This window comes from Oncorhynchus masou, chromosome 6 (genome assembly GCF_036934945.1).
Source record: "Oncorhynchus masou masou isolate Uvic2021 chromosome 6, UVic_Omas_1.1, whole genome shotgun sequence".
Lineage (NCBI taxonomy): Eukaryota > Metazoa > Chordata > Actinopteri > Salmoniformes > Salmonidae > Oncorhynchus > Oncorhynchus masou.
Genome location: NC_088217.1, coordinates 33,020,323 through 33,083,944, shown reverse-complemented (window position 1 = coordinate 33,083,944; position 63,622 = coordinate 33,020,323). Strand labels below are relative to the sequence as shown.

At 42.6% G+C, this 63,622-nt stretch overlaps 3 protein-coding genes across 7 annotated transcripts; all 3 read left to right on the top strand.

Annotated features, from left to right (window-relative positions):
• Positions 1-4,021: 4,021 nt before the first annotated feature.
• On the top strand, positions 4,022-28,063 carry LOC135541920 (protein kinase C delta type-like). 2 transcript variants are annotated; one of them, XM_064968421.1, is made up of 18 exons: positions 4,022-4,357; positions 14,302-14,428; positions 14,708-14,907; positions 15,011-15,080; positions 15,873-16,032; positions 16,579-16,610; positions 16,812-16,897; positions 17,576-17,705; positions 17,788-17,888; positions 20,242-20,341; positions 20,516-20,646; positions 20,841-21,014; positions 21,263-21,354; positions 23,540-23,602; positions 23,887-24,025; positions 24,887-25,075; positions 25,547-25,675; positions 25,940-28,063. In XM_064968421.1, exons 2-18 carry the CDS (start codon positions 14,314-14,316, stop codon positions 26,096-26,098), a joined length of 2,070 nt encoding a protein of 689 aa, XP_064824493.1. In that variant the 5' UTR covers positions 4,022-4,357; positions 14,302-14,313; the 3' UTR covers positions 26,099-28,063. The 2 variants fall into 2 exon arrangements, with proteins under 2 accessions (XP_064824493.1, XP_064824494.1); XM_064968422.1 differs by lacking the exon at positions 4,022-4,357 and adding an exon at positions 4,384-4,567.
• Positions 28,064-28,404: 341 nt separating this feature from the next.
• rft1 (RFT1 homolog) lies at positions 28,405-36,076 on the top strand. Its single transcript, XM_064968424.1, has 10 exons — positions 28,405-28,695; positions 31,345-31,430; positions 31,886-32,002; positions 32,128-32,419; positions 32,784-32,918; positions 33,117-33,377; positions 33,517-33,661; positions 33,838-33,943; positions 34,026-34,275; positions 34,747-36,076. Exons 1-10 carry the CDS (start codon positions 28,633-28,635, stop codon positions 34,909-34,911), a joined length of 1,620 nt encoding a protein of 539 aa, XP_064824496.1. The 5' UTR covers positions 28,405-28,632; the 3' UTR covers positions 34,912-36,076.
• A 766-nt stretch (positions 36,077-36,842) lies between these two features.
• Positions 36,843-60,021, top strand: LOC135541919 (scm-like with four MBT domains protein 1). Of its 4 annotated transcripts, none has more exons than XM_064968420.1 (21): positions 36,843-36,925; positions 38,005-38,100; positions 38,188-38,276; positions 38,405-38,648; positions 38,803-38,891; positions 39,052-39,295; positions 39,509-39,603; positions 39,691-39,792; positions 39,948-40,107; positions 40,199-40,281; positions 40,587-40,713; positions 43,894-44,007; positions 44,122-44,164; positions 44,310-44,374; positions 44,465-44,604; positions 44,783-44,892; positions 54,669-54,844; positions 56,301-56,476; positions 56,715-56,948; positions 57,050-57,178; positions 57,275-60,021. In XM_064968420.1, exons 2-21 carry the CDS (start codon positions 38,076-38,078, stop codon positions 57,413-57,415), a joined length of 2,586 nt encoding a protein of 861 aa, XP_064824492.1. In that variant the 5' UTR covers positions 36,843-36,925; positions 38,005-38,075; the 3' UTR covers positions 57,416-60,021. The 4 variants fall into 4 exon arrangements, with proteins under 4 accessions (XP_064824492.1, XP_064824489.1, XP_064824491.1 ...); XM_064968417.1 differs by having other exon boundaries at positions 44,462-44,604; XM_064968419.1 differs by having other exon boundaries at positions 36,854-36,888; positions 44,462-44,604.
• The last annotated feature ends 3,601 nt before the right edge of the window (positions 60,022-63,622 follow it).

Here is a 63,622-nt window from a genome sequence, read left to right as displayed (position 1 = left end):
CAGTATGAAACAGGGAGATAGAGTGAGATATTAGAAACAGAACAGGACAGGACAGTATGAAACAGGGAGGTAGAGTGAGATATTAGAAACAGAACAGGACAGGACAGTATGAAACAGGGAGGTAGAGTGAGATATTAGAAACAGAACAGGACAGGACAGTATGAAACAGGGAGGTAGAGTGAGATATTAGAAACAGAACAGGACAGGACAGTATGAAACAGGGAGGTAGAGTGAGATATTAGAAACAGAACAGGACAGGACAGTATGAAACAGGGAGATAGAGTGAGATATTAGAAACAGAACAGGACAGGACAGTATGAAACAGGGAGGTAGAGTGAGATATTAGAAACAGAACAGGACAGGACAGTATGAAACAGGGAGGTAGAGTGAGATATTAGAAACAGAACAGGACAGGACAGTATGAAACAGGGAGGTAGAGTGAGATATTAGAAACAGAACAGGACAGGACAGTATGAAACAGGGAGGTAGAGTGAGATATTAGAAACAGAACAGGATAGGACAGTATGAAACAGGGAGGTAGAGTGAGATATTAGAAACAGAACAGGACAGGACAGTATGAAACAGGGAGATAGAGTGAGATATTAGAAACAGAACAGGACAGGACAGTATGAAACAGGGAGATAGAGTGAGATATTAGAAACAGAACAGGACAGGACAGTATGAAACAGGGAGGTAGAGTGAGATATTAGAAACAGAACAGGACAGGACAGTATGAAACAGGGAGGTAGAGTGAGATATTAGAAACAGAACAGGACAGGACAGTATGAAACAGGGAGGTAGAGTGAGATATTAGAAACAGAACAGGACAGGACAGTATGAAACAGGGAGGTAGAGTGAGATATTAGAAACAGAACAGGACAGGACAGTATGAAACAGGGAGATGGAGTGAGATATTAGAAACAGAACAGGACAGGACAGTATGAAACAGGGAGATAGAGTGAGATATTAGAAACAGAACAGGACAGGACAGTATGAAACAGGGAGGTGGAGCAAGATATTAGAAAAATGGTGGTGTCTGTACAAGTAAAAAGTAGTGAGAAGGGGAAGTGAGAACTAAAAAGAGAGAGGAGGGAGGTCAGTTCTTCCCTTCCTGTTAGTTCTTCCCTGTGTCCTCATTACTGACACTGACTGAGTGTTGAGTGCACTCCTTGCTTTAGGATGGAGGTCGAAGGTGGGAGGATATGCTGTTTTAGTGAGATGGTACTGTAACAGTATCATAACCCTAACACACACACCTCAGGCATGAGGCACAGAGAGCGAAGCATGCTGCTCATCAATCACAAAGAACAGAACTGCTCAATAAGGTCAGCTGCCCTGGGCTCTAATTGTCTCTCAGGCTATTGTCTCTCAAATGCACATCAAACTATTAAAGACTGCTCAAATATCTATAATGAAGTAAACGTATTCAACTATTCCTTCTGACCTTAGAGAATGACAAAGTGAGAGCTGTATTGTGTGAACTCTGCCTTACTCCCACTGCCAAATTCACACTGACACACACATAATTTATTGGGTGGCAGGTAGCCTAGTGGTTAGAGCATTGGACTTGTAACCGAAAGTTTGCCAGATTGAATCCCCGAGCTGACAAGGTAAAAATCTGTAGTTTGCTCCTGAACAAGGCAATTAACCCACTATTCCTAGGCCGTCATTGAAAATAAGAATTTGTTCTTCACTGACTTGCTAGTTAAATTAAGGTTAAAAGAATGACAAGGATAAGCTATCTGACCCACTCACCAGAGAGGTGAAAAAGGTGTGTATTAGTTTTGCTCTCAGTTCTGAAAGTGGTATTGGCATTGGTCATCATATACACCCTTATCATCTTGTGCTTAAAGCATCACCCACAAACAGGGTTTTTCTGTTGCTTTATGTTCAAAAACGGAAAGCATTACCAATAGGGATGTAGGAGGTGGTTTAACCCATGAAGAGACTTAAAGAGTCATAGAACTGGATATGTGACAGAGAAAGTGAGGAAAGAAAAAGATTGAGAAAAAAGAGAACAAAATACTTTCTCATGACATTGGGTTGACATTTCTGGGTCTGCACCTTGTCTCGCAACGCAGTGAGAGAGAGAGAGAGAGAGAGAGAGAGAGAGGAGAACAGGAGAGGGGAGAAGAGAATGGGAGAGGTAGAGGAGGGTGGAAGAAGAGCGGGACAAGCTGTTATGTCCCATTTTTCGCGACTCTACATGCCGCTCACACTGACAAGTCACTGTTACACCTCTTCCCCCTTCTTCCATACCTCCACCAGTCCAGGTTTAGAATCCTCCCGCTCTCCCTCCCTGAACAAAACATAAAGTCCCTCAACCCTGTGTTGTCTATACATGGAGAGTGTGTCATGGTTTCCATATTCTGTGGCTCAGTCGGTAGAGCATGGCGCTTGCAACGCCAAGCGTCGTGGGTTCGATTCCCGCTGGGGCCACCCATATGTAAAAGTAGTGGCCCCAGCCGACTTGTAAGTCGCTTTGGACAAAAGCGTCTGCTAAATGGGATATATATATATATTCTGCAAAGGCGGAACATAAACAAGCGAGCGGCACTTTTTAAATTTATACTTAACTAGACAAGTCAGTTAAGAACAAATTCTTATTTACAATGATGGCCTACATCAGCCAAACCCGGACGACACTGGGCCAATTGTGCACCACCCTATGGGACTCCCCATCATGAGACAGCCTAGAATCGAACCAGGGTGTCTGTAGTGACACTTCTTGCACTGAGGTGCAGTGCCTTAGACCGCTGCGCCACTCAGGAGCCCAAATGGACACCACTAAAGTCCAGCTCAGTGAGTAGGTGCCTGTGTCCGTGTCAATGCATGTGTCCCAAATGGCATCCTATTTCCTAGTGCACTATTTTTGACCGGGGCCTATAGGGCTCTGTTCAATAGTAATGCACTATACCTGTATAGGGAATAGGGTGCCATTAGGTACTCGGGTTATGTCTGCCTGTAGTGGTGGTGAGTGGTATTAACTGTCCCTGGGGGATAAAGGTATCTTATTGGCTGTGTGTGTGTGTGTGTGTGTGTGTGTGTGTGTGTGTGTGTGTGTGTGTGTGTGTGTGTGTGTGTGTGTGTGTGTGTGTGTGTGTGTGTGTGTGTGTGTGTGTGTGTGTGTGTGTGTGTGTGTGTGTGTGTGTGTGTGTGTGTGTGTGTGTGTGTGTGTGTGTGTGTGTGTGTGTGTGAGAGAGAGAGAGAGAGAGGTAGTAGTACTAAATCAAAAGTGCAGAGTCAGTAGCTGAGTTCCACACCCACAGGTGTGCAGAGGGCGTCCTGCAGGATAAGGACTTCCCCAGCTCTGTCATGAGTCAGGATCTACCTGTTATGTAACCATGCCTGGAGTGGAGCAGTGACACACACCTGTACTGACCGGTCCCACAGATGTCTTACCTTACAGCAGGGCACACACACACACACACACACACACACACACACACACACACACACACACACACACACACACACACACACACAGTTTAATTAATGTATAATTAGGCCTCTATATAGCTATAGACAAATGTATATGTACACTTAACTTAACTCTGTGATGAGCTCTTTAGTAGTGATGGTGTGTGTGTCTGTGAATGTGTGTTTGCCAATGTGCGTGCCGTGAGCTTATGTGTGTGCCTGCGTGTGGGGTGGATATATTTGCACATGATGCAGAAACATTGGATGATGTTGAGTAATTTACAGTTCTGGTGCCAGTTTAGCCCCAGGGACAGTGCTAGCAGCAGCAGCCAACTCTACCACCTCCACACCCGCAGAGTTTTGCCCAAACCCAGACTACACCCACAGCCTACCCGTGTGATCCAAACCCACACACATCAGGACTTTACGTAAAACTCAGCCCAAGTCTTCTCCCACGTAGAGAGTTTTAGGACAGACATACTCACAGTACTGCACATATACTAAACTCTAGCCTGTTTAGGAGACTACAACAAGTCACAGTGAAATGCAGTGAGGGAGTGGATGCAGTTTTGACTAAGCAGTTGCACTATTGTAAAACCAAATTTTGAAGATGGCAATCAATCATCATCACCCATTGGTATAAATGTTTCATGATGTGTGTACAATAGTAAGATCATTCAATGTTACACAGGAGATGACCAAGAATCTGTGAAACCAAACGAGGACACTTGTGCATAATAACTAAGACTGCTGCGTCCACAGTGCAGTGTGTATGTAGCTACCTGGTCGACGTCACATTGCCACAGTCTACAGAGCAAGCGAGCAGTAAGGCTACTTCCTCGATCAACGGAATCACAGAACGAGCAACGGGAAGGAAGGAAGACAAGAAAAAGAAAAGTCACAGAACAATAAATAATAGCTACATTTGCAAGACGAGGTAAGTCAAGGGGGAAATACTTTCGGTCATTTGAACAATTGAGAAAGACGCATATACGTTCGTAACTTCGCTGTTGTTACGTTTTGCAATGTAGTTTAATACCTTTTTTAGGTTGATTATTTAAATAGGCTTTATTGAAGAAAACATTAGGCTACATACAGTGCACTGGAAACTTTACGAAAGCTTGCGGAAAGCTTGCCTGAATACTAGGTAGGTACTATTTCCGTAACCCCAGAAAATGAAGAAAATGTTGTCAACTGTAATGTTATATATTGATATTGGCGTGCACTGACATCCGCTACATTCCGGGCAAAAAAAACATTGTACAGTACAATTTCATGTGCAAGGGGCACATGAATTATTCAAGTAGAAACTTGGCATTTTCGAATACTGGGGGAAAACGTGGTTGGTTTTCATACTTTTGACTAATTGTGTATTTCTCAACACCATTTATTTAACTAGGCAAGTCAGTTAAGATCAATTCTTATTTACAATGACGGCCTCCCGCGGACGACGCTGGGTAAATTGTGCGCCGCCCTATGTGACTCCCAATCACGGCCGGTTGTGATACAGCCTAGAATCGAACCAGGGCCTATAGTGGCGCGAGCACTGGGATGCAGTGACCACTGCCTTAGACCACTGCCCCACTCGGGAGCCCCACCATTAGGCTATATCTCACGAGACTATTTTCAATATTAGGAGAAATACCAAGGTCTTGGGTTGAAATGGGGAACCTTTGTATCCTCCTATCTTATTCCAACATAGAGTTGCAAGCCATTAAACACACCACTTGTGACAAACAGCCACATCCAGGGTTGGTTGTCACACAGTATGGGCAAAGATTTTTATATCTAACCCAAGATAGACCATAGCCTGTCGTTTCCAATGGAGCAAATGAATCATAGTGGGCAGCACAAGTCAGGAGGTGGGCAGAGCCAAGTATACCCGAGCCAACAAGGTGAAAAATGTGTTGAAGTGCCCTTGAGCAAGGCAGTTAACCCTAATTTGCTCTATACTACTATGGCTGACACTGTAAAATAACACTTTTCACTTCACCTATCCGGTGAATTTGACAATTGTCGCAGTGTTTGCCTTTTTGTCTAGCAACAAATCAAATCAAATCCAATTTTATTTGTCACATACACATGGTTAGCAGATGTTAATGCGAGTGTAGCGAAATGCTTGTGCTTCTAGTTCCGACAATGCAGTAATAACCAACAAGTAATCTAGCTAACAATTCCAAAACTACTACCTTATAGACACAAGTGTAAGGGGATAAAGAATATGTACATAAAGATATATGAATGAGTGATGGTACAGAGCGGCATAGGCAAGATACAGTAGATGGTATTGAGTACAGTATATACATATGAGCTGAGTATGTAAACAAAGTGGCATAGTTAAAGTGGCTAGTGATACATGTATTACATAACGATGCAGTAGATGACATAGAGTACAGTATATACGTATACATATGAGATGAATAATGTAGGGTATGTAAACATTATATTAGGTAGCATTGTTTAAAGTGGCTAGTGATATATTTTACATCCTTTCCCATCAATTCCCATTATTAAAGTGGCTGGAGTTGAGTCAGTGTGTTGGCAGCAGCCACTCAATGTTAGTGGTGGCTGTTTAACAGTCTGATGGTCTTGAGATAGAAGCTGTTTTTCAGTCTCTCGGTCCCAGCTCTGATGCACCTGTACTGACCTCGCCTTGTGGATGATAGCGGGGTGAACAGGCAGTGGCTCGGGTGGTTGTTTTCCTTGATGATCTTTATGGCCTTCCTGTGAACTAATTTACAATAAAATAAACAGGTTCAGCCGTTATTTGAAAAAAGAAAAGTCTTAATTTATTTAACAGTATTTCTATCTAACATAATAAAAATAAATAAGTAAAAATGTATTTAACATAGTTGAATATTTGCTTTGACATTGTAGTTCTTACTCCACTCAAATTATCATATCAACACTTAATAAAATCAACAGTAACCATCAGATATTTGGATGAAAATATATATGTGTGTGTGTGTGTGTGTGTGTGTGTGTGTGTGTGTGTGTGTGTGTGTGTGTGTGTGTGTGTGTGTGTGTGTGTGTGTGTGTGTGTGTGTGTGTGTGTGTGTGTGTGTGTGTGTGTGTGTGTGTGTGTGTGTGTGTGTGTGTGTGAGAGAGAGAGAATGATGCTGACTCTCAGTCGGAGTCACATGACTCACAGTTTTGACAAGCAGGTCCGGACTGGACCAAATCTGAACCAATCAGAGATGCCTGTGTTTCACAAGTTTGAACAGCACAGTATACAGTAGAGCATAGTAGAGTACAGTACAGTAAAGTAAATAAAAGTGTAATGAACTCAGTGCAGTACAGTAGAGTAGTGTAGAGTACCGTAGGGTACAGTAAAGTAGAGTATAGTTCAGCACAGTATAGTACAGTAGAGCACAGTAGGATACAGTACAGTAAGGTAAAGTAGAGTACAGCACAGTATAATGTACTATATTGTGTCCTACTGTACTCAACTGTACTGTGGTGTACTATAATTTACTGAATTAAACTAAACTGTACTCTATCTTGCTCTACTGTACTGTACTCTACCAAATTCAACTGTTTTGCACTGTACTGTGCTGTGCTGTAGTGTGCTGTCCAAACTTGTGAAACAGATGTCTTTTCAACATCTGGAAAATAAGTATTCTAGGCATCTTTTCATCGTCATTTAGCTTACTGGGTACATTGTTACAATGGGGATGGTTGTCAGATTGTAACAAGCAAACCCAACATCAATTTGACAACCATCGCCAACCACCCCAATGCTAATTTAGATGCTAGTTACCACATTGCTTGACCTAGGAACTCACAAATAGGCTTGAAATAAAGCTATCCCTTTCCTCGTTCCAATAAATATATTTTATGGATACTTCCATCAACTATTTATAAAATAAATTACAAGCATACAAATGTTTACTTTCAACCATGAAACATTCTATTAACAGTCTCACCTCAATGTTTTGTGATCCTGTCCTGAATTGACCACATGGAGGACCTCTCCTATAGAGGACACATGTTTATGTGGAAATGATTACACAGTAATAATAAGCAATGACAATCAATCCATGAGACAACCAACCGTGGTCTTCCCTTCTTCAAAATATTATCAACTGTAAACGCATGGGTCTTATTGTGAGCAGACTGTCAACACATTTAAATAAATAAAGCCAGACCTTACTCAGTTATGAGACAATGAGAGAAAACATTATTTTTCATTTGTAATACCTTGCTTTCAAAGCACTCTGGGGTTTCTCAAGATCATGACATTCTGTGGGTTCATTGTGACATGCATGATGCAAGGCATTGCCATTGATGTAGAAGCAGTTTTCAAGACTTCCAGTTATCCACACTGTTCAGTTTATTTCCCAATTACTGGACATGTCATGACCACTTCTGCATGTTTGTTGTTCACTAATAACTAGGTTGAAAACAAAGGTAGTTTCTATACATTTACTGTCAAACTTTTATATTCAATTTTACTTGCGAAAAGAAGCTCCTTTTTAAGTTGCATTGCATTTGATGAGTCACCACTGTGTCTTATCATAATGCCAACTGAATTTTGTGAACCACATCCACATTTGACAAACAGCGCACAGATGAAGCAAGAACAAGACATGATTTCTGTACACCCACCCATTAACCAACTTGTTGGTGTGTGTGTGTGTGTGTGTGTGTGTGTGTGTGTGTGTGTGTGTGTGTGTGTGTGTGTGTGTGTGTGTGTGTGTGTGTGTGTGTGTGTGTGTGTGTGTGTGTGTGTGTGTGTGTGTGTGTGTGTGGAAGTGTGGAAGTGTGGAAGTGTGTACAAGTGTGTACAAGTGTGTACAAGTGTGTACAAGGTACATGGAGTAAAGATATCATTTAACTTCTTATTCCATTTTGTCCCACTATAAATACTGGACTGTGCATTGTGCTGCGTCCTCCATCACAGGGTGGTCATCTTTATCCATATGCTACCAGGCTTTTTCCTGGATTAAAGAGGGGTTTAGGTGGTGAGCGTGGCAATGGGCCTGAATTTTAGAGAACATTTCAAAGGCCCTCATCTTGGTGGTGTTTTTTGTTGTTGCATTTTTAGCACTTTTAAGCCAATTACAGTGTTTGTAATTGCACAGCTCAATGATCAGAAGATCATGCCTACACTGTAACATCATTCAGCTCACTAGTTGCCATGGCTTTGGCTGTGACTGCATTGGACCTGTGTCATAGAGTAACAGCTGAATAATGATCACTTTGAATGGCCCATTACATTTAAGTTAGGAGTATGTGTTAGAAATCTTGTAGTCATTACCACTCTCTCTCCTTTCATCTCCCTCTCTCTGTTAGATCATAAGTATTTGTTCTTGCCCGTTGGTTTGGTAACAGACTTCAACCCTAAATTGCACTATATGTAGTACAGTACATTACTGGCTCTAATCTCTCATGGACAAACTACGTAAACATAAATGGTACCGTAGATATGTCATGATACAGCGGGATGCGTGAGATAACAAGCAGCATTAGTTCCGGTGTTTTTTTTTTATCACTGGTTATTTGTTGTTTGCATCCTTCGAATTTCAGGAGGGAATATATGGCCCATAGACTTTACGTAACTTGCAAGAGAGTGAAGCTTTTCGTTCCGGTTCCGATCCTCGTTCTATCTCTTCTCTATCTCTTCTCTCAATTGTGTTATTTTAACAACCAGGTAATCCAATAGAAAAAAAGTACGATACATACAAATTGCCCTTTAAATGTAGTATGCTACAGTACTGGAAATTACAGGATATTACACTGTTTTCACATTAGGCAATACACTTGCACTACCCATTAAAATGGACTAAACATCACATTTCCATAATATCTATACCATGTGTGATCATTGAAGAAATGAACTAAACAATGTTTAGAAGACACTAGTTTGCATCAAACTTGTCTTGAGCATTTGGCCATAGGTTCCCATCGAAATCGCAGTGAATATCCTCATTGTTCATGCACCTGGGAAAAAAAACTTTTGGCATGGCGAATCCAAGCCTGAATGAGGGTGGTACGCTCATGGGGATGACAAGCAAACATCTTCCACTGGGGTCACATACCAAATGTGTGGACTGTTGTCACTTTGGATTAAAGTATCTGCTACATAAATAGCATATATTACAGTATTACAGCACTGTTTTGGCCAACGCAATTTTAGTAAAGCAGTATGAACCACCCCCTTTCTTGTTTTGGACATTCTGGATTATTTGCGTATTGGTATTGATATTGTATAACTGCACTGTAAGGGCCAGAAACACAAGCATTTCACTGCGCCTGCTGTAACATCTGCTTATCTGTGGTAGACAAATCAGTTTACATGGCAAATCTAAATGTTTACCAAATGTTTAAGGGATCATCAATTAAGAGTAGTCATATTAAGTAGTAGTAAAATATATTTTAACAAAAGAGAAGATAATCATGTCAAAAGTAATGTGAGCATTGCAATGTGAAAGGCAATTACTTTATATGAACATGTATTTCAATTTGAAACATGTATTTCTAGATGAAACACTGATTATAGACTATTTTCTACTGTATTATTGACTGTATGTTTGTTTATTCCATGTGTAACTCTGTGTTGTTGTTTGTGTCGCACTGCTTTGCTTTATCTTGGCCAGGTCGCAGTTGTAAATGAGAACTTGTTCTCAACTAGCCTATCTGGTTAAATAAAGGTGAAATAAATATATATATATATATATATATAGGTTTGTAGGTTTGGTGAAAAAGTGACTATATGATTTTGTGTGATGTACTTAGTCAATTAAAAATGTGCTTAGAGTTGTGAAACAACTGCCTTTTTGATGATCTATTTTGAGTTGTACTAAGAGTTGTGAAAATTGACCAAATACTTGTGAAAATTGTACCGAAGCGATTAAAAAAACTGTAAGAATTCCTTCCATAGTTTGACAGATCACAGACACGCAGTGTAAAGAGCTCTCTGACAGAGAGTGGGCTCTATTTTCGTGTCAAACGCACGTTAGTTAACATTTCGTCATGTAATAACTGGTGCACTGGCATTTTCCAGCTCGAACGCCAGGTTCGGCAATTTACCTGTCTAACACCAGCACGCTTGCACTCAGATGGGAGAGGTGGAAATATTCTAGGCGTGTCCTTAAAAACATGACCCAAAGTGCTGACTTCAGGCAGTGCTGATAGGGATATTTAAAACCAACCAAAAGATGGTTTTAGCGCTAACAAAGTTGGTTAAGGCATTCATTTTGACAGCGGAAACTCAGACTATCCAGCCATGACGCATAATGCCCATATGCACATGGAACAAAAGTAGCCCAATGTACTTTTGGTGCCTGTATTTAGAAATATAAAAACTCATATTTTTTCCCATTTTATTTCTATTTGATTAAAAACCAAATATAGCCTCCCCTCCTCTCAATTAAGGCTTTTTTTGTCTGCCCAATGCAATCACAAAGTAGTCAAGACTGCCAATAAAGGGTTTGGCTCCTGAAACCGCTTGGAAATCAATCTTAATCACCAAAGCTTTATTATAATATCAAGTTTGAGAGGAGTAAAACAGTGAGCTGACATTCCCTTTTTATGCATTGTAGGCAGGCCCACAGTATTTGAGCCTTGCAGGTCCCGTTTTGGACGTGCGTAAAACCCCGATGTAGTCTACGTTTCCATGCCCAACATGAAACGAGAGATGATAACCTTGGTGAATAATGGTGAACCTCCTATTTAGAAGTCATATGTAACCAGTAAAAAGAGCTTGTTTTCCGTGCTTGTTTTCCGTTTCATATGTTCTCAACACAAGCCCTCCCATTGGCCTACTATAACGAAGGCTGGTTCAACAGCAATGCCGGTCTTTCAAAAGAAATCATGGATATATTATGATATCATTACATTTTACATGTATTTATTGTTGTTTAAAAAAAACTGGTGGCTTGTTTTTCGTTACATTTTATTACAGCCAAATTTCTTAGAATGATTCACCTTCCTCGCACGCTCGCAACTTCTGGAGATGTGTGAATGCGATCTGTTCTGTAAAATGGTTCCGATTATGTTCATAAAACATAGGCCTATTGGGAGCAGTATAACGTTGCGTGGATATTCTCCCTTTCTATTTATATTGGATCTTTGTCCAGCAACTGTGAAAAGTTTGGATGTACGTAAACTCTCCATTGTATGCGTTGTTTTAATATGATCTGCCCATGGAGGGAAATGATGGTGCCTGTAAGTGTGGCATAGCCGATTTAAAACAAGTTTTTTCGTTTTGATTACAATTATTCGTTATCTTCTGAGGCTTTATCAATCATTCATTTAATATTGCTTATTGACAACGTTAGGCATGTCCATGCTCAGCCATAATGCAATTTACAGTAATCCTAGCCCCTATATCAGTGCTAATTCTATGTATATATTTTCACATAAAAACCAAGCAATTACTTAACGTATTTAGAAAAGATAGGTCTACATTTTGTTTAAAAAAAATATGTAAACCATTTAACAAACTATAACGGACTAACATTGGAATTGGAGTTGATTATACGCAATACATAAAATACTGTAAATACACAAATTGAAGCAACCACATATTTTGGCTTCGAACACGCTCTGATTGGCCAGTGAGGGCCAAGCCTCGACACACCCACAACGTGTTTATTCATCAAAACCCAGCTCTTTCGAGCCAATGCCATCAAGTGCCCAATAAACCCTTGAACATATAAGCTACTGCTTGTGGTTGATTTACCAAATAGAGCCCAGTGGTGTGTGATGTCATTGTCTGAGGCGCTATCAGTCAGCTGTCTGTGAGTCATAAGGGGAAGATTGCATGTGAGAGAGAGAGAGAGAGAGAGAGAGAGAGAGAGAGAGAGAGAGAGAGAGAGAGAGAGAGAGAGAGAGAGAGAGAGAGAGAGAGAGAGAGAGAGAGAGAGAGAGAGAGAGAGAGAGAGAGAGAGAGAGAGAGAGAGAGAGAGAGAGAGAGAGAGAGAGAGAGAGAGAGGGGGAAACGGAAGGGATTATGAGCTCACAGCACATTGATAAGCTCTACATAAGTATAATGTGTTGTTAGTATTAGGTTCAGTTGCTATCACATGTACTGTACAGAGAGAGAACTAACTGGTGGACAAGGATAGTTAACAATGGACCTTGAACATAGGAAGAGAAAGAGTCCCTTGTCCTTGTCAACCCAGGCTCTGATCTGATAGGTAATCAATATCAATATCTGTGATTCCCTGGTAACACACGCACAGGCATGCACGCAGTCACACAAACACAGGCACGCACACACAGAGTTTATTATTGATCAACACCTGAAAGCAGCACAGCTGTCCTTGTTTCTGCCTCCATTTCCTTGTCTCCTGACTTATTGTTGATGTGTATGGGGTGGTGGTGTAGAGCTGGTGAACAGAAACACAGTACTTTGGACATATTGAGACCGGCTCCCTCCCAGGAATGCAGGGAAATACCTTCACTCCCAGAGCTACACTCAGGGAGGATCAGTCTTGTACAGCTAACCTTGTTGGGACACACAATTCAGTCCCATTCAAAATCCTATTTTCCCTAACCCTAACCCATACCCCTACTCTAACCCTAACCCTAACCATAGCTCCTTACACTAACCCTAAAAGCAACCCTAGCTCCTAACCCTTATCATAATTCTAACCCTAACACTAGGGTTAGTCAAAAATTTGTGAGGACTTCTGGTCCTCACAAGAATAGTTAAACATGTCAACACACACACACACACACACACACACACACACACACACACACACACACACACACACACACACACACACACACACACACACACACACACACACACACACACACACACACACACACACACACACACACACACACACACACACACATACACACATCATGCACATTCTTCAACACCTGCTACTATAATTTCACACCATACATACGTTCTCACGGACAAAATGATCAAAGCAGCTGTCATTGACAGAAGTGCTTTGCCTTTCTGTGTTCCTACTGTAGCCTACGAGTGTGTTGCTTTAAATTAGGATTCTCCTAATGTGATATTGAACCCTCAGTTTAAGTTTAACCATTAGTTCACAGTGTCATTAAAGTCAGTCTACTTGTTGCAGTATGTGAGAAGGGCATTGTTTCTCAGATTTGAATCATTATTTAGTTCAGTGATGGATCTCAGGCCTATTTCACAGAGACAGTTTCTGTTTGTTTAGGTGACTCATAGAATCTCTTTCTTTCACTCACAAACACACATCTTTCTCACTCTCACACACACATATGCACACACGCATGCACGCACGAACGCACACAAACACACAATCTCTTTCTGTCATATGACTCTTTCTCTCTGTCTCTCCTCATTTCCCTCTACCTTATCCATTTTGCTTGTCATCTTGAGTGGATACATATCACACTTTAGGCTTTGCTTATACTTTTACAATGATCAAACAATGAATGAAACAAATATCCATATTAGTAGCATGTGACTGATGATGCAGGGTGTGTGTGTGTGTATGTATAGCTTTCATCACCATTGGTGATGTTCAGATGCCATATCTTAATTTGATCATCCCGTTGTTGCAGGAACATTTTTAAGAGGTGTATTCAAGGTTTAAAAAGGCTTCTAAAGTTTGTAATTTCCACTTAAAAATGTCAGACTTGATTTGCCCTAATTAAAAATGTACCAACCCCTACACAAAATGTCCAGTAATTATAATCCACATAACAATTGACATTTCCTGTTGCTGCAGGATTATTTTCCTGCTGTAGCAAACTGTCTCAAATTAAGATCCTACATCTGTAACTGAATCACGTCTGTCATGTGCATATGAACAGAAGGCTGAGTGATGGACTGTTTCTAGAAATATGTTGCTGTGGTTACATTCTGCTTGGCCATGTCTTTGAACAGGTGGCCCAGTTTAATTTTTTTATTTTACCTTTATTTAGTGACGCGTCACCATGGAACCCTTTTTGCGGATCACCTTCAACTCTTACGATCTGGGTGTTCTGTCCCCCTTGGCCCCTTCTGATATCCCCTTCTGTGCCATCAAGATGAAGGAGGCCCTCACCACCGGTGAGAATCTGACTATTACTATAGTTACTAGTGTGTTATAGTAGAAATATATTAGTCCCATTGTCCCACACAGTCACATTGTAACCCTGTCATTAAATACTTTATACTGTATGTCCTATGAAAGTCATACACGAGGACCAGTGTTGTACAGATATGCAGGTTTTTAGATTATTAGACAAGAGTATGAAATAAATCAATCTCTATCTAACCTCTCTTTCTAACCTCTATATAATCACTCTCTCCCTCCCCCTCCTTCCCTCTCTCCCTCCTTCTCTCCAGAGCGTGGTAAGACGCTGGTTCAGAAGAAGCCCACCATGTTCCCAGCCTGGAAGGCCAGCTTCGACGCCCACATCTATGAGGGGCGTGTCCTGCAGGTGCTGCTGATGAAGACTGCAGAGGAGCCATTGGCCGAGGTCACAGTGGGCATGTCTGTCCTTGCCGAGCGCTGCAAAAAGGCCAACGGCCACGCTGAATTCTGGGTAAGAGGGACTTTGACTACAGTCTGATTCTCTACTGTCCTGCATGAATTGTGTGTCTAACTTGCAGATGATTGTGTGTGTGTGTGTGTGTGTGTGGGTTCAGGTTGACCTGCAGCCCTCAGGGAAGGTGATGATGGCAGTGCAGTACTTCTTGGAAGGAGCAACTGATACAGGTGAGACTCAGGAGATGAAGCCCACCTCTACTCTTCTCATCCTCCTCTGTTCCCCTCCTATCTGGTCTGTTTTTGATCTATATTTTATGTGTCATGTTTGTCACTCTGAAGCTGTCTGTCTGTTCCCTTGGTTCTCATCTGTTCAATGTTCATGTTTGGAGTACAGACGGAGCAAGAGGGAACAGAGCAAACTGTTTGTTTGTGTTTGTGGGAACCAAAAGTACCCACAAGAATAGTAAACAAACTCAAATTTGTCCAACTGGGACATTTTGTTGGTCCCCACGTGTGTGTGTGTGTGGGTGTCAGCATGGACAGAGAGGACTTGGAGAGATTGGGAGTATATGTCCACTGCATTGAATCATATCTACAGTATAAGTCTCAGAGTCCCTGGTCCCTGTTCTAAAGTCTTTATCTCTATCCTTTTACACAAAGACCCACTCTACTGTGTGTACGTGCTATCTATTCTGCTGTCATCTGTCTCACTCAAACACACACACACACACACACACACACACACACACACACACACACACACACACACACACACACACACACACACACACACACACACACACACACACACACACACACACATAGGTTTTGTGTATGAATACCTGTCTGTTAGTTTTTAAACATAGTTCTCTTACTGGCTCTATAAGGTTTTGCCTGTTTTCTCAAACCAACAGTGGACCAATCACTCCAAATGTTGTCACTACTGTTCCTAACGCTACAGTGATGTTTCTTAACCATAAGGCTGTGCTGTTAGCCTGACTCTCTCCCTGTCACCTATAGAGGGAAAGCCTCCCACAAAGGAGGAGGTAGGGGGTCCCACCATAAACCGCAGACGAGGAGCCATCAAACAGGCCAAGATCCACGAGGTCAAATGTCACGAGTTCATCGCCACCTTTTTCAGACAGCCCACCTTCTGCTCCGTCTGCAGAGAGTTTGTCTGGTCAGTTATCAATGTTGTCCAGCCGCCTGTCCTCATGGCTCTTTACTCCTCGCTCTACTTTCTGTTAGCTTCATGCTAACAGAAGTCATTCCCTATTTACAAGTTTTATTATCAGTTCCATTCATCCAATTTAAGTGGCAACGTCTTGGTCGGTCTACTTTATACTGAGAGACTGAGTGGAGGGATAAGATAAGGCAATGTCTTAGTATGGCGTATGATCTCCTCCTATCTATCTAACTTTAGGGGTTGTGTTTCCGGGAGTGGGTCAGAAGTCTTGCATTGTCTGGAAATACCAACACAAGACTTATCAACATTTAGCAATGTATTTGCAAAATCAGCACAGCTTCCACTACTAGTCCTGTATTATTAAACTGAAGTTGTGTTGTAGTAGAATAGGTTGTGTCTCTGGAGACGGTGGATGGGTATCTGTGTGCTGCTGTATAAACGGTGCTCACCTGTCATCTATATAGTCCATTCTCACTGTGTCTCCATTCATTATCACTGGCCCTCCACAATCTCTCACTCTTATACCTTTGTATTCTACAGGGGGCTCAACAAGCAAGGGTACAAGTGCAGACGTAAGTGTACAATAATGTGGACAACCTACTGCTATACAACCACATACACATAACATCATAGATACACATCTATAAACCCTGTAGTTATAAACACTACCTCAATGCAGAGCAGATTGTACAGCCCTACCAGTGACTTCGATATCTGCCTGTATGAATGGTGCTCACCTGTCATCAATGTACTCCATATCTCTTCTCTCCCAGAATGCAATGCAGCTATTCACAAGAAATGCATCGACAAGATCATCGGCAGGTGTACGGGCACGGCCGCCAACAGCCGGGACACTGTGGTACGTTGGGACTACTAATTAAGTAATTCATTAGATTATTTATTAATTGACTTATTTGTGTCAATCCAATGTGGAGTTTACTCCCTATGAGTTTTCCGTTCCATTGACTAAACTGGTCAGGAGATTTTCCTCCATTAATAATGTGAACAATAGCTGTGATGCCATTAGCTGTCATAGGGTCAGAGTCCAAACTGGCAGGCATCAATCAGACATGTAACCTCGACCAAGGATGAGGTCCCCTCACATCCCCATCAATATTCATCAATAGAAAGGGCCAAAGAGCACATGTAACTGAGCTTGGAGGTTACATTCAAACATGACGGAATTACCTTCACTCATACATGAGGGGTGGTGAGAAGGGGTGTGTTCCGAGTTAGAAAGGGGCGTATATAAGGCCCTCTCTAGACTAGAGAGAGAGCAGGAGAGGAGACCAAGAGAAAGTGTGCCTGTCTATGACAGTCTACAGGACCACACTGAAACTACTACAGACAGGACCTAGGCTCAGGAAGAATAACACCATGGCACGCAAAACAAAAGAAAATGGGGAGAGAACAAGGAAGGAAGGAGAGAGAGAGAGAGATGCGCGGGCCATGTGGTACCCTCCCAGGCGGGTGTTTTTCCCCCCCTGGTACCGACGGATCTGGGTGTTGATGAGTTGTGTGTGTGTGTCCATCACAGTTCCAGAAGGAGCGCTTTAAGATTGACATGCCACACCGTTTCAAGAACCACAACTACATGAGTCCCACCTTCTGTGACCACTGTGGCAGTCTGCTGTGGGGCCTGGTCAGGCAGGGCCTCAAGTGTGAAGGTAAGGAGCCGCGTGTGTGTGTGTTGTGCCTGCATTGTCATTGTATTTAACTATATACTGTAACTCTTCTATGCTCTTGTAGATTGTGCCATGAATGTGCATCATAAGTGTCAGGATAAAGTGGCCAACCTTTGTGGAATCAACCAGAAACTACTGGCTGAAGCACTTACACAAGTCAGCCAGGTGAGTGAGGGAGCTGATTGTGTGCATGTGCAAGCGTGCAGGCATGTGTGTGAATGTGTGTTCTTGCAAGTGCATGTGTGGGTGTGTGTGTGTTAACATATGTTACTGAATGCGTGTGACACCTGACCCAGATCTACTGTATCTGTATGGCTATGGGAACCTGAGATTCTTGTCCTGGGCCCAGTGTCTTTAAAGTTCTGGATTTCGGCTATCGGGTAGGATAAAATGCATCGAAAAATAATTATAGGTCGGGAGTCCCAATTGAAGTCAATGATTTGTCTGTTCTATTCATTCTATTTCTATGCAGTTTATCCTATCCGATGGGTGAAATCCAGATAGATAACTTCTGAAAAACTGGGCCCTGGTTTATGGGCAGGAAGACTTTTTGTGGTGCTGAGTCTTCCATCAACCCTAATGCTCCTTATCATGGCCCTGTCTAGCCAATAGCAATTAACTACCTTCCCCTGGACACTATGTTTATATATTATGTTATGACTAAGGTCTGACTGAATAAGCTGCTATGTCATTCTTAAATCAGCATTATGTAGGCCGTATAACAATTGGGTCAAGTGAAATGCTGTATGACTGTTCAACAACAGTATGTTACAGCCCTGTCCCCATACAGGGTAATGCATCTTTGTTTATGGATACCTGTCAAAGGTGACAACGAAGGTCTTATTTGCTTCTCCCTCTCATCACCCTTCTATATACAGTGGGGAGAACAAGTATTTGATACACTGCCGATTTTGCAGTGTTTCCTACTTACAAAGCATGTAGAGGTCTGTCATTTTTATCATAGGTACACTTCAACTGTGAGAGACGGAATCTAAAACAAAAATCCAGAAAATCACATTGTATGATTTTTAAGTAATTAATTTGCATTTTATTGCATGACATAAGTATTTGATCACCTACCAACCAGTAAGAATTCCGGCTCTCACAGACCTGTTAGTTTTTCTTTAAGAAGCCCTCCTGTTCTCCACTCATTACCTGTATTAACTGCACCTGTTTGAACTCGTGAACCTGTATAAAAGACACCTGTCCACACACTCAATCAAACAGACTTCAACCTCTCCACAATGGCTAAGTCCAGAGAGGGTGTAAGGACATCAGGGATAAAATTGTAGACCTGCACAAGGCTGGGATGGGCTACAGGACAATAGGCAAGCAGCTTGGTGAGAAGGCAACAACTGTTGGCGCAATTATTAGAAAATGGAAGAAGTTCAAGATGACGGTCAATCACCCTCGGTCTGGGGCTCCATGCAATATCTCATCTCGTGGGGCATCAATGATCATGAGGAAGGTGAGGGATCAGCCCAGAACTACACTGCAGGACCTGGTCAATGATCTGAAGAGAGCTGGGACCACAGTCTCAAAGAAAACCATTAGTAACACACTACGCCGTCATGGATTAAAATCCTGCAGCACACGCAAGTTCCCCCTGCTCAAGCCAGCGCATGTCCAGGCCCGTCTGAAGTTTGCCAATGACCATCTGGATGATCCAGAGGAGGAATGGGAGAAGGTCATGTGGTCTGATGAGACAAAAATAGAGCTTTTTGGTCTAAACTCCACTTGCCGTGTTTGGAGGAAGAAGAAGGATGAGTACAACCCCAAGAACACCATCCCAACCGTGAAGCATGGAGGTGGAAACGTCATTCTTTGGCGATGCTTTTCTGCAAAGGGGACAGGACGACTGCACCATATTGAGGGGAGGATGGGGCCATGTATCGCGAGATCTTGGCCAACAACGTCCTTCCCTCAGTAAGAGCCTTGAAGAAGGGTCGTGGCTGGGTCTTCCAGCATGACAACGACCCACAACACACAGCCAGGGCAACTAAGAAGTGGCTCCGTAAGAAGCATCTCAAGGTCCTGGAGTGTCCTAGCCAGTCTCAACACCTGAACCCAATAGAACATCTTTGGAGGGAACTGAAAGTCCGTATTGCCCAGCAACAGCCCCGAAACCTGAAGGATCTGGAGAAGGTCTGTATGCAGGAGTGGGCCAAAATCCCTGCTGCAGTGTGTGCAAACCTGGTCAAGAACTACAGGAAACGTATGATCTCTGTAATTGCAAACAAAGGTTTCTGTACCAAATATTAAGTTCTGCTTTTCTGATGTATCAAATACTTATGTCATGTAATAAAATGCAAATTAATTACTTAAAAATCATACAATGTGATTTTCTGGATTTTTGTTTTAGATTCCGTCTCTCACAGTTGAATTGTACCTATGATAACAATTTCAGACCTCTACAAGCTTTATAATTAGGAAAACCTGCAAAATCGGCAGTGTATCAAATACTTGTTCTCCCCATTGTATGTATTATCTCTCCCTATATTTCCTGTATGTCTTTCAGAAATCTTCCACTCGGCGCTTGGACCCAACCCTAGCTGACCCAGATATAGGGGTCTATCAGGAAGTCAATAGGAATTCCACTAGTGGTCTGGATGTTAATGGTCAGTCTGTGTTTGATTTTATGAACATATTTGATGATGTGTTATTTTAAATTCACTGAAATCAAGTTTGTGTGAATGGTCTGGAGTAAAATATGTTTTTATATATAACGTTAATTATAATGATGATTATGATGACAATTGTGGTGATGACCTTGTAAGCTGTGTCTTCCCCAGACGGCCACCCTTATGGCAGGCTGTGGAAGGGCTCTAGCCCGCATCCCCCATCTCGCCTCACCCACCTGACACTCATCAACGTAGACAACTTTGTCTTTCACAAGGTCCTAGGCAAGGGCAGCTTTGGCAAGGTAAGCCTGGTACAGCAGACATTCAGGATTCCAGAGCAGTAAAGCAGTAAAGCTCACCACAGTACAGTTCACATACAATGAAGCAGTAGGGACAACAGACTTTAATATTACCACCAATATAATATTTAATCAGGCTCTCCTCTTCTTTCCTTTATTCTGTCCCTCCTCTCTTCAACCCCCCCTCCTCTCCCCAGGTCCTGCTGGCAGAGTTGAAAGGTCAGGGGGAGTGGTTTGCGGTGAAGGCCCTGAAGAAAGACGTGGTTCTGATGGATGATGATGTGGAGTGTACCATGGTGGAGAAGAGAGTCCTGGCCCTGGCCTGGGACAACCCCTTCCTCACACACCTCTACTCCACCTTCCAGTCCAAGGTACAGACTGTAGCCCTACACACACTCTGTGGTCCTCTTACTGTGTGCCATTCTGGTTATTATAGCAACATATAGCAGCACTATTTTTTCTGATTAACATTACTAATAACAATAAGTGTCTACAAAAGCTGTCTCCAATAAGAAGTGATGTAAACACAGACTCGCTATCATAGCTCATTACACTACTACTGTACTAGGGACTATACATTATGTGTTATGATGCCTGACTTTGACCGTGTTGTCCACAGGAACACCTGTTCTTTGTCATGGAATATCTGAATGGAGGAGACCTGATGTTCCATATTCAGGAGAAGGGACGCTTTGACCTCTACAGAGCAACGTGAGTTTCCCCAGTCACACAGACCGAGATAAACACACACCCCTAATGTCACTATTACTCACTCATAGAGACATACAGACACTCACCACCAATACTTTGATGGAAACCAGACAGCTATAAAGCAAAGACGGTGTTTACACAGTGTGAGACTGTAGCTGTGGGTTATGGGGTTTCCCTGCTACATACAGGGAAATGATGCATTGGTGGATTCTGGGTTGGTCACTGTTCATGGGTAGCTGTTCACCATGCAAAGGAATGTGTGTGTCTCTGTCAGTGTGACTGTATTTGTTTTTGCAGGAGTCCCACAAGAGAAAGACTAGATTCAGATAAGGTACAGAGTCGCATGGCTGTTGAGACCTTCTGAGTGTGGATCTGAAATGGGATGTTAAACTAACTGGTGCTTAGTTATAGTGGTGTTAAAGTTTTTTCAGTCATTAGGTGCCTCTATCCCCTCTATGCTCAGGACAGGAGACATTCACTTCTACACTGTTGCCAGCTATACCTGATCCAGCATTGGCATCTGCTCCTATTGTCCTCACCCACGCTCCCCAAGGACCGTCTCAGAATGTTCACCTCTCTGCTCTCACTGTATTAATCATTAACTAATTGTGTGTGTGTGTGCGTGTGTTTGTGCAGCACACAAGCTGGCAGTGCAGAATGGAAAGTTTTGTGGGTTTGGTTTCCTGGTTATGTAATATGTTTCCCAGGGTAGTTTGGTGAACTGTTGAGTTTCAAATGAGTTCCACAATCACATAACAATAAACCTGTATCCACTAACTGACCCTAAGCATCTTAACGCAGTGGCACAGAGACACTGGGCCACACCCTAAACACACTTAACACAGTAAAACCCAATACACACTGTGTCTTACTGAGTTGCCTCTTCACAATTTGGTATATTGTTTGGTCCCCCAGAATACTACACTGTGTATGTGTGTGTCTACATGCATGTGTGTGTGAATGTATATGGGTCATTCCACCAATAGAGTGCCTTTCGGGTAGTGTCATTTGGTAAAGAAATTCAATAATTTTAACATTCTGTCATAAAGACCACATGTTCTTCATAAAAACATGTTTTACCAACTAAAGAGGTTAAATTAAAAAAATACTTTAGTAAGTGCCAAATAAAGTAACAGGGTTGACCCTAACACAGTAGATGTTTTCAACATTAAATCCCCTTGTGACAGGGGGAATGGAAGCTTGTTGTGTGCAACACTGAGGGGCAATTAAAAGTTTGGTTCACGTAACAGGGTTGACCTTAAAATGAGGTATAGAGGTAAATGAATCAGTAATCCCATGAAATAAATAATAATCTTCAGAAATGACTATCAAAACAACAAAATAATTAAGGCTTTACCATGATGGTTGAAACTTGGGGGTTAAGTGGGTTACAATATTCCAAGAAGTCAGAAAAACATGTGAGGGACATGTCTAAATGCTGATTTTTGGAACTTTAACAAGTCTTTATTCATATTAGAAATCTGATTTATTGAATTTTCCATGTGGTTCATATTAAAGGGCACATCATTTAATATAACAGGCTTTTAAAATTCAATATTGGTGCACTATTTCTACTTAAAATATCAATCTGTTCGTTGAACAAACTACCCATATGATGGTGTGTGTGTAGCCGGTTGATACCAGGACATCTTAGATACGGCTGATGCGTGTGACGGTATCTACTTGTGTGTTGAGTGAGAGTCAGAGGAGAAACCTGTCTGGGCAAAGCTTACTTCAAGTCAATCATTCAGTCTCTCAATCCCAATCATTCACCAGTGACAAAAGCATACACAGTCTCTCTCCACCTATGTCAAGGCCCAATCAGTTTCCCCATGCCAGAGTTGAAAAGAGAAGCAGGTCAGAGATACTGTAGGCTAATCCTTCAGCTGTGGCTAGGCTGGGGCCACTGGGCCAAGAGCACCTCTCAGGTTTCACCCTACAGTATGAGGCCATTGTTCAGCTCTCCTCTCTGAGCACCACTCTATACAAATGGCCTCTTCAATAATGCAGCTAGCTACACACTGGACTGGAGTCCTCAGTGACAGACAGCAGTGTTCAGGGACTAACTCAATAGGAAAGTAGATAGAGTAGTACTCTGCTGCCAGCCAGCTGGATCTCTAGACTGTGTAGTGATGTTTATCTCTCTTTTTCCTCCCTCCTTTCTTCTCTCTCTCCCTCCCTCCAGGTTCTACTCTGCTGAGATCATCTGTGGCCTTCAGTTTCTGCACTCCAAAGGGATCATTTACAGGTAAATAGCAAATGCCATCATCAGCACTCTAATGTACACTCACTAACTTCTTACTCACTCAATCACATTACCATACAGATAAAAGAAAATGGCCAGAGCCCTTCCACCAAGGATTGATATAGTGATAGTATCACGTTGTGGGACAGTGAGTATGTGATTATTAGCTGTGCTTTTCTGTACTGTCACAACTCTTGTCACCCTCTCAACCTTTCTACACCATACTTTTCTTCCCACCCTGTCTTACCTCCAACTCTCCCTTACTTGTTTTGTCTTTCTGCCCTCAGAGACCTGAAGCTGGACAACGTGATGTTAGATCATAGCGGCCACGTAAAGATAGCAGACTTTGGCATGTGTAAGGAGAACGTGTTTGGAGAGAGCCTAGCCACAACCTTCTGTGGGACTCCTGACTACATCGCTCCAGAGGTATGGAACACAGACATACACTCTCAGAAAAAAAAAGGGTTCTTTGGCTATCGACATAGGAGAACCCTTTTTGGTTCCAGGTAGAACTCTTTTGGGTTCCATGTAGAACCCTCTGTGGAAAGGGTTCTACCTGGAACGAAAAGGGTTATTTAATGGGTTATCCTATGAGGACAGCCGAAGAACCCTTTTAGGTTCTAGATAGCACCTTTCTTTCTAAGGGTATACTGTATACATGGCTGCATCTCATGACACCCTATTCCCTATTTAGTACCCTACTTTTGACCAGAGCCAAAGTAGCGCACTCCGAGAGATGGGTTAGGTGACAACATCACAACAACGATGCGCACGCTTCAATGGGGCAAAAGTCTGTGTCAATGTGTTGTTGTGATTCTGGATGGCGAGATAGCTAGCAACAATGACAAGAAGCTGCCATGTGGGGAATCATAGGTGGCTGTTTTGATTTTTTTTCCACTGATGTCAAGTTTATGCTAATATGGCAACAATTTTGAAGCTAGCTAACCAACAACTGTAATGATGTATTTGAGAGACAACAGGTGTTCATTGTGGAAATGTATTTTGTTTTCAATAAAAATTGGAGACTAAGTACAGTTTACAAGTTTCCAACAATCTAAGCCAACCCTGTCTGTTTTGCCCCCTTAGTTGAGTCTGTTCTCTCCTCCTTTGTGTGTTTTTATCCCTTGCTCACTGTTTCTCTCCTCCGGTTTTTTTGCTAAACAACCAACCTGTCGATAGGGAATAGGGTATTATTTGAGAAGCAATCACTGCAAATATACCTTTGCGAGTGTCTCACTATGATGATGTCACTGACCTTGTCTTTCTTTCTGATGACGTCACTTTTAGATACTGCTGGGTCAGAAGTACTCCTTCTCCGTGGACTGGTGGTCATTCGGGGTGCTGCTGTACGAGATGCTGATTGGTCAGTCACCCTTCCATGGTGATGACGAGGACGAGCTTTTTGAGTCTATCCGCATGGACACGCCACACTACCCTCGCTGGATCACCAAGGAGGCCAAGGACCTGATGGAGAAGGTCTGCTCACCCCATTCCCTCCTCCCATACAGTGTCCTATTCTGCCTCGGAGTCTATTTCTCTCCTCCTTTGTGTTTTTTTATCCCTTACTCTCTGTTTCTCTCCTCCTTTGTGTGTTTTTATCCCTTACTCTCTGTTTCTCTCCTCCTTTGTGTGTTTTTATCCCTTACTCTGTTTCTCTCCTCCTTTGTGTTTTTATCCCTTACTCTCTGTTTCTCTCCTCCTTTGTGTTTTTATCCCTTACTCTCTGTTTCTCTCCTCCTTTGTGTGTTTTTATCCCTTACTCTCTGTTTCTCTCCTCCTTTGTGTGTTTTTATCCCTTACTCTCTGTTTCTCTCCTCCTTTGTGTGTTTTTATCCCTTACTCTCTGTTTCTCTCCTCCTTTGTGTGTTTTTATCCCTTACTCTCTGTTTCTCTCCTCCTTTGTGTGTTTTTATCCTTACTCTCTGTTTCTCTCCTCCACCGCTGCAGCTGTTTGAGAGAGACTCAACTCGCAGGCTAGGCATCGTTGATAACATTCGTGTCCACCCCTTCTTCAAGACCATCAGCTGGCCCGCCCTGGAGAGGAGGGAGGTGGAACCCCCCTTCAGACCCAAAGTGGTACGGTCTAGACATGAGGTTTTATAGTTATTATAAAACAATTGTAATATATAGGCCTACCATAATATAACGCACAGTATTTGGAGTCGTTTCAAAGGGGAGAAGAGGCTGTCACTGACAGCCATTCATGTATCTAAACAAAGATCTACAATAATTTAACTACTGAATGCTCAGTAGAAATTAGGCATAATTTGATTCATCACCGATTGTCTCCATGTATCACTTGTCCTCCCTACTGATTGACATCTCTCCTGCCAATAACAGAAAGCCCCCAATGACTGCAGCAACTTCGACCGGGAGTTCCTCAGTGAGAAACCCTGCCTTTCCCATGGTGACAAGAACTTCATGGATTCCATGGACCAATCAGCTTTCGCCGGGTTCTCCTTCATCAACCCAGAGATGGAGCTTCTCCTGGAAAAGTGAGGGAAGGGCCTGTCAACCAATCCCCATGCTCTTAGTTCTCAGTGACATTACTGGGGTCATAGGGGACGCCAGCGATACGTTACTAATGGGTCGTTCCATGAAATGGTTGCCATTTGGACATGCAAACTTTAAAAAAATTAATTTACAAATATATTTTCTTTCAACATTCTATTGCATTCAATGTGATCAAACTCTCAACTTGAGTGAGCTGTTCAATGTTCAGCATTTGTGACTGTAATAGAAGCACAAGCAGTCTCCTCCGGAAAAACACATTTTTCCATCTCAGTCATAAAAATCCTATGAACTAAGAGCATTTTATCTTCATTTGTACCACATTGTCAACCCTGTTACAGACACTTATGGAACTGCCTAACTATTATTTAAATGCATGTTTGAGATAAATCCAACATTTTCTCATTGATTAAGTATTCCTTGAACAAATAACTCACGTATAATATCAAACTGATAAAGTTACCGTTGGGCCTCTAACAGGGTTGACGATAACATTGTTGAGGTTTTAGGTGAAGATCATCCATTACTCATGTGGTGAAGAACATGGGACCACATGGTGCTCATGAAATTAGGAACTATATTTATGTTCCACACATAATGAAAGTTTAATCAAATAAAAATATTCCTAACATGAATTGAGCGAACAGGGTTAATGTGTTGAGATCGACCACCTCAGTCAAAGATGATAAAACAATTATAAATAAACCAAAAAGAGAGAGAGGACTTCCTTCCCTTTCCACCATGCTTTTCAGAAGACCCAATTGATGTCCACTGCTGTGAATCATTTCAATTGGTGGGAATGGTCCATTATTTAAAAGGGGACAAATTGTTTGCATAACAGGGTAGGCCTTAAAAATGAGGGACAGACGTGAATGCATCACTAATCACATGAATATAAATAATAATCTTCAGAAATGACTGTCATAGCAGCACAATAACTAGACCTTTACAAGGATGGTGAAACGTTGAGATATTTTGGGATTAAGTGGGTTGAAATGATCCTAGAAGTGACACAGGGTTGATGGAGGAACATGTCAAAATGCAGAATTTTGGCCTTTATTCAGGTAAAAAAAATTGGATTTATTGAATTCTCGATGTGGTTTAAATTATAGTGCACTTCATGTCCAGGCTTTTAAAATGCAATATTGGTGCATCATTTCTACTTACAATATCAAAGGGATGCAAAAGGCATCCATCTGGTGAAACGACCCTAGGGTCAGGGTCAGTTTGTCAAGGTGTCCTCATGTGATCAAACCCTCAACTTGAGTGAGCTGTTGTATGTTTAGTATTTGTGACTGCAATAGAAGCACAAGCAGTCTTTGGTACTTAGAGAAATTATAGGATTTAAACGTATACAGGAATGGGCCTCTGTTGTACAGATATACTGTAGGTGTTACTGTTTTGTGTGCATGCTAGGGTGTCCAGATGTACACAGGGGGCCTTATATTTTAATGTTGTGACTTGTATTAGGGTTGGAAGGTGTATGTGTGTGCGTGTTTGTGGCTGTGAAAGGAAATGTTTAAAGACCTCATACCAACACCAACCACCTCTCAATCACAACCTCTAAATGTGTCACATGTTCTTGAAAGACTAACTTAATCCAAATGTCCAGTTCGTCACTGCATGGGGAGCCTTTGCCTCTATTGTGTGGTCATTTGGACTGTGTGCCATGTAGTGTTAAGAAGACCAAAAGTTCAGACTGAGCAACTACAGGAATCGCTGCCGTTACATGTAGCCTCATATGGGACAGGGAAGGATTTGGTGTGTGATTATTGTGCTTATTGTGTATGATGCTATGTGAAAGTCTGTATTTGAATTGAACTCATTGAGATGCTGTATATAGATCTATATATCTATATGTATATTGTTGTAAAATGTATATTATTGGTGTGCTAAGGATGTGCTTTTTTACTGTCTCCATCTTTTACATCTTAATAAAAAATCATCAACTCCTAGTGTCTTCAGTCATTCTACCATATAAAGCACTTTAGATAGCGTGGTTTATAAAACGTCACTCCATGCTATCACTGCACTCAAGAAGAAATGGCATTTGCTTTTTGCAAATTGTGAACAGACACAGAAACGCACACAATTGGCACAAGTAAATGTCCATTCTAAAATCATTTTTTTGTTTTGGTATGCGATGTTGAACGTAACATAGCAGTATTCCCATGAGACTTACATTTCTTATTTAAGGTAGTTCCTGCATCCAGAACTCAACCGTTGGGGTGACCACGCCGCCTAGCGGGCCCACTTGCATAATATACTACACATCGTTCTGGTGACGTAGTGACTTTCCATGTGTACGGAAGTTGATAGCATGACATCTCTAAAGCTGTATGTAGTCAGGTCTGGTCATACGATCCACCAGAAAAGACAAATGGCACAAAAATTAGTACAGATTCATACTTCATAACGCACTTACTGTCCGTATCTGTGAGTCTGCTCCTTTTCATGGTGCAGTTTCTGGAGAAGCCTTGTCATAAGCCTCAAAGGAAGAGGGCTAGCTAGCTAGCTGTACGATGAGTTCCCAAGATATGTTGAAGAATGCCTCCACTCTCGCGTCATACAATGTCTTGCTTCAGGTAATGTAGCTAGCTATTATAATTAGCTATGCCAAACTCCTTTTTTCACTTAATAACTATAGTGTCCTTGATAAAATTCCATATATCCACTCCCTCAGAGTAGCCATGTGGAGGACATACTTAAGTTAGTTGTAGTGAAATATCCTTTTATGTAACAATTTTTTTCAGAATGCCGGGATTTTGTAGCAGTTGTTGATACGATTATCTAGCTAATATGCGTTATGCTACAAATTGTATTTGTCACATGCGCCGAATACAACAGTGAAATGCCTACTTACATGCCCTTAACAACCAATGCTGTTTTAAGAGAAAAAATACGTGAAATAAAAGTAACAAATAATTAAAGAGCAACAGTAAAATAACAATAGCGAGGGGGGTATCGGTACAGAGTCCATGTGCAGGGGCACCGGTTAGTCGAGATGAGATAATTGAGGTGATATGTACATCCGTCGCGCTCTCGCTGAGGGAGACTGAGCCTCTTCTGAGCGCAGAAGACCAGAAGTGGGCATCTATTAGCTCAGTGCGCTATCAGGCAGCTGCCCACTCCATTGGCTACAAAGGTAGGAAACATCAGGACTGGTTCGATGAGAACTCTGACACCATCACAACCTTACTGGGCAATATGCACAAAGCGCACAGGGCTACTCTCAACAGCCCCACATCTGTTACCCTTCACAAGCAATGGCGCAAACAACCTTGCGTGCTCTACAGAACAAATGTTGGACGATAAGTCACAGGAAATCCACATTTCTACCAATCAACTAAAGCACATTTATTTTTTATTTAACCTTTATTTAACTAGGCAAGTCAGTTAAGAACAAATTCTTATTTACAATGACGGCCTACCCCGGCCAAACCCTAACCCAGATGACGCTGGGTCAATTGTGCGCCACCCTATAGGACTCCCAATCACGGCCGGTTCACACGGCCGGTTGTGATACAGCCTGGAATCGAACCAGGGTCTGTAGTGACGCCTCTAACACTTGAGATGCAGTGAGTGACTTACACCGCTGCGCCACTTGGGAACCGGGCCCTAGAAGTCGCTCCATCACTCCCATGAAAACAGCTGATGGTCTGACTCTCTTGAAGGACTAAAACTAGATCCTTATGAAGTGGGCTGACCACTTTGGCGCACTACTAAATCGGCACTCTCCTACAGACCTTCCAAGAGGTGTTATCAGCTATATGTTCCCTCAAGAACAACAAGACTCCTGGCGCTGACAGTATAGTAGGATGGGACTGTCTATCAACACCACCAAGACAGAGGTGGTCTGCCAATGGAGATCCAGCCCTTCACCCACCATGCATGTCTTCACCATTGAACACAAATCACTGGCAATAGTCCCGTCCTTCAAATACCTGGGCAGCATCCTTTCGGAGGACTGCAGCATCGACCTCAAAATTCAAAATAGGATCAAGCAAGCATCAGCTGCCTTCAGGAAACTCAGGTGCAGGGTCTTCCAAAACAGGGATCTCCACCTCCACACCAAAGTCGCAATCTATTAAGCCGTCTGCATCACCACACTCCTTTACAGGGGCGGCAGGGTAGGCAGGGTAGCCTAGTGGTTAGAGCGTTGGACTAGTCACCGAAAGGTTGCAAGTTCGAATCCCCGAGCTGACAAGGTACAAACTCACTGTTCCTAGGCCGTCATTGAAAATAAGAATTTGTTCTTAACTGACTTGCCTAGTAAAATAAAGGTAAAATTAAAAAACAGCTGTGAAGCCTGGGTCACTTACAGTTGCCACAACAAGCAGCTCAAGTGATTCCACATAAGATGCCTGCAGCGCATATTGGGAATCATCTGGTGCAACAGTGTGGCTCATACAGATATACTAAGACCAACTGCAAGAGTATGGAGGCCATGGTCACCCATCACCAACTGCAAGAGTATGGAGGCCATGGTCCCCCAACACCAACTGCAAGAGTATGGAGACCATGGTCACCCATCACCAACTGCAAGAGTATGGAGGCCATGGTCCCCCAACACCAACTGCAAGAGTATGGAGGCCATGGTCCCCCAACACCAACTGCAAGAGTATGGAGGCCATTGTCCCCCAACACCAACTGCAAGAGTATGGAGGCCATGGTCACTCAACACCAACTGGGTATGTCATTAGAATGTTTCAGGAGCGCTCTGCCCCCTGGTCTGCAGGGGGCAGATTAAGTTCTACAAGGACCAGCTGAAAACGTTGCTGAAGAAATGCAACATCAAACCCACAGACCTAGAGGATGCTGCAGCCAACTGTTCCACCTTGTGGCAGTTCTGCCAGAGCGAGGAACAGAGGTGGGAGGAGGAGAGGAGCACAAAGAGACAGCAAAATCATCTCAGGAGACATACAACCATGCCTGCCCCACCAACACAGACTGCATATGCCCCACCTGCAATACAGTTTGTGGATCTCGGATTGGACTCTACAGTCACCAAAGAATTCACAGTTAACTCAGAAGTGGAAGTTGTCATCGGCTACGATGGGCTACCATAAGCAAGTGTGTGTTTGTTGTCCTAAGGCATAAAATATTCAAGTGGCAGAAAGACATCTAAGTTACAGAGCAATCTCTATTCCACGTGAGATAATCATGATGATGACATTTCTATTCATTGCATATCTATCTAAGTGCCTACTGAATATGTTCCTGGTTATTTTTAGGTCATGTTTCGTGTGCTCACCTTTTTGCTGAACGCATTCACGCTGCGCTTTGTGTCCAAAGAGCTGATTGGCGTGGTCAACGTCAGGTAAGATTGTTTTACTCTGTGGCAATTCCATGGTAACAGAGTGATGCTGGGATTCAGTTTTTCACTTTCAAATGTATGCCAAACAAAAAATGATGATAGCAAAGTTAAACAAACTGTACAACTCTATGCACAAGGATGACTTTGAGCAATTTCCACAGAATATTTTACAAAAACATTTACTTGAAGAACAGTGCAGAAGCAAAGTTTAGGGAGTTGTGTGGTTTGTTTAACTTTGCAATCATTGGTTTCGGTTTGACGTACATTTTAAAGTGGAAAGTGTCTCAGCATCAGTCTGTTACTGTGGAATTGCCTTCTGTATAACATTACACCTGCTGCAATATGAGCTGTCCAAACCTGCAGTTAAACAAAAACTAACACCACTACATACTGTATGTGCGTGTGTGTGTGTGTGTGCGTGTGTGTGTGTGCGTGCGCATGTGTGTTCGTGTATGCAGGTTGACACTGCTGTACTCCACGCTGGTCTTCTTGTCCAGAGAGGCCTTCAGGAGAGCCTGTTTGAGTGGCGGAACAGATCACAACTGGAGACAAGTCATCAACCTGCTATGGCTGACGTGAGTGGGACTATAGGGGAGCTGCTGCTCCACAGTGTTTTTCTCTGGTCAGAACATATACAGTTGGGTCTTTCATCGGCACTATCTGCGTAACAAATGATTGTGTGTGTGTGTCATCCTCCCAGGTTGCCACTGGGTGTACTATGGGCATCTCTCCTTGTGTGTGTGTGGCTGTGGCTCCTGGAGGTTCCGGATCCCCTGACTATCCCCCACTACGGCCCCGCTGTGGGGCTCTTTGCCCTGGCCGCACTTCAGGAGCTGCTGGCTGAGCCTCTCTGGGTCCTGGCTCAGGCCCACATGTTTGTCAGGCTGAAGGTGGTTGCTGAGAGCCTGGCCATGGTGGCTAAGTGTGTTCTGACAGTGGTGCTGGTGGTCTCTGCTCCTCAGTGGGGGCTCTACATATTCTCTGCTGCTCAGGTACATATGTACGCAGCCCCATCCCTTATACAAATGATCTTATGTTTGTCTATTTAGCTCAAGCGTTTACCCACCTTTTGCAGAAAAAAATGCATTGAAAGTATAGGCAGCATTGCTTAATTCACCGCAATCAGCGTTTACCCACTTGTTTTTTTTGTTACCACTACATCACTGGTTACAAGGGAGTATGGTTAGAGGGTTGTGTGCATAGAAGGTATTGTCAAAAAGATGAAGTGGTCATGGAGTAAGGTTGTGTTAGTAAATATGAATCTATATAGGAGAGATGGTATTGCATGCAACCCTCATAAATCACTGTGGACGAGTGTCTACTTAGCTAACTGTTATACTGGCCTGTCCTTCATAGCTGGTGTACACAGGGTTCCTGGTGCTGTGCTACTTTGTCTACTTCCTGCGTTTCCTGGGCTCTGAGGAGGCCAACAGGAAGTACTTCCCCCTGCAGCGTGTGGCAGACCTGCTGCCCTCCAGTGTTGAAGGAGAGGTAACATTCACCACAACAGCACTAACCGTCACTCACCATATACACTCCTCACTGAGCTAGTATACAGTATACCCGAAAGCAATTGGTTGTATTAACTGACAAATCAATGATAAATTGATTGTTTGGCTCATTCATTCATATACTATGTCAGGTCACAACTGTGTGTGCTATGTCATCCCTTTGTGTGTGTGTCTGTAGCCTGTGATTGACTGGACGTTGGCCAGGCTGACGTGGAGCTTCTTCAAGCAATCCTTTCTGAAGCAGATCCTGACGGAGGGCGAGCGTTATGTCATGACCTTCCTCAATGTGCTGAGCTTCGGGGAGCAGGGCGTGTACGACATCGTCAACAACCTGGGCTCAATAGTTGCCCGTTTCATCTTCCTGCCCATCGAAGAGAGCTTCTACGTCTTCTTTGCCAAAGTCCTGGAGAGGGGGCGGGACGTCAGGCAGCAGAAACAGGTCAGAGGGCAGAGTCAGCCAATCAAATACCAGTCACTCATTTCACCATTTGTCAGTGGCCAATGACAAATAAAGTTGTCTGACACACACATTATAGCTCATGCAGGTACATTGATGCCACTTGCTGATTGGTCTGCAGGAGGAGGTTGCCATAGCAGCTGAAGTTCTGGAGTGTCTGCTGAAGCTGGTGCTTGTGATTGGTCTGATCATCACAGTGTTTGGTTACGCCTACTCTCACCTGGCTCTGGACATCTATGGGGGATCTCTACTGAGCAGTGGTGCAGGTGAGTCAACTAACCAAATTAATCAATGAATTAAGTCAACCACCATAGTCAACTGAATCACTGGAGTTATCGAGAGATAAAGGAACTTATTCAGCAATGATTGGAATAATCTAATTCCTCAAGCTACTGGTTTTATGTGAGTGGTTGTGTGTAATGATGTTTGTGTTATATTGAAGGGCCCAGTCTGTTGCGATGCTACAGCTCCTATGTGCTCCTACTGGCTATTAATGGAATAACTGAGTGCTTTGTCTTTGCTGCCATGAGCAAGGAAGAGGTTGACAGGTGAGAGAAGGCAGGCACACACAGACACACACACACACAGTGTGTATCATTTTGCTTACATTGACCTCTCGTCTGTCCCCAGGTATAACCTGGTGATGTTGGCTCTGTCTATCTCCTTCCTGCTCCTGTCTTACATGCTGACGTGGTGGGCAGGGGGCATTGGCTTCATCCTGGCTAACTGTCTGAACATGGGCCTGCGTATCCTTCACAGCCTGTTCTACATCCACCGCTACTTCCTGTCAAGCCAGTGGACCCCTCTGCGCGGCCTGAGGCCCTCCCCTCTTCTGCTGCTAGCTCTGGCTCTCAGTGCAGTCCTCACTGCTCTCTCTGAGGTACCACACTATAACTGTTCTCCTCACTGCTTTACTGGACACGCCAGAGGATGCTGGTGGGAGGAGCTATATAAAGACAGGCTCATTGTAATGGCTGTAATGGAATAAATGGAGCTGAGTCAAACATGTGGTTTCCATTATGTTTGATACCATTCCATTAATTACATTCCAGTCATCACAATGAGCCCATCCTCCTATAGCTCCTCCAACCAGCCTCCTCTGAATCACCCCACATACTGTATACACCATCCAATCACATATCAGCCAATCACACTTAAGTCTGTCTCTGACGTTTAATGAAACCGTTATTGTTTCTACCTTACAATCATAGAAATGGGAGTTAGTATACAAACTATATATTTATTCTTCTCAAATAATCAGAGATAATAGTGAGACAGATTGTCTTATCTGTCTATGTATTTATTTACCATAGAATCCGATTTCCTATCTGTCTGTACTCTGCTGTTTCAGGGTGTGTTCTGTTGTGACGGAGGATGGTTACTAAGGGTGGTTCACATCGCCGTGGGAGCCGGGTGTCTACTGGGTGTACTTGTCACTGTCCTTCTCACAGAGACAAAACTTGTTCAGTTTGTTCGGACTCAGCTCTTACCTCGCTATGGGAAGAAACGCACCTAAACCTGCCCAGCAGAGGAGTAACCTGCCAACTATAATGAGAGAGAGAGAGACAGGATAATCCGAATGGCAGAAGGATACATAGATCTGAACACAGTGACTTGGAGGGGAATGTGGAAACAGCTGCAATCCTAAGTGACCCTGTCATGGACTGAGGGTGAAGTTGGAATGAGCAGCTCACTGGCCAAAAGTGTGTGTGTGTGTGTGTGTGTGTCTGTGTGTGTGTACATGAAGGTCTAAAAATATTGGCAACATTTATAAAGATGAGCAAAAAACACTGTATAAAATAAATACATACAAATACTGCGCTATATTTTATGCTCAAATTTCGGGGGAAATTATATTATTATATATTATATACTAATACAATTGCTCAGAGAAAGAGATTTTGTTTAACAAGTACTGTTTGTTTTTTCTCAAAAAGATAGTGGCAATACTCCAGCACCCCTTGTGAGGATAATGGCACTGAGCCTTTTCCTAAAATGTTTTATGAGATTGGAGAACACATTGGGAGGAATCTTAGACCATTCCTTCATACAGAATCTTTCCAGATCCTTGATATCCTTCATCTGCTGTTATGGACTGCCCTCTTCAATTCAAACCACAGGTTTTCAATGGGGTTCGAGTCTGGAGACTTAGATGGTCATTTCAAAATGTTGATTTTTGTGGTCAATTAACAAAAAAAATGTGGATTTTAATGTGCGCTTGGGGTTATTGTCTTGCAGGAAAATCCACCTGCAGCCAAGTTTCAGCTAAATTGTCCTGGTACGGGGTAAAGTTCATGATGCCGTTGGGGCCCCAGGACCAGTGGAAGCAAAATAACCCCATATCATCAATGTTCCACCACCATAATTTACACACTTTTACTGCATATGCATCTGTCTTTTGACACCAAACCCACCACTGGTGTGCGTGGCCAAAGAACTCTATTTTCAGCTCATCTGACCATAGCACTGGTTCCAGTCCAAATGCATTTAGCAAACTCCAGGCATTTACATTTATTGGATGACATGAAAATAGAGCTCTTTTTGTGTGTACAGTATGAGCAAGCACTGAAAACGCTGTTTCACCTGCACATTGTTGATTTTTAAAATATAAACTGCTTGAGAGTGGTAGGCTATTTTGTAACCAAATTAGGTTTTGATAAATAAAAACAGGTGGATTTTGACTAATTGTTATTTGTAGCCTATACCAGATTAGATACAGTGTATTAGGGAAATTTGTCCCATATCATTGTATAAAAAAAACATTGCTAATTTACTCTGCATGGCAGCGAATATTGTCTAGTATCAATCAATCATTGAAATTTAATGGAAGTAATTGCGTCGAGTTTCCCGCCATCCCACATCCATCCTTTTGTGCTTCTCGTGATGTTGTTGCCATGGAAACGGAGCAGTCAGACCTACTGCACGAGCCCCCACTCTGCGAGAGGAAAAAAGGCTATGGAATCAAAAAAGTACAACCTGGTCTTTGGCCTACAAAATTAGACTTTGATTTAAAAGAACATGGGGAAGGGGGGGGGGGGGGGTACAAACGAAAACTTGCATTTAGGATAGAGAATTGATGCAGAAAAAATATATATATATATATATTTTATAAAAATTTTTATCTATTTTAGATAGGTCTGTATTGTATTATTTTTATTTTTTATTAACTAGTGCTTTATTGCATGGCTCACAACGACTGGCTGTGTATATGCTTGTTTTCTTATGCTTTATCCTTGTTCGGTCAGCGGGTCGTTGTTTGTGGCAGGATATAAGTTGAATTGATTTAGATATGAATTTGTAATTTAAACAAAGAGAACACAATGCCTGGGGAGAGTATGTCAATATTTTCCCTGTAATCGCTCAAATACATTAACAAGTCCATCAGTGCGGGACGCCTCTTGACAGCACCAGGTTGAGAAAGTGAATGATCGAGCATGCGCAGTTAAGGTTCGTGCCATATTGGAACGAGGCAGAGGACAGGAGAAAGACGGGGGTAACGTTTTAAATTTACTTGGAAGAACTAGGAAAAGGTGAGATTCGCGTACGTGGACGAAATACTTACCTATTCTTTATTATGTACTATTTTCAGCTGCATTGGTGGCTCCCGTGTGTTTTTTTCCTGGTGTCAAATAAGCTGTATTGTGCTCGACTGAGTAGGCAGCGCCATACCCATACTTGACATTTCAGTTGTTAACTTGCTCGTGGTCAGTGGAAACGGTGCATCAGCTTCGCGCGCCCGATCAATCTCCTCTCACTGACTTTAATATCCACGATCAACATTGTAAACCCGTCATAGGCAAGACAGCTTTTGTTATTCTCTTTTCAATGTTGTCAAATCTTACTCGAACACAATATAACATTGAAAGTTGGGGTGGCGCATTACGCCTTTGCCTGCAAGATTGTGTCAACAGTAGATTGCAATATTGCTGATGCTGACATAAACTATCCCTGAAAAGTCAGACTAGCTTTTTCTAGATTAGTGTTTTATCTGTTTGTTTAGCTTGAGATGTGTCATTGCAAGCGGCCTGATGTAGTAACATCGTAAACATTTTAACATTGTAGTTAATACACAGTACAGCCTATTACACTGTTTCACTGTAGTCTATGGCTGGCTATATGTGACCAATGACATCCTTGTATGTGACCAATACTATATTGACTGTTTCTTACAGCCATTTTCGTAACCAAATATGAAGATATTATGTGTAGGCTGGCATTAGCATTTTTGTGCTGAGTTTGTCACGGTCAACCAACACCTTTTCTGAGATAAGAATATATCTGTCAGCTACTGGCGGGAACACCTGTCGCGAGGCAGAGGCTGCTAGGGTGCAATTTATAACCTCAAAAGTGCAGACTCCACACGCATTGCGATCACATCCCATGATCGTTTGATATTACTGCTTTGACAGGAAGGGGTTTTTCAGCTTGATTTCAGGAGGGAGGGGGGAATGGGTGTATAATATGAGATGGAGAAAGAGGGAGATGGTGGACTTGGAACTGTATATGTGTGTAGTATGTGAGATCTAAAGGCCACTGAGTACCAGGCCCTAAACAGATGTACCTCTACAGAGGTGTTTATTTAACATCCTGTCATTTGTAACTTTTTCAGTTGGATCAAAGTGGTTTTAGCTACTGCTAATACAGTCTCCTGGGTGGTGTTGGGAACACAGTGGGGGCATCATGAACCCCGAGACACAGGAATCTGGTGAGTCTCACAATGGTTGAATGGCAGAGTGTGTATTTAGATGATATTTCTGTCTTTGTAAATAAGTTTGTGTGTGTCTTTCAAAAGGCGGCTCTGAACTGGAGTCTGACTTCAACTGGGATGAATATCTGGAGGAGAATGGAGTATTGGCGGTTCCACATCACGCCTTCAAACATGTATGTCTTATCACACTGCATCAGGGCCCATTTGCAGATATGGTACTTATATTTAGGGACCAGAGTTTTTTGTGGTCATGGCCCTATTTATTGTATATCCACATTACACACCCTTCTCTCCCTCTCAGGTGGACCGTAGCCTGCAGACAGGGCTGGCTCCAGGGATGAGTTTGGAGGTGTGTGTGCGTTCGGAGCCTGACCAACCCTACTGGGTGGCCACCATCATCACCACCTGTGGCCAACTGCTGCTGCTGCGCTACGAGGGTTACCACGACGACCGACGAGCAGACTTCTGGTGTGACATCATGAACTCTGACCTCCACCCTCTGGGCTGGAGCAGACAGCACAGGCAACCAATGAGACCGCCTGAGGGTGAGTAGGGGGTGACATAGGGTTTGATGGAAATAGACATTTGTGTTGCTGTAGACCGGTTTGGCCCTGTGTTCAAATAAATGTATTGGAAAACGTACAACTTTTCATACAGGAATGTACTGGATATCGATGTATAAATATGATGTGTGTTCAGGTGTCCGTGAGAAACATGCTGACTGGGAAGCTGTCCTAGAGGAGGCTCTGGCTCAGGGAGGGAGTGCACCAGCACACCTACTGGAGGGTGTGAGTCTGGGGGGAGGGAGGAGCGGGGAGGGTAGGGACACTAGGACCATAACTATAGTTGGGACCTATTCAACATTACTAATAATTTCAGAACAGCTTGATTGTTTAGTGTCAATAAATGTCAAAAAAATAATTTAAAACCTTCTCTGTCTGTGTCCAGGCCCAGACAGGGGGAGACCTGTTCCCCCTGGGGTTTTGTGTGGAGCTGCAGGACAGTGTAGACCCAGGGGTGGCCTGGGGGGCCCAGGTGGAGGACAACATAGGGGGCCGGCTGTGTCTGCGCTACACTGGGACGGAGGGGCTCACTCAGTCACAGACCAGGCGCTGGGTATTCTACCTGGACCCCCTCTTACACCCACCTGGCTGGGCTGAGGAAAACAGCTTCTCTCTCACCCCACCTGCTGGTAAGGAACAGAACTGCCTTTGCACCTTGTGGCGCTGTTGACCAACCCTGGTTTTGGAAAACTACAGATTAAACACAAATACACCTCAATCAATGAATCATCAAGATATTGTTGAATAAGATGTGTTAATGCTGGGCTGGTTGCCTGGTGACCACTGTTGTAGTGTGTTTATTTGGGTGCGTGTGCGTGTGTGTGTGTGTGTGTGTGTTACAGTGCTTCGTGGTTTGCGCAGCGAGACAGAGTGGGAGGAGGTGAGAAAGAACATTAGACAGCCTAAAGAAGAAGCCATCAATGAAGACTTCTTTAAGGTATTTTCTCTCTCTTTCTCTCTTTTCCCCCCACCCTCTTTCTGTGTCCCTCTCCCTCTGGCATATCTCCTGTGTGTGTGTTTGTAGGACAGGCCAGTCCTCTCTCCTCACTGCTTCTCTGAGGGGATGAAGTTAGAGGCAGTGGACCCCGCTGCCCCCTTCAACACCAGCCCAGCTACTGTCACCAAGGTAACACTTACATGTCACCATAGTAACACCCTCACCTCATCCACACAGCATCCGTCTTCTCCTGATAAGTGTTTACCAATGACACAATTATCATATGGTAGGTTTCCCCTAGTTGTATGGGGCTGTAGCAGTAATGCCATGATTGTGTTCCCCAGGTGCTGAGCAACCAGTACTTCAGGGTGCAGATGGACAGCCTGCAGGGAGACAGTGAAGGGGCGGGGCCTGGCTTATCCTTACTCTGTCACTATGGGAGCACCAGAATCTTCCCTGCCCAATGGAGCCTTAAAAATGGGGTACCCCTCAGTCCCCCTCCAGGTAGGGCAGAATACACTCACCTCAGGCATTCTACTGGTCCAGTGAAATGGATCACAGAGTTTACTGTGTCCCTGGGTATGTGGGTGTGTAGGTTACCAGGGCCAGAACTTTGACTGGGCGGATTACCTGAAACAGTGTGGAGCGGAAGGAGCGCCAGAGAGCTGTTTCCCCGTGGTGAGACACACAACCACACACACACACGTTTGTTTTACTATCCTTTTTGGGAACAAACAGTTGATTCCCATTCAAAATCCTATTTTTCCCTAACCCTTATCGTAACCCAAAACCTAACCCTAACTGTAAAACTAACCCTGAGCCTAAAATAGCCTTTTTCCTTGTTGGGACCAGTGAAATGTCCCCACTTTTACAAATGTTCCTCATTTTACTATCCTTGTGAGGACTTCTGGTCCCTACAAGGATAGTTAAACCAAAAACACACACCACTCCAACTGATATGATGACAGGTGTTTTCTCCCCAGGGGCAGAGTGATCATGAATTTGTTGAGTCCATGAGGCTGGAGGCGGTGAATCCTGTCTCTCCTGAGCAAGTTCACGTGGCAACTGTAACCAGGGTCAGAGGTCAGCACATCTGGTTGCATCTGGAAGGTGAGAACAGAACAGCTGGAGGAGAGAGAAAAGGGCTGGGTTGGAGGGATGTAAGGTTTTGGGGGAGGGAGAATAATGTTGTTGGGTGTCAATTTCACCTACCTGAATACTCCGTCTTATTATATATACAGTAACAGTCAAAAGTTTGGACACACCTACTCATTCAAGGGTTTTCCTTTATTTTCCTTTATTTTTTAAATAACACATATGGAATCATGTAGTTACCAGAAAAGTGTTAAACAAATCAAAATACATTCAGCAAAAAAAGAAATGTCCTCTCACTGTCAACTGTGTTTATTTTCAGCAAACTTAACATGTGTAAGTATTTGTATGAACATAAGACGATTCAACAACTGAGACATAAACTGAGCAAGTTCCACAGACTTGTGACTAACAGAAATTTAATAATGTGTCCCTGAACAAAGGGGGGTGGGTAAAAATCAAAAGTAAGTCAGTATCTGGTGTGGCCACCAGCTGCATTAAGTACTGCAGTGCGTCTCCTCCTCATGGACTGCACCATATTTGCCAGTTCTTGCTGTGAGATGTTACCCTGCTCTTTCACCAAGGCACCTGCAAGTTCCCAGACATTTCTGGAGGGAATGGCCCTAGCCCTCAACCTCCGATCCAACAGGTCCCAGACGTGCTCAGTGGGATTGAGATCCGGGCTGTTCGCTGGCCATGACAGAACACTGACATTCTTGTCTTGCAGGAAATCACGCACAGAACGAGCAGTATGGCTGGTGGCATTGTCATGCTGGAGGGTCATGTCAGGATGGGCCTGCAGGAAGGGTACCACATGAGGGAGGAGGATGTCTTCCCTGTAACGCACAGCGTTGAGATTGCCTGCAATGACAACAAGCTCAGTCCGATGATGCGGTGACACACCGCCCCAGCCCAAGACGGACCCTCCGAATCGATCCCGTCTCAGAGTACAGGCCTCGGTGTAACACTAATTCCTTTGATGATAAACGCGAATCTGACCATCACCCTTGGTGAGACAAAACCGCGACTCATCAGTGAAGAGCACTTTTTGCCAGTCATGTCTGGTCCAGCAACGGTAGGTTTGTGCCCATAGGTGACGTTGTTGCAGGTGATGTCTGGTGAGGACCTGCCTTACAACAGGCCTACAGCCCTCAGTCCAGCCTCTCTCAGCCTATTGCTGACAGTCTGAGCACTGATGGAGGTATTGTGCGTTCCTGATGTAACTCAGGCAGTTGTTAATGCCATCCTGTACCTGTCCTGCAGGTGTGATGCTCAGATGTACTGATCCTGTGCCGGTGTTGTTACACGTGGTGTGCCACTGCGAGGACAATCAGCTGTCCGTCCTGTCTCCCTGTAGCGCTGTCTTAGGCTTCTCACAGTACGGACATTGCAATTTACAGCCCTGGCCACATCTGCAGTCCTCATGCCTCCTTGCAGCATGGGACCCTGGGCATCTTTCTTTTGGTGTTTTTCAGAGTCAGTAGAAAGACCTCTTTAGTGTCCTAAGTTTTCATTACTGTGACCTTAATTGCATACCGTCTGTAAGCTGTTAGTGTCTTAACGAACGTTCCACAGGTACATGTTCATTAATTGTTTATGGTTCATTGAACAAGCTCTGGAAAATGTTTAAACCTTTTACAATGATGATCTATGAAGTTATTTAGATTTTTACGAATTATCTTTGAAAGACAGTGTCCTGAAAAGGGGACATTTCTTTTTTTGCTGAGTTTATATTTTAGATTCTTCAAAGTAACCACCCTTGATGACAGCTTTGCACACTCTTGGCATTCTCTCAACCAGCTTCATGAGGAATGCTTTTCCAACAGTCTTGAAGGAGTTCCCACATATGCTGAGCACTTGTTGGCTGCTTTTCCTTCACTCTGCAGTCCAACTTATCCCAAACCATCTCAATTGGGTTGAGGTTAGGTGATTGTGGAGGCCAGGTCATCTGATGCAGCACTCCATCACTCTCCTTCTTGGTCAAATAGCCGTCATACAGCCTGGAGGTGTGTTTTGGATCATTATCCTGTTGAAAAACAAATGACAGTCCCACTAAGCTCAAACAAGATGTGATTGCGTATTGCTGAATAATTCTGTGGTAGCCATGCTGGTTAAGTGTGCCATGAATTCTAAATAAATCACAGACAGTGTCACCAGCAAAGCACCATCACATCTCCTCCTCCATGCTTCATGATGGAAACCGCACATGCGGAGATCATCCGTTCACCTACTCAGCATCTCACAAAGACACGTCGGGTGCAACCAAAAATCTCCAATTCAGACTCATCAGACCAAAGGACAGATTTCCACCGGTCTAATGTCCATTGCCTTTGTTTCTTGGCCCAAGCAAGTCTCTTCTTCTTTGTTTCCTTTAGTAGTGGTTTATTTGCAGCAATTTGACCATGAAGGCCTGATTCACATCTCCTGTGAACAGTTGATGTTGAGATGCGTTTGTTACTTGAACTCTGTGAAGCATTTATTTGGGCTGCAATTTCTGAGGTGCAGTTAACTCTAATGAACTTATCCTCTGCAGCGGTAACTCTTGTGTCTTCCTTTCCTGTGGTGGTCCTCATGAGAGCCAGTTTCATTATAGCGCAAGATGGTTTTTGCGACTGCACTTGAAGAAACTTTTAAAGTTCTTGAAATTTTCCGTTGTGACTGACCTTCATGTCTTAAAGTAATGATGGTCTGTCATTTCTCTTTGCTTATTTGAGCTGTTCTTGCCATAATAGGGACTTGGTCTTTTACCAAATAGGGCTATCTTCTGTAAACCACCCCTACAACAGAACTTGATTGGCTCAAATACATTAAGAAGGAAAGAAATTCCACAAATTAACTTTTAACAAGGCACACCTGTTAATTGAAATGCATTTCAGGTGACTACCTCATGAAGCTGGTTGAGAGAATGCCAAGAGTGTGCAAAGCTGCCATCAAGGCAATGGTTGGCTACTTTGAAGAATATAAAATATATTTGGATTTGTTTAACACTTTTTTTGGTTACAACATGATTCCATATGTGTTATTTCACAGTTTTGATGTCTTCACTATTATTCTACAGTATAGAACATAGTCAAAATTAAGAAAAACCCTTGAATGAGTGGGTGTGTCCAAATCTGTTTTACTGGTACTTTACATATTCTATTCAGCCACATGTTCAGCCACTCATAAACTCCCCTCTGCTTTGTGTGTTCTTCTCAGGGTTGAAGCAGCCTCTCCCTGACATCATCACTCATGTGGACTCCCTGGACATCTTTCCAGTCAGTTGGTGTGAGAGTAATGGCTATCCCCTCCAACACCCCTACAAACCTAGAGGTCAGGCTCCAAACAAGAACCTCCTGACCATTTTGGTGATTGGTCTATATCAGTGTTTTATCTGAAGGTTACTGGCATGTGTAGATGTTGACTTCTGTTCCTGTTCTGTTGCAGCTCAGAGGAAGAGCCATGTGACCGTGGTGCAACCAGAGAAGCAGTGAGCTTTGCAGACCTTGATTATTACAGAGAGCGAGGGATTAGAAATAAAAAAAAGCGAAACTTACCTCTACTGTTAATCAACTTTGTAACGTGTGTTATTTTATTTTTAACTGTATGTTTATTTTGGTTTGATCCGATTGCAGATCTCCACTTAAAGCCACGGCCCCTGATGCAGCGAGGCAGCAGGATCTGAACCAATCGGAGAACGGTGAGTGTAATTCCTTGTGAAAAATAATTTGTGCAAAAATAATGTGTATGAGAAAATCTTACATGTGTGTGTGACTGTCTATGTCAGCAGCTCAGGGTAACGGGAAGTACAGCTGCCCAAAGATCTATTTCAACCACCGCTGTTTCTCTGGCCCCTACCTGAACAAGGGCCGTATCGCTGAGCTGCCCCAAAGCATTGGCCCTGGCAACTGTGTCCTGGTGCTGAAAGAGGTGAACAAGAGAGCAGCACACCTCTACCAGCTCCTCTCAATCTTACACAGGCACAACTGTAGATGACAACTCATTGTTATCCCCATACAGATACATATTCTATTTCATTCTGTGGTGTATCCTACCATGTCATCTTCTATGGCTTTCTAACCCCCCTGTATCCTGTCCTGTGGTCCAGGTGTTGACTCTGCTGATCAGCTCGGCCTACAAGCCCAGCCAGGTGCTGAGGGAGCTACAGCAGGACCCAGAGCTCAGGGGGCACGGCCAGGGAGAAACTCTGAAGGCCAAGTCAGTCTACCCACCACACTATAACACCATAATAATGCTACGTTAACCTCACTATGAGACGTGGGATGCTAGCGTACCACCTGGCTAACATCCAGTGAAATTGCAGAGCGCCATTTTCAAAAACCAGAAATACGCATTATAAAAATTTATAAAACATACAAGTGTTATACATCGGTTTAAAGATTAACTTATTTTTTATCCAACCACGGTGTCAGATTTCAAAATGGCTTTACGGGAAAACATACCATGCGATTATCTGAGAACAGCACCCAGCAGACAAATCATTACAAACAGTTACCAGCCAAGTAGAGGAGTTACACAAGTCAGATATAGAGATAAAATGAATCACTTACCTTTGATGATCTTCATATGGTTGCACTCACAAGACTCCCATTTGCTCAATAAATGTTAGTTTTGTTCGATAATGTCCCTGTTTATATCCAAAAACCTCAGTTTTTTCTGTGCGTTTTGTTCAGGTATCCACAGGCTCAAACACAGTCACAACAGGCAGACGGAAAATCCAAATAGTATAATAGTATAGTAGTAAATAAATAGTAGTAATCCTCAGGTTGTTTTTAGCCTAAATAATAGATAATATTTCAACCGGACAATAACGTTGTCAATATAAAAGGTAAACAAGAAAAACATGAAAAAGCTCTGGGACACTGCAGTGTCCACTCATTCAGAGTGGTCTTACTCCCTCATTTATCAGAATAAAAGCCTGAAACAATTTCTAAAGACTGTTGACATCTAGTGGAAGCCATAGGAAGTGCAATTTGAGTCCTAATTCAATGGATGCTGTAATGGAATTCAATAGAAAACTACAAACATAAAAATATCGCACTTCCTGGATAGATCTTTCTCAGGTTTTCACCTGCCAAATCAGTTATTTTATACTCACAGTCATTGTTTTATCAGTTTTGGAAACTTTAGAGTTTTTTCTATCCAAATCTACCAATTTTATGCATATCCTAGCTTCTGGGCCTAAGTAGCAGGCAGTTAACTTTGGGCAAGCTTTTCATCCAGAAGTGAAAATGGTGACCCCTACCCTAGTGAAGTTAATAACACTCACCTTATATGATGATGTGGATGAGATACACTCGCACTGCTTCATAGGGATCATTAACTATATGCAGAGCCAGGAAACAATGATTTAGGTTAAGTCAATGGACATTACAGAGTATACACCATAATAACAAATCAAATTGTATTGGTCACATACACATTTAGCAGATGTTATTGCTGGTGTAGTGAAATGCTTGTGTTCCTGGCTCCAACAGTGCAGTAGTATCTAACAATTTACAACAATACACACAAATCTAAAAGTAAAAGAATGGAATTAAGAAATATATAAATATGAGATTGGAGTGGCGTTAAATAAAATACAGTAGAATAGAATACAGAATATACATATGAGATGAGTAAAGAGGTATGTAGACATTATTTAAACATGATTAAAGTGACTCGTGTTCCATTATTAAAGTGACTAGTGTTACATTATTAAAGTGGCCAGGGATTCCAAGTCTATGTAGACTACCATTCAAAAGTTCGGGGTCACTTAGAAATGTCCTTGTTTTTGAAAGAAAAGCACATTATTTGTCCATCAAAATAACATCAAATTGATCAGAAATACAGTGTAGACATTGTTAATGTTGTAAATGACTATTTTAGCTGGAAATGGCAGATTTTTTTAACGGAACATCTACTTAGGCGTACAGAGGCCCATTATCAGCAACCATCACTCCTGTGTTCCAATGGCACGTTGTGTTAGGTGATCTAAGTTTATAATTTTAAAAGACTAATTGATCATTAGAAAACCCTTTTGCAATTATGTTAGCACAGCTGAAAACTGTTGTGCTGGTTCTGATTAGTGCAAACTGGCTCTAACCAGAATAGAAAGAGGAGTGGGAGGCCCTGGTGCACAACTGAGCAAGAGGACAAGTACAGTAGAGTGTCTAGTTTGAAAAACACGCCTCACAAGTCCTCAACTGGCAGCTTCATTAAATAGTACTCGTAAAACACCAGTCTCAACGTCAACAGTGAAGAGGCGACTCTGGGATGCTGGCCTTCTAGGCAGAGTTGCAAAGAAAAAGCCATATCTCAGACTGGCCAATAAAAATAAAAGATTAAGATAGGCAAAAGAACACAGACACTGGATAGAGGAACTCTGCCTCAAAGGCCAGCATTCCGGAGTCGCCTCTTCACTGTTGACGTTGAGACTGGTGTTTTGTGGGTACTATTTAATGAAGCTGCCAGTTGAGGACTTGTGAGAGCTGGTGGTTCCTTTTAACATGAGTCTTCAATATTCCCAGGTAAGAAGTTTTAGGTTGTAGTTATTATAGGAATTATAGGACTATTTATCTCTATAACATTTGTATTGCATATACCTTTGACTATTGGATGTTCTTATAGGCACTTTAGTATTGCCAGTGTAACAGTATAGCTTCCGTACCTCACCTCGCTCCTACCTGGGCTCGAACCAGGAACACAACGACAACAGCCACCCTCGAAGCAGCGTTACCCATGCAGAGCAAGGGGAACAACCACTCCAAGTCTAGCGCGCTCCCCGCTAACTAGCTAGCCATTTCACATCACATCGTTACACCAGCCTAATCTCGGGAGTTGATAGGCTTGAAGTCATAAACAGCAGAGCTGCTGGCAAAATGCACGAAAGTGCTGTTTGAATGAATGCTTACGAGCTTGCTGGTGCCTACCATCGCTCAGTCAGACTGCTCTATCAAATCATAGACTTTAATTATAACATAATAACACACAGAAATGCGAGCCTTAGGTCGTTATTTTATTTTATTTATCTGTTATTTTACCAGGAAAGTTGACTGAGAACACATTCTCATTTGCAGCATTACATTACATTTACATTTAAGTCATTTAGCAGACGCTCTTATCCAGAGCGACTTACAAATTGGTGAATTCACCTTCTGACATCAGTGGAACAGCCACTTTACAATAGTGCATCTAAATCATTCAAGGGGGGGGGGGGGGTGAGAAGTATTGCTTTATCCTATCCTAGGTATTCCTTGAAGAGGTGGGGTTTCAGGTGTCTCCGGAAGGTGGTGATTGACTCCGCTGTCCTGGCGTCGTGAGGGAGTTTGTTCCACCATTGGGGGGCCAGAGCAGCGAACAGTTTTGACTGGGCTGAGCGGGAACTGTACTTCCTCAGTGGTAGGGAGGCGAGCAGGCCAGAGGTGGATGAACGCAGTGCCCTTGTTTGGGTGTAGGGCCTGATCAGAGCCTGGAGGTACTGCGGTGCCGTTCCCCTCACAGCTCCGTAGGCAAGCACCATGGTCTTGTAGCGGATGCGAGCTTCAACTGGAAGCCAGTGGAGAGAGCGGAGGAGCGGGGTGACGTGAGAGAACTTGGGAAGGTTGAACACCAGACGGGCTGCGGCGTTCTGGATGAGTTGTAGGGGTTTAATGGCACAGGCAGGGAGCCCAGCCAACAGCGAGTTGCAGTAATCCAGACGGGAGATGACAAGTGCCTGGATTAGGACCTGCGCCGCTTCCTGTGTGAGGCAGGGTCGTACTCTGCGGATGTTGTAGAGCATGAACCTACAGGAACGGGCCACCGCCTTGATGTTAGTTGAGAACGACAGGGTGTTGTCCAGGATCACGCCAAGGTTCTTAGCGCTCTGGGAGGAGGACACAATGGAGTTGTCAACCGTGATGGCGAGATCATGGAACGGGCAGTCCTTCCCCGGGAGGAAGAGCAGCTCCGTCTTGCCGACCTGGGGAATAGTTACAGGGGAGAGGAGGGGGAGGAATGAGCCAATTGTAAACTGGGGATTATTAGGTGACCGTGACGGTTTGAGGGTCAGATTGGGAATTTAGCCAGGACACCGGGGTTAACACCCCTACTCTTACGATAAGTGCCATGGGATCGTTAATGACCTCAGAGAGTCAGGACACCCGTTTAATGTCCCATCCGAAAGACGGCACCCAGCGTTTATTCATTGATATGGTCGAATCCGGAAACTATCATCTCGAAAACAAGTCGTTTATTATTTCAGTGAAATTCGGAACCATTACGTAAATATTCCTGTTACATTGCACAACCTTCAATGTTATGTCATAATTATGTAAAATTCTGGCAAATTAGTTCGCAATGAGCAAGGCGGCCCAAACTGTTGCATATACCCTGACTCTGCGTGCAATGAACGCAAAAGAAGTGACACAATTTCACCTGGTTAATATGCTAACCTGTATTTCTTTTAGCAAATTATGCAGGTTTAAAAATATATACTTCTGTGAATTGATTTTAAGAAAGGCATTTGTGTTTATGGTTAGGTACATGTTGGCGCAACAACAGTCCTTTTTTTGCGAATGCGCACTGCATCGATTATATGCAACGCAGGACACGCTAGATAAATTGGTAATATCATCAACCATGTGTAGTTCTAACTTGATTATGATTGATTAAGTTTAATGCTAGCTAGCAACTTACCTTTTGCGCTCTTACTGCATTCGCGTAACAGGCGGGCTCCTCGTGAGGCAGGTGTTTAGAGCGTTGGACGAGTTAACCGTAAGGTTGCAAGATTGAATCCCTGAGCTGACAAGGTTAAAAATCTGTCGTTCTGCCCCTGAACAAGGCAGTTAACCCACTGTCGTGTCTTTGGCTATGCCGGATTAAGTGATATGACATACTATTCTATAAAATAATTTCTCCGTAATTGATATTACCTGATTGCGCTAATCATGTAAATGTAATTAACTAGAGAGTCGGGCATCACAAAATGATATTTATAGAGCTGTTATCCTCCAAATAAACTCTTAAAGACCGAGTAATATTTTACATCAATAGCAGTCAATATTAATTGTCATCTTAATTCAGTCTCATCTGCAAGTTGTAAATTAAGGATTATCTGCACGAACCCTGGCTAACAAGTTGAATCAGCAATACAAAATTGGATTTAATTATTTATTTACTAAATACCTAACTAATCACACAGAATTACACATACACATATTTAAATCATAACTTGATTACAAATTATGTCATGAAGGAAAACATCCCTAGCGGGCGGAACAGATATGACAGCTGGTTACACAAAAGAAAAGGGTCTGGGTTTGAGTGAAAGAGCGGGAAGACTGAGGAACAAAGGGCGAAGCTGTGCTATCGTAAATACAGTATCTTATGCCTTCTAAAATTACCACCCATTTGGAAAATATTTACTCTGAGCTGTGCTTCGGTAGGTTGGTGGTAGATGGAAGGCCGTGTTGCCCAACGAGTCCTTTGTCCTTTGAAGAATGTCTCTGTTGGTAAATTGAATACGTTGTAGTAACGTCATTGTGTGGTAGACGGGAATAAGAGTTCAAAGTTCATACCATTCGCAACCAAAGCTCACACTGATGTTGGCTTCGTTCTGTTGTTATTATCTGAACCATTCTGACATTGGACTGTCGTCCTCGGAACAGGAGGTTATATTGTCGTCAAGGGCTTATATAGGAAGGGAGAGGAGGGCGTGTTTGAAAAGTTTTATAGCCCATGTCCCTTCACAGGGGCGGGCCACTGATTGAGCAGAGACCTATCTTATGAAAACCCAAATCTCACATTTTAGAAGTTAAAATCACATTTCATCCCATCACGAATCATTTCATATTCAAACATTTAAATTGAACAACAATTCCATGTGAATCCGATAACTACAATGTGCAGACTTTCCACTGTAGAGTTTGTCATCTTATCATTGATGGGAATGTCTCAGATGACAACCGAACCGACATCATATTCATTAAGTACCACCGCATATGTTCAATCGGATTACCAAAATATAGTTCATTTCCCCCCACCTTCTGATGTTCCCAGAATCTCTATGTTAACCAAGGGTTTTGCAAATGTAACATCAGTAGGGTAGAGAGAGGAAAAGGGGGGGAAGAGTTATTTATGACTGTCATAAACCTACCCCCAGGCCAACGTCATGACACCACCGTTCCTATGCCGTCATTGAAAATAAGAATGTTCTTAACTGACTTGCCTAGTTAAATAAAGATTAAATCAAGGTGTAAAAAAAATAAAACATCTGCAAAATCGCCGTCCAAAATTACCGATTTCCGATTGTTATGAAAACTTGAAATCGGCCCTAATTAATCTGCCATTCCGATGAATCGGTCGACCTCTACTCAGGATATGTGGTTTCCAGTTTGCATAAAGTCCAGTGTAGTTCTTTTGAGGGCCGTCATTTTATCGGCTTGAGGGGGAATATACACACCTGTGACTATAACCGAAGAGAATTCTCTTGGGAGGTAATGCAGTCTGCATTTGATTGATTAACTACTCACCATGAGTAGTTAATCATGAAACATACACCCCCGACTTCCTTCTTCCCGGAGAATTCTTTATTCCTGTCTGCTCGTTATATTGAGAACCCAGCTGGCTGTATGGACGGAGCCATGTTTCCGTGAAACAGTATGTTACAATCACTGATGTCTCTCTGGAAGGAGATCCTCGCCCCTAGCTTGTCTACTTTATTATCCAGAGACTGAACATTACCAAGTAACATATTCGGAAGCGGTAGATGGTGTGCATGCCTTCTGAGTCAGACGAGAAGTCCACTCCGAATATGTTTTCTACGCCGGTGGTGTTTTGGAGCAGCCTCTGGAATAAGTTAAATTGCCTTGAGGGGTACGAACAAAGGATCCAATTTATGGTCGTAATACTGGTGAATTACCACAGCCCTGATAACTAAAAGTTATTTCCGGGCTGTATGTAATAACAGGGTAATAATGTAAAAAATAACACAAAAAAAAAAAAAATACTGCAAAGTTGCTTAGGACCTAGAAGCAGAGCTGCCATATCTGTCGGTGCCATCTTGCCATTCCCCACCAAAGTGCCCCCTGAGCTCTGGGTCCTGCTGTAGCTCCCTCAGCACCTGGCTGGGCTTGTAGGCCGAGCTGATCAGCAGAGTCAACACCTGGACCACAGGACATGGGAGGATAACGGGTTACTAACATATTCAAAGATTGACATATTTTAATTAAAAACATTATTTTGATGAATTTATTCATACTATTTCATCCTTCCACAAGATCTAGTCCCAAGGCAAATCTAGGGTTGCTACTCAAGCCGGCTGGTCGTTTGTTCTATCGGTTCGGTTGCCAGAGATGCGACCCAGTCGTTCAGTCTTTTTCTTCTGTATCTATGGACGCGACCCAGTCGTTTGTTCTAAATGTTCCATTGCCATATTGGCTGGAAACTTTCTTATCCCTTCCTTGCTAGCTAGCAAACTATGGCTAGGTGACGTCAAAATGTACAGCCAGAATAACAGCAAAGTAGCTGCATTTGCATTTGTTTAAGCTGTTTTCTAGTGACATTTATTTGGACACATCCATAACAATGAGTTAATGAGGCTGATTTCGCCTGGCATAGAAAATGTGCTCACTCGTCAGGACACTGTTGTTCAGAGGACCTAGCCAACAACACAGCTCACACTATTTCTTCAAAATGAAGCTGGAAAGACTGCAAACTAGCAGCAGTTAATTTTGTCTTACCTTTTTTTCAACTGACATTTCTTTGTATATATCCACAAAAATGATGCCAGCTGATTTCATGAATTTAACTGGCTGAGAAACGCTGCCTGCCTTTCTGTCTTGTCCCGATTCCCGACACGCTCATTACTATGGGACTGCTGGAGATTGAATATGAATTTTGAAACAATGTTGCAAATGTCGGATAGACAAACAGCAAGGTTTGTACAAATCTACTCTGTTGAAAACTAAATGTTAGTCTAAAAGAAATCTGAGATAATGTCAAGAGGCTTTTTATAGTGGAGATCGAATTTATAAATTGTCTGGCTGGGCTGATGAGACAGTGGATTGTGCAGTCAGATGGAACAGAATAAATAGGTATTTTAATGTCATAAAATTTAGCCGGTGGTAACTTGTGGAATAGACACCTGCTGGAATGCGCTTTTAACCAGTCAGCATTCAGGATTACACCTACCTGTTGTATAATTGCTGTTTAGATTATAGTATTTACTGTACAGTATTGTGATAAAATGAGAAACCATACACAATTTATTTCTGTATGCTGTAGATTTGGTCTATTTTAGGTTGCTATGTATGCACCATAACGCCACTATATACAGTGCATGGCAAAGTATTCATCCCCCTTGGCGTTTTTCCTATTTTGTTGCATTGCAACTTGTAATTTAAATTGATTTTTATTTTGATTACATGTAATGGACATACACAAAATAGTCCAAATTGGTGAAGTGAAATAAAAATAAAAAACTTGTTTAAAAATATTTTTTTTAAATGGAAAAGTGATGCGTGCATTCACCCCCTTTGCTATGAAGCCCCTAAATAAGATCTGTTGCAACCAATTACCTTTAGAAGTCACATAATTGGTTAAATAAAGTCCACCTGTGTGCAATCTAAGTATCACATGATCTCAGATTATATACACCTGTTCTGAAAGGCCCGAGAGTCTGCAACACCAGTAAGCAAGGGGCACCATAAAGACCAAGGAGCTCTCCAAACAGGTCAGGGACAAAGTTGTGGAGAAGTACAGATCAGGTTTGGGTTATAACAAAATACCCAAAACTTTGAACATCCCACGGAGCACCATTAAATCCATTATTTAAAAAGAATGAAAGAATATGGCACCACAACAAACCTGCCAAGAGAGGGCCGCCCATCAAAACTCATGGACCAGGCAAGGAGGGCATTATTCAGAGAGGCAACAAAGAGACCAAAGGTAACCCTGAAGGAGCTGCAAAGCTCCACAGCGTAGTTTGGAGTATCTGTCCATAGGACCACTTTAAGCTGTAAACTCCACAGAGCTGGGCTTTACAAAAGAGTGGCCAGAAAAAAAGCCATTGTTTAAAGAAAAAAATATTGCCAAAAAGCATGAGGGAGACTCCCCAAACATGTGGAAGAAGGTACTCTGGTCAGATGAAACAAAAATTGAGCTTTTTGGCCATCAATGAAAATGCTATGTCTGGCGCAAACCCAACACCTAACATCACCTGAGAAAACCATCCCACAGTGAAGCATGGTGGTGGCAGCAACATGCTGTGGGGATGTTTTTCATCGGCAGGGATGGCAAAACTGGTCAGAATTGAAGGAATGATGGATGGCGCTAAATACAGGGAAATTCTTGAGGCAAACCTGTTTTCAGTCTTCCAGAAATATGAGACTGGGATGGAGAATGACCCTAAGCATACTGCTAAAGCAACACTCGAGTGGTTTAAGGGGAAACATTTAAATGTCTTGGAATGGCCTAGTCAAAGCCCAGACCTCAATCCAATTTAGAATCTGTGGTATGACTTGAAGATTGCTGTACACCAGCGGAACCCATCCAACTTGAAGGAGCTGGAGCAGTTTTGCCTTGAAGAATGGGCAAAATTCCCAGTGGCTAGATGTGCCAAGCTTATAGAGACATACCCCAAGATACTTGCAACTGTAATTGCTGCAAAATTATTCACGCTCAAGTTTTCTGTTTTTTTGTCTTATTTCTTGTTTGTTTCACAATAAAAAATATCTTGCATCTTCAAAGTGGTAGGCATGTTGTTTATATCAAATGATACAAACCCCCCAAAAATATATTTTAATTCCAGGTTGTAAGGCAACAAAATAGGAAAAATACCAAGGGGGGGTTGAATACTTTTGCAAGCCACTGCATGGTAGTAGTCGAGTGACAATGAGGATATACACACTCTCTGCTGCATAAACATACTGGAAGAGATGCTCCCTACCACATTGGTGTCTGACAGACAGTAATGGATCAGATTCTGCTCTGGACCATGTTGTGGTTTAAAGGTACAAAGGGAAGAGTTACCGGGCCACTGTGGGGATTGCCCGTACAGCTGACCAGGTGGCTGAGTTCTGCAGGAAGACGTGTGTGAGGCTGGAGTGCTGCCCCAACCTGATCGCACCTCACATGGTGCTGGAAGACTGCTCGGAGGACTGCTCTCTTCTCACCAAGACCAAATACAGTACGTGATACCAAACACGCACACACGCATACATACAGTACCAGTCAAAAGTTTGGACACCTAGGGTTTTACTTCATTTTTTACCATTTTCTACATTGTAGAATAATAGTGAAGACATCAAAACTATGAACTAACACATATGGAATCATGTAGTAACCAAAAAAGTGTTCAACAAATCAAAATATATTTTTTAGGTTCTTCAAAGTAGCCACCCTTTGCATTGATGACAGCTTTGAACACTCTTGGTATTCTGTCAACTGGCTTCAACTGGAATGCTTTTCCAACAGTCTTGAAGGAGTTCCCACATATGCTGAGTACTTGTTGGCTGCTTTTCCTTCACTCTGCGGTCCAACTCTTCCCAAACCAGGTCATCTGATGCAGCACTCCATCACTCTCCTTCTTGGCCAAATAGCCCTTACACAGCCTGGAGGTGTGTTGGGTCATCGTCCCACTAAGCGCAAACCAGGTGGGATGGTGTATCGCTGCAGAATGCTGTGGTAGCCATGCTGGTTAAGTGTGCCTTGAATTGTAAATAAATCAGCGACAGTGTCACCAGCAAAGTACCATCACACCTCCTCCTCCATGCTTCACTGTGAGAATCACACATGCAGAGATCATCTGTTCACCTACTCTGCATCTCACAAAGACACAGCGGTTTCAACCAGAAATCTCAAATTTGGACTCATCAGACCAAAGGACAGATTTCCACCGGTCTAATGTCCATTCCTTGTGTTTCTTGGCCCAAGTAGGTCTATTCTTATTATTGGTGTCCTCTACTAGTGGTTTCTTTGCAGCAGTTTGACCATGAAGGCCTGATTCACGCAGTCTCCTGTGAACAGTTGATGTTGAGATGTGTCTGTTACTTGAACTCTGTGAAGCAATTATTTGGGCTGCAATTTCTGAGGTGCAGTTAACTATAATGAACTTATCCTCTACAGCAGAGGTAACTCTGTGTCTTCCTTTCCTGTGGCGGTCCTCATAAGAGCGAGTTTCATCATAGCGCTTGATGGTTTTTGCGACTGCTTTTAAAACTTAAAGTTCTTGAAATTGTCCGTATTGACTGAACTTCATGTCTTAAAGTAATGATGGACTGTTGTTTCCCTTTGCTTATTTGAGCTGTTCTTGCCATAATATGGACTTGGTCTTTTACCAAATAGGGCTATCTTCTGTAAACCACCCCTAGCTTGTCACAATGCAACTGATTGGCTCAAACGCATTAAGAAGGAAAGAAATTCCACAAATTAACTTTTAACAAGGTACACCTGTTAATTGAAATGCATTCCAGGTGACTACCTCATTAAGCTGTTTGAGAGAATGCCAAGAGTGTGAAAATCTGTCATCAAGGTAAAGGGTTGCTACTTTGAAGAATCTTAAATATAAAATATATTTTGATTTGTTTAACACTTTTTTTTGGTTACTAAATAGTTTCCTTGGTGTATGTCTATGTGCTCTATAGCGCATTACTATGGTAAGCAGAAGACCAAGCGAATCAGCCTTCCCCTTGGTGGTTACACCAACCTGGAGAGCAGCACCAAGCAGGGGAGCAGGAGGAAGAAGAAAAAGGCCCTATTTGTCCACAAGAAGAAACACCTGTCTACCTCTGTAGACAGCACCCCTGCTGGCTCCCCACTGGTACTGCACATTCTTACATTCATCTCCTTCAACTGCCATTAACTTAGTCATCACAGAGAAGCCAGAAGAGTTGCCCCTAACTATTGGTCCCGGGTCAGATGTTATCTAACAGTTAAGGTTAGGATTTGGGGTAGGTTGCAGAGAAATCTGATTCTAGATCTGATGTTACGGGGAACTTTTATATGAAAGGAGCCAGTATTCAAACTAATCATAACTGTCCACATTTCTTCCACCCCAGGCTAGTGGAGAAGAGGAGGACCTGGATGAGGACTACTCTCTGAGTGAAGAGGACTCAGGCTCCGAGCCGCAGGATGACTATGAGGTATCAGAGAGGAAGTCCCAGCCCCCCTCTCCCTCCCCCTGTCCCACCCCTACAGAACCTCGCCCCCGGGACAGACCCCGTCGCCAGCGCAGGAAACCCGCCCGCTCACCCTCCTACTCAGACGATGAGAACGGGCCCACCTTACCTAAGGTTGTGGTGGTTACATAATTATGCACACAAATACACACACACACACACTGATCCTGGAACTATATATGTGTAACCTCCCCTTTGTGTGTGTTCTGTCTCAGAGTGGGCGGGTGGAGGTGCAGGAGAAGCTGCATCTGGACAGCAGTCCTCTGGGCTGGAGCATCACTGATGTGACCCGTTTCATCAGAACTACTGACTGTGCCCCGCTGGCACGCATATTCAGGGACCAGGTAGGAGTGACGCACACACCAGGAAAAACACACACTCGCATACACACACTCACAGTGTGCTAATTTTCTGAGCCATGTTGTTGTGCGTGTTGACAGGAGATAGATGGCCAGGCCCTGCTGTTGCTGAGCCTGCCCACAGTACAGGAGTGTATGGGGCTGAAGCTGGGCCCTGCCATCAAACTGTGCCACCTTATAGAGAGGGTTAAACTGACCTTTTACCAGCACTTTGCCAGCTGAGGAGTGTGTGTGTGCGTGTGTGTGCGTGTGTGTGGTTGGTCTCAAGCTTATTACTAAGCCATATCACATCCAGCGTTGTTGTAATGTACAGTATGTGCTGCTCCAGGATGGACACAACTTATAGCCTCAGCTGTTCACCCTGGAATGTGACTGGATTCTGTATCTTTCAGGGATTTCATGTTTACAGTGCCTTCAGAAAGTATTCACACCCCTTGACTTATTGTACATTTTGTTGTTTACAGGCTGAATTCATAATGGGTTAAATTGATTTATTTTCTCACCCATTTACACACAATACCCCATAATGACAAATTTACATTTTCAAGTATTTTCACCCCTTAGTCAATGTTAGAATCATCTTTGGCAGCGATTACAGCTGTGAGTATTTCTGGGTAAGTCTCTGGTTACGTCTAAAGGTTTTCCACACCTGTATTGTTCAATATTTGTAAATATTTTTTTATTTTATTCTTTGGGTTCTGTCAGGTTGGTTGTTGATCATTGCTAGATAACCTATGGCAAGACTTGAAAATGTCTTTCAGGCTCATTTAAGTCAAAATTGTAACTAGGCCACTCGAACATTTAATGTCATCTTAGTAAGCAATTCCAGTGTATACAGTTGAAGTCGAAAGTTTACATACACCTTAGCCAAATACATTTAAACTCAGTTTTTCACAATTGCAGACATTTAATCCTAGTAACAATTCCCTGTCTTAGGTTAGTTAGGATCATCACTTTATTTTAAGAATGTGAAATGTCAGAATAATAGTAGAGAGAATTATTTATTTCAGCTTTTATTTCTTTCATCACATTCCCAGGGGGTCAGAAGTTTATATACACTCAATTAGTATTTGGTAGCATTGCCTTTAAATTGTTTAACTTGGGTCAAATGTTTCGGGTAGTCTTCCACAAGCTTCCCACAATAAGTTGGGTGAATTTTGGCCTATTCCTCCTGACAGAGCTGGTGTAACTGAGTCAGGTTTGTAGGCCTCCTTGCTAGCACACACTTTTTCAGTTTTGCCCACAAATGTTCTATGGGATTGAGGTCAGGGCTTTGTGATGGCCACTCCAATACATTGACTTTGTTGTCCTTAAGCCATTTTGCCACAACTACACTTGGGGTCATTGTCCATTTGGAAGACCCATTTGCGATCAAGCTTTAAGTTCCTGACTGATGTCTTGAGATGTTGCTTCAATATATCCACATAATGTTCCTCCCTCATGATGCCATCTATTTTGTGAAGTGCACCAGTCCCTCCTGCAGCAAAGCACCCCACGACATGATGCTGCCACCCCCATGCTTCACGGTTGGGATGGTGTTCTTCGACTTGCAAGCCTCCCCCTTTTTCCTCCAAACATAACGATGGTCATTATGGCCAAAGAGTTCTATTTTTGTTTCATCAGACCAGATGACATTTCTCCAAAAAGTATGATCTTTGTTCCCATGTGCAGTTGCAAACTGTAGTCTGGCTTTTTTATGGCGGTTTTGGAGCAGTGGCTTCTTCCTTGCTGAGCGGTCTTTCAGGTTATGTCGATATAGGACTCATTTTACTGTGGATATAGATACTTTTGTACCCGTTTCCACCAGCATCTTCACAGGGTCCTTTGCTGTTGTTCTGGGATTGATTTGCACTTTTCGCACCAAAGTACGTTCATCTCTAGGAGACAGAACACGTCTCCTTCCTGAGCGATATGACGGCTGTGTGGTCCCATGGTGTTTATATTTGCGTACTATTGTTTGTACAGATGAATGTGATACCTTCAGGCGTTTGGAAATTACTCCCAATGAGGAACCAGACTTGTGGATGTCTACAATGTTTTTTCTGAGGTCTTGTCTGATTTGTTTTGATTTTCCCATGATGTCAAGCAAATAGGCACTGAGTTTGAAGGTAGGCCTTGAAATACATCCACAGGTACACCAACAATTGACTCAAATTATGTCAATTAGCCTATCAGAAGTTTTTAAAGCCATGACATCATTTTCTGTAATTTTCCAAGCTGTTTAAAGGTTACAGTCAACTGAGTGTATGTATTCTTCTGACCCACTGGTATTGTGATACAGTGAATTATAAGTTAAATAATCTTAAATAATTGTTGGAAAAATTACTTGTGTCATGCACAAAGCAGATGTCCTAACCGACTTGCCAAAACTATAGTTTGCTAACAAGAAATTTGTGGAGCAGTTTTAATGACTCCTACCGAAGTGTATGTAACCTTCCGACTTCAACTGTATATGGTCTTGTGTTTTAGATTATTGTCCTGCTGAAAGGTGAATTTGTCTCCCAGTGTCTATTGGATAGCAGACTAATCCATGTTTTCCTCTAGGGTTTTGCCTGTGCTTAGCTCAATTCCATTTATTTGTATCCCTAAAAATACGGCTTTCTTCGTTTCACACTGTCATTTAGGTTAGTATTGTGGAGTAACTACAATGTTGTTGATCCATCCTCAGTTTTCTCCTATCACAGCCATTAAACTAACTGTTTTAACCTCTAGCGTCGAGCAATCCCGTATCCGGGAGCGTAATCATAGCCTCAAGCTCATTAGCATAACGCAATGTTAACTATTCATGAAAATCGCAAATGAAATTAAATAAATATATTGGCTCACAAGCTTAGCCTTTTGTTAACAACACTGTCATCTCAGATTTTCAAAATATGCTTTTCAACCATAGCTACACAAGCATTTGTGTAAGAGTATTGATAGCTAGCATAGCATTAAGCCTAGCATTCAGCAGGCAACATTTTCACAAAAACAAGAAAAGCATTCAAATAAAATAATTTACCTTTGAAGAACTTCGGATGTTTTCAATGAGAAGACTCTCAGTTAGATAGCAAATGTTCAGTTTTTCCAAAAAGATTATTTGTGTAGGAGAAATCGCTCCGTTTTGTTCATCACGTTTGGCTAAGAACAAAACCCAGAAAATTCAGTCATTACAACGGCAAACTTTTTTCCAAATTAACTCCGTAATATCAACAGAAACATGGCAAACGTTGTTTAGAATCAATCCTCAATGTGTTTTTCACATCTATTCGATGATAAATAATTCGTGGCAGTTGCCTTTCTCTTCTGAACCAAATGGAAACGTGCATGCAGCTGGAGATTACGCATTAATTTCGACGGAGGCCACCAGGCGGACACCTGGTAAATGTAGTCTCTTATGGTCAATCTTCCAATGATATGCCTACAAATATGTCACAATGCTGCAGACACCTTGGGGAAACGACAGAAAGTGTAGGCTCATTCCTTGCGCATTCACAGCCATATAAGGAGACATTGGAACACAGCGCATTAAAAATCTGGGGCATTTCCTGTATGAAATTTCATCTTGGTTTCGCCTGTAGCATTAGTTCTGGGGCACTCACAGACAATACCTTTGCAGATTTGGAAACGTCAGAGTGTTTTCTTTCCAAAGCTGTCAATTATATGCATAGTCGAGCATCTTTTCGTGACAAAATATCTTGTTTAAAACGGGAACGTTTTTTTTATCCAAAAATTAAAAGAGCGCCCCCTATATCGAAGAAGTTAAAGTCACCATTGGCCCATGGTGAAATCCCTGAGCAGTTTCCTTCCTCTCCGGCAACTGAGTTAGGAAGCACGCCTGTTCCTTTGTAGTGACTGGGTGTATTGATACACCATCCAAAGTGTAATTAATAACTTCAACATGCTCAAAGGGATATTCAATGTCTGCTGTTTTTTTTTTTTTTTTACCCATCTACCAATTTGTGCCCTTCTTTGTGAGGCATTGGAAAACCTCCCTGGTTGAATATGTTTAAAATTCACTGCTCAACTGAGGGACCTTACAGATAATTGTATGTGTGGGGTACAGAGATGAGGTAGTCTTTCAAATATGATGTTAAACACTTAATTGCACACAGTGTGAGTCAATGCAACTTATTATGTGACTTGATAAGCAAATGTGTACTCCTGAACTTATTGAGGCTTGCCATAACAAAGGGGTTGAATACTTAATGGCTCGAGATATATTTTACATATATATTTTTTTATTCAAACATAATTCCACCCTGATATTATGTGGTATTGTGTATAGGCCAGTGAAACATCTACATTTAATCCATTTTCATTTTAGGCTGTAACACAACCATAAAAATATATGACATAAACCCACAACCCTGGCGGTGCAAAGCACCATGCTCTACCAACTGATCCTTACAGAACCACAACCCTGGCGGTGCAAAGCACCATGCTCTACCAACTGATCCTTTCAGAACCACAACCCTGGCGGTGCAAAGCACCATGCTCTACCAACTGATCCTTTCAGAACCACAACCCTGGCGGTGCAAAGCACCATGCTCTACCAACTGATCCTTTCAGAACCACAACCTTGGCGGTGCAAAGCACCATGCTCTACCAACTGATCCTTTCAGAACCACAACCCTGGCGGTGCAAAGCACCATGCTCTACCACCTGATCCTTACAGAGCCACAACCCTGGCGGTGCAAAGCACCATGCTCTACCAACTGATCCTTTCAGAACCACAAAGTCAAGGAGTGGTGTTAATACTTTCTGAAGTCACTGTATGTGTTTGTGTACGATCAGATACATAGTGGAGGGGAATTGAAAAGCACAAGATAATTGTATGGAGTCATGATGGAATTATTTTTCATCCATCCATGACTGAGCTATTCAGGGTATAATGAACACCCAAGGTAAAGTATGTCAACAAAATACATCTGGATTCCTGTTTAGGTACTAGTTCACCCCTCATTGTGAAACAGTAAAAATATGAATAATGTGAATAACAAACAGCACCTGATGTGGGGAGACACATTTGCACTATTACAGCTAGGTTTTTACATTGGTCTACAGGGCTATGTTATCAATTTGACTGACTTCTTCTTGAATATAAATAGCAGCTCAGACGTTTTGGTCTGGTTTCCAACACAGATTAAGCCTAGTCTAAAAAGCATGTTCAAAGAAGATTCTCCATTGAAAGTTGTTCTTAGTCCAGGATTAGTCTTAATCTCTGTGAAATCGGCCATTGGATTGTGATTCATTGCATTTTAAATGCATCCTATTAGATTCTCAAGGGGTTAGGCTGTTCTTAACCTTTTGTCTTTATGATGACTATGATGATTGTCACTTTAGTTGTGTGTAGTATAGTAAGTCACTCGTTCTGTGGCCATGGGGTGTACGACAGCGTTATAAGATGGTCCTAACAATTATCTCGGTTCATACAAATATTTTTATAGATTGTTGAGGACCTGTCTGTCCTCATTTTACCTCTTGTATATTGCAGCTTGATCAAAGTATAAACTTGTGTTTTTACAGGTATTTCTAAAGATTAAATATAAACTATGCTCGGAAGCTTTCTGTAGATGGCTTTGAGTAGGCTAAAACATGTCTTTGTTGTTTTGATTTATGTCATGTTTTTGAGGATAATATGATACACTAATGCTATATCTAAAAAATGAACTGTACTGAAGGCAAAGCTGAACAAGTATTGTTCAATGTAAAATTACATTTTTGTTAGTTCTGCATATGGTTCAGGTTGGTTTTGTTGCACCCTGTGCAAAAACAAAATGTTGTGCCATGTTTGAGACATTCCCTGTTATTTATGTATCCGTTTTCACATTCCACATCAGCTTGGTTTTTCATTCAGGGCTGTCATTCTCGTTCACTATACACTATATTGATTACACTTGATTTTACATAACCTGTTGCTCATGTTGAATATAAGTGTTGGCTGTTGATGTAAACTAAAGGGATTTCTCATGAAACAATCAAAAATGTAAATGGTTATTATTGGTTTGTGGATGTTTCCAATGCGAATATGTTTACAGAATGATCATTATTAAAAGATATTGCTTTTGAAACTCATAATGATAAGCTGATTTTCTTATATTTCCTGTATTGTGTCATTTGTTTAATCCCAGGAAGCTATCTTCACTGAATGATCTCATTCATATTTAGTAAAGCTAGGGTCCACCTTTGAAAACCATTGCCTAGCAGCCCTGAGAATGATAACATTTATAGTATTGGCTTTCAAATGTCTAGAGGGAGCTGTAAGGTGGAAACAGCCTTCTGTAGCTCCAGCTGTTCTCTCCATGATTCACAATGTTAATTAAAGATCCTACTAGGTTTTATATGGGACTTCTGTCAGCCCCCCCCTTTTTTTCGGAAGAGGAACAGATTAATGACATAATGACAGAACAGAGGAAGGAAGGGGAGGGAGTGAGACATACCTCTGTT

Coding starts and splice junctions, on each gene's coding strand:
- LOC135541920 (XM_064968421.1), top strand. CDS start 14,314: ATGGAACCCTTTTTGCGGATCACCTTCAACTCTTACGATCTGGGTGTT. Junction 24,026..24,886: donor CTGACTACATCGCTCCAGAG/GTATGGAACACA, acceptor CGTCACTTTTAG/ATACTGCTGGGTCAGAAGTA. Junction 25,676..25,939: donor CCCCCTTCAGACCCAAAGTG/GTACGGTCTAGA, acceptor TGCCAATAACAG/AAAGCCCCCAATGACTGCAG.
- LOC135541919 (XM_064968417.1), top strand. CDS start 38,076: ATGAACCCCGAGACACAGGAATCTG. Junction 40,108..40,198: donor ACCCCTCAGTCCCCCTCCAG/GTAGGGCAGAAT, acceptor GTGGGTGTGTAG/GTTACCAGGGCCAGAACTTT. Junction 44,893..54,668: donor GGAGAAACTCTGAAGGCCAA/GTCAGTCTACCC, acceptor TGTGGTTTAAAG/GTACAAAGGGAAGAGTTACC.
- rft1 (XM_064968424.1), top strand. CDS start 28,633: ATGAGTTCCCAAGATATGTTGAAGAATGCCTCCACTCTCGCGTCATAC. Junction 32,003..32,127: donor ATCAACCTGCTATGGCTGAC/GTGAGTGGGACT, acceptor TCATCCTCCCAG/GTTGCCACTGGGTGTACTAT. Junction 32,420..32,783: donor ACATATTCTCTGCTGCTCAG/GTACATATGTAC, acceptor TGTCCTTCATAG/CTGGTGTACACAGGGTTCCT.